Raw genomic sequence first — 55,620 nt, forward strand, 5'->3', positions numbered from 1 at the left:
ACTCTTCTTAGAATTTGTTACGGAACGGCTAACTAGCTAACAACGTAACCGGCGACTTTATAATTCTTCTTCAACCAGAACCTCTTTATTCCTTAATAGGACATTCGTAACTCTTTAGATGGAGAGAAGAAAAACTATATTATGTGACGACTCGGTATATTAGGGATCATAGTCTTTTTATAGTATGTTAACCTAATAGAGTTCTCATTATTCCCTGATGGGCCAACACTGACATCTGCTCATTTAAGTGCATATGATTTGATTTGGCTGTCTAACGGACTCACTTAATTTGATCACATAAAATAAAACCCATTAATGATAAATAGCTAATACAATTGTCTTATAATATTAGCCCAATTAATTATTGGAATAGAAAATTCCAACAATATTATCTACTAACTTTTATCTCTAAGTATGTATTATCTCTAAATTTATCTATAAACTACTAGACTATTAGCTACAAGTCGATAATTAGCTGGAAAGGTTATAACAACCCCTACAAATAAGAACTCGCAGCCCCATTCCACTCCTATAAGTACCAAGTTTCATCGAACTCTTAACACATCTTGAACACACTGTGCACACTTGCTTGCGTACCTTCTTATACATTTTTGTTTATTTTCCTAACTCATATACGTACTTAAGCGCTAAAGTCTTTTATTTTGTAGGTCTCCCCTCTTATCCTCTTAACAAAGACACCTCTCAAAGTCGACACGTGAAGTCCGAGAACGCACCCTAGCCATCTTGACGTGTGACAGTTTTGAATTTTGATAATACGCACTTAAAGTATCTAATGGCTATTTATTATTCATAAAATAACTTTATTATTTATATTATTTATTAAAACTACACAACTTTGTTTATTACTGATTAAAACCATAAAATTGACTTATTTTCACTCAACAATTATTATTAATAATATTATTAACGACAACAACGCTCAAATTATTTACAAACTTTTAGTATTAAGCTTACAAAACATAAATTTGATTCATTTATATAATTGCATTATTAAAATTGTCAATCACGATGGATGTTTTCCCATTGGCACAAGTATTTCACGTTAGACCCCTTGACTACTAGTCAAGTTAGCTTATCACTTTGAGCCGCCCTTACGGGTATTTAAGCATTACTCCTTATTAAATGTTAAGTATAATATTGACTAAAAAAACTTGTGTTTTTTCTAACCATATTTAAAAGAGTTAATTATAAGACATAACTACAAGCAACTGAATGATAAAATATTTTAACAGGTTATTAAACTAAACAACGACTTCTTTATTTTAGATATATTATTATTATTATTATTATTGCACCTAAATTATAACTTTTAACATAATTATCACATGGACATCGACAAAAAGGAATTATATTTTTGAAATTCTACTTTGTTTTTTTTTTTTTTGACGAGGTACTTTGTTGGTTAAACTTCACTTTCACTTTCGTATATCTTTCAAATCATATACAACACTATCATTAATACATACATGCCCATGCACATACACACATCACGATCATTTGTTTATATTTTTTAAGAAAACATTTTCAATTAAAATGTGTTTTTAAAAATTAGATAAGTTGGAGTATTTTAAAATCTAAAAATATTAATTTATGTGGAAAAAAAATCATATCATTACATCATTAAAAAAACACGCATTATTCAGTGCAATAGTAAAAGGCATACAAATAAATTACTTATAATAAACTTAATTAATTAAAATTCTATATTTGACACTATTATTCTTATTATTGATTAATGATAATATTTCTAAATTTTATTTTTAAAAAAAACTTTATGAATTTAGTAAACACATAAAATAAAATATTTTCCCTGTTGAGGCATAGGAAAAATAATTTGCTATCAAGTAGTAGGACACTGCTCAATGTAACAAAAATTATTTAAATATAAAATATTTGATATTTGCTTAACTATTTTTTATAAATAATTAAAATGTTAAAAAAGATATATTAAATACTACTTAACCCCTACTTAAAAGCAAAATCCAAAAAATGATAAACACAACTTGGTAGTTGGACCCGAAACAGAGCCATTGTCCAATTGTAATGATGCCTTTTAACGAGTTCCAAGTTGAGTTCAATCTTTAATCATCTAATGAAAGGACAAAACAAAATAGACACTATAATTGCTCAAGAAAGTATATACAATTGAAAACTTTGAATTCCAATGGGCAATTGAAGGGAGCCACCTAAAATAGGATTCTAAAGTTAGGATGTTGAACGGTGGTTAGTTAAAAGTAAGTTCGGTTGCTTTAAAGTTTGCATTTAAATACTGGACTTTTGCCTCAGCAAGAAAGGCAGAAATTCCAACCTATCAGTGTGGAGGAATAACAAGCCACTAATAGTTCAATCTCACTTGCTTCCTCAATTTCTATTTTTCAAATTGATAGTAGACAAATGTTTGGTAAAAACATTGTCACCAAAGCTATATAGTATCTATGATAAATTATCCATCTTGTGTCCCGTGGCAAATATCTATGATTTCATTATTCATCTTTATGAAAGCTGTTATTCTTGCTAAGTTGCTATGCTTTTTTGAGTTCGAAGGTTCTGAAATTTTTTAGCTGGATCTGATATAGATACTGAATTCAGATGCAATGTGGGTTTTCCGTAACACTTTGATCAATACATGCACAAGATGTGTGTGTTATTTCAGACGTCCCAGAGATATAAGATTGAGTTGGTAGTTAAAAAGATGAGTTTAAGGGAGAAGATGGGACAAAGATTGTGGGTTCCAATTTCTCTCACTAACATTTTAACAAAAACTAACGTACATTGATTGATTAAAAAAAAAAGTTTGTTTTCAGAGGCAAAATTATTACATAATGCCGAACTGCAGAGTATGTATGTTTCTCTTAACAATTTCTTTGGTTAGAAAAAAAAAAGTTAACAAATTGATAGCTTTCAACCCAACAAACCAGGTCATCTAATTTTCAATTGTAAAATAAATACAGTTTCTCATCCTCACCAGTTCCATTTGCCGTGTGGTTCATACTTGAGGAACAGATCTAGTTAGACTAGAAAATTCTAGGAAAGTGATCTGCAATGTAACTGGGGTAAGCGTGTGAGAAGGTGACTTTGACGACAAATGATCTATCTAGTCAACATTCTTCTACCTACAAGCCATGTCATAAATATCTGCAATCAACAATCACACATGATGTTAGATCATGAAAACCTGTATTCTAGTTGTCCATGATGGTTTCATGTCAATGCGATGCCGGCTAACATATCTGATCTTCAATTGGCTATCTGCAATGTGCACACCATATCTACTAGTCAACTTTAAGTGACTCATTCCATAATACAACTTGCAGTTCAATCATCCTTAATAGATGGTAAAAGTAGGGGATGCACATGGTCTGAACCACAAACAGATTGCCAGATTCACCCATTATTATCCACCTCAGAAGTGATCAAATCTCAGCAAAAGACTGGATTTATAATCTCATGTTTGCTTCCATAAAAAAATACCAATTGAAGAGAATTTCTTCAAACGACTAAACTTACTTAGAAGAAATTTGTGCCTACAGATCCTGCAAAACTTGAAGGCCAGATTGATGGCGCTTTACATACAGCTTCTCAAATGCTTTATCAACCCTTCAAGGCAAATAGGAAAGAAAGGAAGGAAAACTCGCTAAATCCGATATAGAATATCCTAAACTCACAAAATTCTCAATTTTCATGCTGATCCTATCCGTGGTCTGACTAAGAATCTGTGGGGAATCTCAAATCATCTTACAGACATCCTCATACTCCTAATCGCCTCATTCATTTTCCTTGAGTTCTCCACATACCCCAACTTGAGCATGAACTTCTTCTTCTGGTCCTTCAACTCATACTCCAAATACGAGTTCCTGAAAGGCTGAATCCTCCTTCCCAGAGCCCGACTCTCCATTACCAGAGGATCATCCCTCACAACTCTATACAGCTGCTTCTTGCCAACATTCAAGTTAGTAAGCAATGTATTCGTTTTCTTAAAAGTGAAGGAACCCAACACCAAGCAGTGAGACTGCAAAATCCTCCCAATCTCCGAAGCCTCCATCTCAATCATGGTCAAGAACAGAAAACACTGCCTCAGGTTGGACAAAAACTTAGCGACCCGAATCTCAGGAAATTCGAGAAGCACGAGAGCAACCCGGTCCACAGACAACCCAAATTTGAACAAAAAGTTAATCAAAGACAGCACACTTCCTCCAGACTCCTCAAAAACAACACTAGGGTGACGAACGATAAAATTACCCAATTGTTCCTCACTTTAAACCCTAGCAAGCAAACACAAAACATGAAGCACTATCCTCCAATTACAACAACCCTGATCATCCAACACATTCAACAAATTCTCACCATCCTTTCCAACAACACCCTTCAATTTCTCCACAACCCTAACAAAATCCAAATCAACACCCCCAACCAAAATGCAGGGGCTGGAAGCAATCACACACGTCAACATCCTCGGCGCAACGCCGCGCTATTCGTAATCGCGAAGCTTCGAGATAAAAACCCCGGATTCATAACGAAAAATCTGAGGAGTTAATTAGAAAAGCCTCCCCATCTTGGTGCGGGGAACGCCGTAGTTGCAGAGGGTACGGTAATTCTCCATGAGCAAAACTTCGTCGTTTAGCTAAATCATGTCACGCGGGAGAAGAGGCGCGTACTCGGGAGGTGTGAGGCCAGCGCGCGATGGTGGTGTCGAGGAGGCCGTGGAGGAATGAGGGTGAGTTTCTGCACATGTTGTCGGCGTCGACGATGCTGGCGGATTCGGAGGGTCTCTTCTTCGTGCTCTGGAACCTTCTAGGGTTTTGCCAGGGTTTTAGGATGATGAGTTTATGAACGTTGGGTTTTCGAAAGAGGAACATTGCGTTTGTGGGTACGGTGTCGTTTTGGTGATTGAAATTATGAGAGTGGAGGGCTCTGTCTCTGTCCTCCATTTTAAGCACTCAGTTTAGGGTGAGCCGAAACCCATAAACAACCATCATGTTACCGGCAGATATGAACAAGTGATAAATATTTGAACATATAAAATTTATACTAAAAAATAAAAACGTATAAATTATATTTTAGATGTCATAAATAATTTATATAGTGATATTTGATATTTTTAATTATTGATAAATACTCTTAAAAAATCAAAATTTAGGTTAAATTAAAAATATTGAAAACTATAAATTAGAAGAGATAAAAAAATTGTTAAGTTGATATTAAAAACATGATAGGATATATCACATGCATGTCAGAATCATATTTGAATTTAAAGATAAATTACATATATTTGAAATTGGTTTCTCATATTCATTTATAACTTATTAATTCAATTGTTTAATTGCTATTAAAACAACAAGAGAATATATATCAAATAAATATTTGGAACCTATTTAAAATTTGAAGATAAACATATTTAAAATTAGTTTCTAATATTCAGTTACAACTTATTAAACCGTTAAGTTAATAATCACATGAAAAAAGTGTGAGTGAAAGTCTAAAGAAATAAATAGTCTTCTACGATTATGATTATAGAGAGAGGGAAGAGGGGTTAATTAAAAAATTATACCTTAAATAATTTTTAATTAATTGATATTATAAAACTATTATACTATTTTTTTTTTGTATTTTACCCCTTTAGAAATGTTATTAGATTATATATATATAAACCATTTTATTAAAATACAGTGTAATTTTTATAGATATGCAACTATATTGGATATCTATTGTTGTACGTATTTTAGTAACTTATAACTTAGTTATAAGTTACTTCAAAGTAGCTTATAAGTTATCAACTTTCTTTTTTGTTTTCTCAATTCTGTCCTTAATAATTTATTTGAATTTTTTTTTTACTTAAAATACCTTTTTTCCCGTACTTTATTAGCCTCCCGCAAACAAATAAAAATGTTAATGAAATTTAGAGTTCTATAATTTTTTTAGGTATTTTTTTTTTAAAGACTTTTTACGGTTTTTAGTGAACATGTGGTTCATGAGCGATATCACAACAAAAAGGAAAGACCTAAAACTTTAGAAATTTATAACTTACGCCATATACTGAGACTAAATAACCACCAAAACAATTGCAAATGATTTGAAACTTCAAAGTCTTAGCTTAAATGCAGAAAAAATGTTACTCCCGTTTAAAATATTCAGAAAAAAATATATAAAAAAAATTCTACTCAATATTACAAGTAACATAAGAATGTCAAAATTCTACAAGAGATCAAAAGCTGCATGGAAGAGATAACTAGGGGCTAAAAAGATTTGAAAAGGAAAGCAAAGAAAGGAGTACCAAAATCATCATCTTTAGTTTTAAAAATACATTCATTGCTTGGGATAGTAATAAGGGTAGTTGTTCATTCCTACAGGTTGAGTAGGCAGAAACCCATGTCGGTCTTTCTTTGCAGAAACTTGAGGATAAGGAATCTGCCCTTGTGTCGGATAAGGAGAGGGAGCAGTGGGAGGGTTTGGATAAGGAAGTGCAGAATATGGTGCTACAGTTTGGGGGTAACTGTAATTGATTGGGGGCCTTGAACTAACATTAGCTTTTCCAGGCTGCTGCATATATCCTGGGTTCATAGGTAATGCTGCCATCGGAACCACTCCAGCAGGAAATGGTGGCTGGCCAGTTTTACCTTTTTGGGAATCAGCATATTTTACAACTATATTTCTTCCCTGGAATGAAACAAGAACAATATGTCATAAGTTCAATATTTATACAGCTTGAATCCTAGAGCCGTTGCAGGCTATATAAGAATTTCAGCTAGCAAGCTCAGATAAGCTTCAAAGAAGTTAATTTACACAACTTCAATAAAAAACGAGTGAATGCAGATATTTCAGTTTTCACCACAAGTGCATAATGCTTAGAGACCAAAGCCTTTCTTCAGTATTTACTCTAATTCTATGAACAGGGATTCAGGGTGAGATTATTGATCAGACTAGTTGAATGTGCTGTTAGATAATTACCACCAAAGAAAGAACGTCCTCCAAATGAAATACAATAGGGGAACTTTATATTTTTGTCAAAATAGGGATAAAAATTTAAACAAAAAATTCAGATATGTGCAGAGAAGTAAAATCCAATATGCAGCTAGAAAAGAAAAGTTACCTGAAAGTGTGTAAACAAACATTCTTTTATCAGAACTTTTACTTTCACCATATAACTATGATGCCTTTTTCATTCCAAATAATCTTTTTCATTTTTCTTGTCACAATTCCAACACATTTTTTGAGCATAGAAATAATCATGTCCTACCCTCACAGCTAACCTCAGACTTGATATAAAAATTTAAGCGTTTTCTTACCCCAAGTGTCTTTTCTAGGTCATCTATGGCCTTCTTCGCAGCCTCCGCTGTCTTGTATGTGACAAAGCCAAAACCACTACAGTTGGAAATAAAACAATAATAACATTACAGTGGAAACCAGGTAACAAAAGCTACTTAGAGCATCTCCAATAAGTGAGTTGCAAAACACAAGTTTTTGAAAATGATAGTTTGAAAGAACAAGCTTTTGGATTGTTAAAATGCAGATTTTGCTCTATATGACTGTTGCAAACATATAGATGTAGCTCTATATATAACCACTGCTCTATATCAACCAGTTTCGTTAAAAAAATAAATGAAAAGCTACACCTTTTTGGGTTGCTAAAGTGAACACCCATAGCTTTTTCAAAAACAAACACTGGTTGCTCTCCATCAGTGAATATATGCTAAAGTGGGTTGCTCTAACAAATTAGCAACTATCTTTGTCAGGCATTGGAGCTGCTCTTACAAAAATTAAAAAGACTATTAAACATTGTATCCAAATAAAGCATGTTGCTACTTTTACCGTGATTCATTTGTATCCCTGTCATATGCAACTGAACCTTCCTCTATTTCACCATGCCTTGCAAAATAGTTAAGGAGAATTTCACTTGTGACTTCTGGTGATAAGCTTCCAATGTAAAGCTTCCTCAGGGAAAGATCAGGAGCACTACTTGTTCCACTTAGACTCTCACAAGCTAGATTACAGACAGCCAATCTCCCCTGAAAGCAAGAACCGCCAAAATCAACCAGGGGAATGGAGTAAAGATGGCTGCAGACAGTTGCACAAATTACTGGTTTATTTTTATTTTTTGTGTTGGGCAGGAAACACAAGCAGGCACAACGGACATACTATAACACAGGTCAGTTATCTGTAAAAAAACTCCTTAAAAAAGAAACCACATCTGAGATAATCTTCCAGATTAAAATCTCATGATTTGGGTATATTGGGGGAGGTGCGGGGGGGAGTTAAGGACCTAAGGAGGCAAATTCTGTTAAATTGATGTTTCTAAAGCAAAACTGCAAATTCATGAGTTCTAAATCCAAAGCAACAAAATGGGCTAAATCTTACATCGATTAACTTGCTAGGGGCTCTCAATGCTTGCTGAGTTGATTCCATATTTTTGAAAGTTATAAATCCATAGCCACGGGATTTTCCTGTCACTTTATCATAGATCACAGCTCCTTCCTCAATTTCTCCATGCTCTTGAAATGCCTGCAAAAAGAAAGAAACATACAATCATAAGAAGCAATCTACATTTTGAGTCTTGTTTCTTGAGTTCAGGGACAAGGTACTGGATTGGAAATAAAGGGATATGGAAATTGGCATTCCATAAGTAAATCTTGTTGGGCACATTCCATGTGGCATGGTAACAATCACATCACATGCATGACACACTAAACACAATCATCAATGCACTCACAGCACGCAAAGTTTCTGAAGTGGTATTCCAGGCCAAGCCACGGACAAAAAGCTTTCGATGGGCAGGATCTGCACTTGCAATACTTTTTATTTCTTCTGCAATTGAAGGATATTGGGACCCTCTTTATGCCTCAACATGAAAACAAACACACATGCACACGGTCAATCACACAGCATACAAGTGGGAGCAATACTTTTATGGCCCTTTTTCAGAGAATGCAAGCACACCAAGCAAGCAGAAGGTACTAAATATTCAAAGATTACAAATGGACATATATAAAGCAATGCAAGCAACCAAAAAAGGATTCCATTATGACCAATTGACACAAGCAATACAAGACTCAGTGAAAAAAAATATTTTCATCAAGCATTTGTGATTTGATTTTTTATATTTTATGTACACCTAGCCAATTGTTTCATCTCGTTATAAACTTGTCAATTTAGAGCCATGATGACAAAAGAGGACAAGCCTTGGCTGGCACAACTAATGTCACGGCCTTGCGTCCGAGACATGTAAGGTTCAAATCCTCTAACAACCTCTCCAGTCTCCACTAGCAAGGATAAGGCTGTTTACATCTATCTTCTGCAAATCCCACTATGAGAGAATACCTTGCATTGGCTCACCCTTTAGAACCATGATAACCAAGTGCACTGGGTCTGGGTTAAAAACATGTCACCAGCTAGAGCCTATATCATTTGCAACACAGCCCCTTTCATTCCCACATCTTGAAATTGCTTGCGACGGGGGAGGAACAGCTTAATGGAAATGTAAGAAGGGGAAATTGTAATATTGTCCACATTTTAATTTGTAGCCAGAAAAGGAGGCACAAAATTAAAGTTTGAAAATATTCCCAGAGGATCATGAAATTGGTGATAGAGTGAAAATGCCAATTCCTAGACATAACACTAGTAACCCTATCTCATAAAGACCCGTGCTTCAACAACTTTAAGGCAAAAAATCCTACAAGTCCAAACTCCATTAAATAGTTACAAATACAACTAGATTAAAAAAATACTAGATATTAAAGTCCCGAACAGGCACTACTGCTTTCCAATTTCCACTTCTTCAACCAATAAACCCATAACAAACTATATATACAAACTTATACTACAAACAAAAGATTTTTTTTTGCTTTCTTTGTCCTCTCCTAGGTTCCCCTATGTCTCTTTTGACAATTCGAAAAAAGGAGGAAAATAACTGCAACAACCCTAATGGATGAAACCGAAACCAAAAACAAGATGGAAAAACAGCATAATGGAATTGATCGCAGAGAAAGGAATGGGATGAGGAAGAAAAGAAGAAGGAAGCGAAAAAAAAACGCACAGTTTGGCAAGAAGATCGACGAGCTGGGGTTTAGCGAGAGGTTCGATGAGGAAGCGAAGCTCTTCCTTGGAAGAAAAATCACCGTCGCCACCTGCTTCGTCCAGCTCCAGCTTTCTCTTCTTGAAATCCTCCATATTCTTCTTCTTCACCTTCCACTTCCACTCAACACCTCCGAACCCAATGCGTTAGGTTTATAATGGGGCTTTTCTCTTATACTTTGCAGTTTAGGCTTATAAACAAATTTATTACCTGCTTTTTTTATATATTTTCTTTTTACCACGTTAGTGTTAGGAATAAGTATTCACCACTTTGTCAATTAGGAATAACCATTACGATCCTCTTCTTTAAATCACTTTTTTTTTTTTCATTTAAAATATTTAAATTCGAGACAAAAATCGAGTCCATTATCATTGATATCAATCACTTGATATTTGTTTAAAATATATCAAGTAATAACATGATAAAAAAGTTTGAATTTCTAAGATGCAAATGACATGTTGAATGATTCATAAATGATTTAAATTTAACTCGTTAAATGCTCGATTATAAAAAAAAAAAATTGTTCATGTTGAGACCAAGCTTTACAGACATAGAAAAAATTAATACTCAGTAATTTTTTAAATCCGTATACCAGTGAGCACATTTTTCAATTTGTAAATCATCTACAATTAAAATATTTATAAATATTAAATTGATACACTTAAAACTTATTTAAGAAAATATTCAATTATAAATAAATTAAGAGGGTGTTTGACAAAATATTTTAACTAATTTTTAAGTATCAAAATATTCAATTATTTTTAAGTTATCATTTATTATTGTCAAAATATTTTCCAACTCATAAAATTATCTCCATTACATACAAAGAAAAATACACACATTATCATAAAAATTATTTTTTCAAATATTTTGAGATATAAAATCATTATTGATAACATCAATATCAATGTTTTCTAACATATCATTCTCATTAGATAATTTTTTAAAACAAAACAATCTTTTCCTGTGACATTGATGACCTTGAGTCATTGAAAAACCTCAAGCTACAGTTATAGGAACTAAGATTTTGTAAGCAATTTAAATATATGGATAGCAATTAACGACTTTGATAAACTTAAGAATTTCAGTGACTTGTCATTAACTCGTTAAGCAAAATCATTTGCAATACTTTTAAATTCGGAGAAAAGATTATCTAAATCAACTTATGATGAATCTTTATTCATTATCATCTTTTGAATTTAACTTATTTAAATCAAATAAAAATCCCAAAATATTACCAAATGTCTTTAGTTTCTCTCAATTCACGAATACGGAAAAACGGTGGAGCTAGGTTGAATGTGATTGGCATTTACTTTTTTTGGTGGAAATTGAAATTTCCTGTTATCCTTAATGATGACTTGAGTTGGAATTTGAGAATGAAGGGAGTTTTGGAGAAACAAAATGAAATTGAAGCGTCTTTTTTTCCCCTCCTCACATTAAAGTTGTATGGATTTCTTTTGGGTCATGTAATCGCCCCTCTAAACTAGACTCAAGGCCAACCCTGGTCCTAACCAAACCATTAAAGGTTGATAGGTTTATGTTGCTTAGAAATCAGTTGTTGTGTCATTTGGAAATACGAACTATGGGGTTGTGTTGAGTATTATTTAAGATTAAAGAAGTAATTATATATCGTATTTGTCAAAACTACTTGTTTGTTAAGTTACTATGTGAAGGGTAGTTAACAATAAACCGTATAATTAATAAATACAAGAGTATCATATTGTTTGTATAAGACCCTCACAGTGAATAGTGTTTTCATTTTTTCTCTTAATTTTGTGACAACTCTCCTTGTGTGTGAATGCTGTGTGAAATTTGTGTGGGAGTGCTCAATAAGAGCATACAAGACATGCTTACATTTTGAAGTAACTGCCCAAAAAATGGTTTCTTACACTTACATGCTTGATTTGCCTATTGCAAAACAAAGGCAGCAACATGGTGTTTGCATAAGTCATAGCCATGCCACATGACAGAGCTAGGAAAATAGAGTAACTTTATCAAAACAATTGACCCATCATTTGGGGACAGTAGCTTCCAGTTCTGTGTAAGGGGTCTTCTCCAGTTTGGTTCTTTCCTTTTGGTAATCTAACATTACTTTGAGCTGCTGACTCTGCTCTTGAATTAGAGTGTGCAAATTTCGTTGCATCTAGTAGGCCCGAAAGAAAAATAGACACAAAATATTAAAGGATAAGTCAGTCCAAATGCTTGTGTTTCATAAACACTTTAAGTGATGTTCAATAGATATTTCCATCAAAGCAATTTTGTGTATTAACACCTTTAGTTGTTGGCATATATTTCTCCGGATCTCTAGTTGTAGTTGCCGTGATTCCTCAATTTGCATATGGCTGCAAATTAGAAGAGTATAGATTTAAGAAAACAAATATGGCTGCACTTAACTGCTTGAAATTTTAGTGAGAAAAAACTCGTGCAATTTCAAATAAAAAATAGTATCATAACACAAGTGTAGATTGCCATAGTTTAATTGATGTTACATTTTGACTTGAAGCTCAGACACCCCATTAGTTCTCTGTCCTTTCTCAGATCTTTCTGAAAGACAAAGTGGTAACTGTATCATATAATGCACCCATAATACCAGAGAATTAAATTATAGTTCAATGCATTAAAGTGTACATTATTAACCACCAGCAAACATGATCTGTTAAATGTAAAAGAAAATGATGCTGGTTTAATTAGAAGACTAGTGTTTGGTAGAAGTATTTAAATATCAAAATGTGAAAATTTGATGTTAATGAGATGTATCTGGACTTACTGTATGTCCAAATACCTTATCAAATTTCATTTCTCTAATATTCCACCTTCCTCTTTTCACTTCTATCGAGCATATATACCATTATTATAGTTGAAAAGAAGTACTCTGTTTTAAAGAATTTCATGGGGTATGCATTACAGTAATATAACACATCAACAATGACAGAAGTAGTGTTTACCCTGCAAAGCTTTGTGCATGTGTATAGTAGACCTACATTTCTGCAAGACATTTATATTACAAAAATATTAGAGAGCCGATTAGGTGTGAAAGTGGTTGCTATATATTGCACGACAAAGTTTAAAAACAATATTGTAATTTTTTTTACAGGAAATAGTTTTACCTGCAAATGGCTTTTAACGTGAGAAATGGACAGCAAATCTGATTTCATCATATCTAGTATAGCTTTAGGCTTTGCCTCTACAATTAACAATGAATAAATCAAGCTAAGTATGGGGTAACAAGAGGTTTCTTACTTCTTAGATGTTATGTCTAAGTGTAACTAATACTTTGTTAACTTACTTTCGGGACCACCAAGGCTATTGACAATCATCATAAATGGCTCATGCAGATCTTTGGTCCATTTTATTCTTCTTTTGCCTCTCCTAGAAGCTACACAGGCAACACCACAAGTTCGATGAGGAGCTTGCTTTTCTCGCTTTGTACACGAGTCCAACTAGTAAGACACATATTACATCTCATCAGCCAAGAAATAAGTATAATATACAAATTAACTAGTAGATAAATGAATGAGGAGAGATTCTTAGATTACAAACAATCTACTTGAGATGCTCAAATAAATAGTCTATAGTTTATATGTCTAAAAGTATTAACTAGAGACATGTTCATACATTTTTTATGTGGTCCACACACTTCATATATATCAACAATTAATTTGACTGTATATGATAAATCATGCCTAACTAAGAATTTTTGTATTAAGAGAAGAGTAATCATTTGAGTAACGGAAAACTCAATTATTTCAAACACTTTATTAATACTTAACATTTTTCATTATCTTTCTTTCTATCAAATCATATCATATCATATGTATTTTTCTCTCCTTTATCTTTATCTCTCTAGGTGTTATATAGCACTTGTGGTGTCCGCTTATTACTTTCCTAATAATTTTTCCTCTAAACCAAGCTAAGATAAAAAAAAAAAAGTAAAATAAACTACAATTTTTGTTAAAGGAAAAAGAGTGATTTGACACATTTTCTTTCTTTCTATCTTTTTTCTCTTTATCAAATTATATCACCTACCACATATCATTTTTCCTGGATTATTTTTTCTTCTCTCAAGGTGTCAAATAGCATAAGAGTGTCCAAAGATCTTTATATATCCAAGAAAATAAGGATGATTCCATACCAAATCATCATGTATACTTTAAATGGACTCGGAAACTATACTAGCCACGCACTAAGAAAGTAATCAGTGTACCTGATTTCTCTGAAAGGAAATTTCAAGGGGCCCTTCATCCGTGGCAGCATCATCCCTCAGTAATTTATCATCTTCTTGTGAATAGAGGTCGTAATATTGAATACTATCAGGCTGAATGCTACTATGTTTTTCTTCGGAATAAGAAGCAATTTTACAATATTTTTCAGAAGAAGAACGGCAATCTGCACCACTGCTAGACAAGAAGGAGCTTGTGAATTGAGACGATGGTCGATCTTGTTTTGTGGTGAAGTTATCTCCAGAGGCTTGGCAAATATTGTTCATCACCATGTGCGTATCTGTTGTTGTTGTCGTCTTTGGAAACTCAAAGCACCAAGCAGCTGGAACTTCAATCTGATGCTGGTGATGAGCATGTTGTTGTTGTTGCTGAGCTTGAAAACTCACAAGGCTTTTGATTGCACTTGCACAAAAACCTGGTGGAGTAATTTGAAGAGGAGTTGTCACAATGTTGAAGGGTGATTTTGTGGGCTCAAAACTCAGTTGTTCTGATCCAACAACCTTGTCTAGGTTGCTAATCCCCATGTAGGACTCCCATTCAGTTCCGTATAGTTGGGAACTATACTGATACATGCTTCTCTCAACCTATATAACCTAAAGTCTCAAACTCTTATGCAGATTTAGTTACTCCACTTCTGTGATATGCTCATTTATATGCCAAACTCAGTTACGAAAACAAAAAAGCCATTAATTAACAGTCCCTACTTTTTTATATAATAAAAGGGTGTGTGGGAGAATAAAAAAATGTGAGGGATGAACAGTGAGAGGGAAAAAAGTTAACTAATGTATACAGACATAGTTGTGTCCTCGTACAAAGCGAATTTCTCAATGCATTAGGACAAAATGTTTGTCTAAATACATTCTGACCTATGAAAAATATCAAGCATTGTAGTAGCATCACAGAGAAACTAATAGTCACTTATTCTTAATTCATAGATGCAACTTGCAAGAAATTGTTTAATTTAATCTATTAATCAACAGCAATAAGCACAACAATGCATTACTTTGGATCGGCCGGTCCCTCCTAAGTCCTATGCCCTCACCCTAACCTCATCTTGCACTTGCAGTTATTTGAAAAGGCCAGAGTTAAGAAAAAAAACAATAAAAGAATCTGAGTTTTGTTAACCAATATTATTAGCACATCGGTTAAGGACTTAAAAACAAAAAAAAAATACTTATGATAAAAATTGCAAGAGGAAATAAAAAAATCATGAATAATATAATTTTATGTATTTTAATAAAATAAAAATTTTCGTTTAATACTTTAAATAATATTTTAGAAACACCGGTTAGTATTTGGTAAAGAATATTAGTAAAGAGATAGTTTAGTATTGGGCATAGCATAATATAGTTTTGAAGATCTAAATAGCTAATATGGTAGATCTCTTTTAGTTAAAGAGAATATAATGTGCAGATAAGGGTACGAGAATCCTAGCGAGCTCGAGTCATTGATTTGTTTAGTTGGATGATCGGAAAGTCTCTTTTGATTAGAGAAATAATGAAATACTATTTCTTTGTTTATACTAAACATTTATGTATTCTTTGTAGAAGACTAAAATTGGTGAATGATTAATAAATGTGTAAATTATTTCTTTATTTGGAGGAAGATGTAGAGGCAGAAGAGTAAAGGGATCCATTCAGCTTAAATGATTTATTTCGCTTAAAAATTCTAATTTTCAATTTCTTATAAAATAAAACATAAAATTATTAAAATTAAATTTAAAAACTTATTTTATATAAAGAGGATAGATTAATTAAAAGAGATAGATAATTAAGAAATACAAGTATATAAATAAAGATACAAGAATGATAATTTGATATTATTAAGACAAATTCTTTTAGCTAATTGCGAGAACGATATATGAAATTTATATCTAAATGAGATAAGAGATAAAATATTTAGAATGTTTAATTGAAATAATGCAATGAGAGTCTCACACTATCACTATAATTTGTGCATTATAAATTATAATTTATAATTAAAGAACATTTTTATTAACGATTTTTTTTAATATTTTCACAATTCATGATTTTGATTTCTTTAATATTTTAATTGAATTTTCATTTTGCATTTGAATACAATAATATTATTTTATTAGCAAGAGTTTTTTTTTTTTTACGATAATGAACTGTTTGAATAATAATTTAAACCTATCTTCATGATATAATAATTTTATTGCAAGAAAATATATTCAATTTGATAGAATGTATTAAAAAAAATTGGTACAAGGCCAAAAGTATCCTCCAAAAATCTTGTTGGAGTTGTGTAGGATATGGATGATAAGTTTTTCCTTTAAGTATTTAATGATGTTATATCTGGATTTGAATATTGAATTTAAGATTAATTAATATTTAATTAGCCGGAATAATTTTATGCTAATTAATCTAAGTGGTTGATATTAATGTATTAAGATTCAAACTATAAATTATAGTTAAATTTAAAATTAAGAAATATATTTGAAAATAATAAAAAAAAATGTTAAATACATTAGATAGGATAAGCCAGGTGACTATGAGAATAACTCCTCAAAACACTATCATTCAAAAATAACTCTTTTTGAAATGATTATCATTTAAAATAAAGATCCAAATTTATAATATGGAATGAATATTTAAAGGGTTAAATGTGATTTTAGTCCTTGAAAAATAAAATCACTATATTTGGTTCCTAAAATTTTAAAATTCCCTTTTCATGTCCTCTGTTAATATAACTCTATTATTATTCAGTTAAAAAAAGTTTACAACAATAGTTGTTCCAACTTTCAATATTAGCACTATTCAGAAAGAAAAGAAATCATTAAAAAAAACTCAATATTGACAATTTCATCCCAACATTAGCATTCGCTATTCAGTATACCCTAAAAGAATAGAAAAAATCATATTACAAGTTTACAACTCTATTATTCTCAAAGGATCGTATATATAATTAAACTCATATACATTACCTCTCATGTTAGTCGAACTTGATTATGAGAACAAACATCGTCAAGTGCATTAACATAAGTCTGAGTCTCAGTCACATTATTTACAACAGATGAAGATAACTTATCTTTAACAGAAAATATTAATGGAATTAAATAAAGGATTTAAAATGAGAATTTTAAAAATTTCAGAGACCGAATGCAATAAAATTATTTTTAGAGGACTAAAATCAATGAGTTAATATTTGGAGGACGACCAAAATCATATTTAACCCACGTTTAAATCAATACATAACAATTATAATGGATTCATTTCCTTATACGCAATTTATTTTGATAATCAATCATTTGAATTCAATCAAACAAAAATGTTCTTTTTAGATTCATCTGTTGGGGAAAAAACTCCTCCATATATAATGAGGACTAAAAGCATGAGACACATACAAACAACATCACAAATAAAAACAACCAAAGACACAAATTTAAGGAGGTTCAATACTTATTTTGATGGGGTCTTGGAAGATTGTACTCTTCTTTTCTCGGATTCTCACAAACCATCTTTGACTTGGTCCAAACGTAGTGCCAATATGGTAGCTGACAAGATTGCTCGTTTAGTTTTTGATTTTCGTGAACAATACTGGTTGGAGGATGCCCCTTATCAAGTGGCAATTCTTATCAACAATGATGTATAGTTTTTATCTTTTGCTATTGAATGAATCACACAACTTTTACTTAAAAAAAAACACGTGATTCAACACTTTTTACTTATGACCATGGAAACATTTCAACAGATTCCCATATTAAATAAGATTACAAGTTTTGTGAACAAACTTGAGAAACCCTCTTAATTATACAACCTTCTCTCACTTGGGTGGTAACTCCCATCTTCCTTGGGGTGATATCTTTTCTCTTCACATAATCCCGTTATAAAACAAAGATCTATGGCTCCATTCATGAATGAGACTTAGTGGGCCTTAATTGCCTCGTCTCTTTGCCTACTTTAAGAGTTAAGGTACATTCCACTACTTCTTAGAATGCACATCTTAACTTTTTATTTACTTAACATTAATATTTAGAAATTTATAGAAAAAATAAAAAATTTAGATTGATTTTCTCAATACATATATAAGATTAAATACAAATAAAAAGTAACTTTGCACCACAAATCATTAATAAGTTTTTTAAACCATCACAATTAGGATCTTTGGCTTTATGGTGGAACCTTGTGTATTGTCACAAGATTTAATCCTTTTAATTTGATTATAAGTAATTATTGATTTGGAGTTTAATTCAAACTCTTCACATCTCTCTAATGAGTATTATGCGAGAATCAAACATAAATCTTTTTCTGCAAATTTAACATATGTTGTTAATTGAGCTATCATTAGTAAGTAAATCATTAATAAGTTAGTAACTAAGATTAGCAAACAAAAATTCTAGAATTTCTTGAATTTCCATTGTAAAAGTTGCAAACAACTCTCTAAATTAGCTTAAACTAACTCTCAGCTCATAGAATATATTTTTTTAAAAGTGAATGTTAATTGTTAATTTATTAGTCTTTAGTGATAGAGACTTAAATTCATGACATTTTTCTCTCTTTTTATTTTTCAATTACTAATTTAATCTTATAATTTTCAGATTTATTTAAAGTAAAGTCATATAGGAATCCTTTCTCTGAAGTAATACTCAAATCACTTAGTAATTTGTAATTATTTGACTCAGAGATGATTCCCAATAGACACCATACCAAACCCGTCGTTGCATATTATTAGAGAACATGGAAAAAAAAAATTCATATGTTCAAATAATTGCAAAAGAATGATCAATGGGTATAAGTATGCAGCATGGCAATGGCAAAAATATGTCGACACTTCAACGATTCTTGGTCTCAATCATGTAATAAATAATCGCGTAAGACAGGAAAACAAAAAAGATAAAGAACGGTGGAGAAAGATAACGGGACATAACCAAGAGCATATATATACATATGACACAAACTTTATCATAAAAATGACGCAAGCTGAACAGAAAAAAAATCTATGGATATATAAATCTGTTGAAAATCGCTGGCATTCATTGTCAGTTCCAACGAGTTAATTTATAGGATGGCAAGTTAAAATTTTTTTAACATAGATTAAAACTTTAAAAGAAATGTGGATTTAAAACAAATGAGTTAATTGATTGAGAAAATCAATTTCTACACATGTTAATACCAAAATTATACATTAAATTTATTTGAATTTCTTAAAGAACTTGATTCTATATGAGCATTAGTGCATTACTCTCTCTTTTAATTTGAAGATGAGGAGTTTCCCACTTTTAATAATTATGATTAAGCTGTCACGGTCATTCTCATATCAGTGAATATCACAAGCTATATCATCTGTGGCTTTGTTAACGTAGGAGGCTACGCAGACACTAAATTCCTTCTAAGCAATAGAATCAGCTCCAAATTCCGCCAAACTTTCTGAGATTCCATCGTTCCAAATTTTCAATCATTTAAGAATAGGTCTCCGTTTCCAAACTAGTAGTATAATTTAAGCATCGATAATCTAAGAACTTAATTAGAATATAATGCAGTATAATTATTTTATTTACTGTATCATCTAATCAAAATTTGCCATCCATAGTAAAATTATTAACAATTTTTTATTATAAAAACTAGTAGAACATGAAGACACTTCCAACGCTATATTTTATTATTAATATTTTTTATGATAGAATATAGAATTATAATTAATCCTAGCAATTATTTTTTTATAGATAATATTTTATAAATATTAAAATGAAATAAAAAAAGTTTTAATTTTAAAATTGGTATTTGGTATGCATATTCAAAAATAAAAATAAATGAGAAATAAAAAACATTTGATGTGATGGTTTAATTACCTTTTGATCTCTACAGTTATAATAAATTTTCATTTTATTTCTTAGATTTTAAAATATTTCATTTTAATTTTATGGTTATAATTTTTAACCTTTTTGGTCTTTGTTATTTAAGGTTGTTGCATCCAAATATTTTAAAACTGTCTAAATTTTGGACAAATTTTTGCCGTCAATTCAATTTTGTAGTAATTTTAAAGAATTTGGACGTGACAATATTAGGCAATTTTAGATAACGATAACCAGAAGAGTTAAAAAGTTGTAACTACAAAGATGAAAATAAAATATTTTAAGCTAGTGGGACTAAAATAGAAAATTATTACGAATATAAAGATGAAATAAATAATTAAATCTTAAATTTTTAATGTCAAATTTATATGGTAATATTTGGTAAAATTAGATGAAAAATTAGTTGGAAATTTAAAAATTAATTTAAAGTTGAAAAATTAGTTTATTAAATTATAATTGTTTAATATAATTGGATTTTAAAATAGCTGAAAAATATAAAATGACTGAAAAATAATAAAGTCATGATTTATTTTAAAAAGATAAATAAAAAATTTGATAAATATATTAAACATAAAAAATAAATTTTTTTATAAAAAACTAAAATTCAAAAGCTAGCATTTAAAAATATTATTTCAAGCAATATTTTAAAAAATGCTAAAAATTTATTTACCAAACAACAAAATAAAATTTTCAATTAATAAATAATTAAAAATGATTATCGATTATAGTTGTGAAATTTCGTCTGATCATTGACCCGATCGAAACCGGCGAGCGAGTAATTGATCTAATTTAACCTAAAAATTTAAAATTATATATATATATATATATATATATATATATATATATATATATATAACTAAGTAAGAAAATTCAAAATAATAATGAATAATAATGAGATATCACACTGTGATTTTTTTTTTGTAAAATTAATTGGTTCAAAACGATTCACTCGAAATGTAATCAAATTTAATTGAACCATCATAAATTAATTAGGTGACCGATCTAATAATAATAAGATGACTCCCATAAACTAACAAGTCCAAATGTTACAACTATGATACCCATAGAATATCGATATATTGAGGTGGATACACGTGGACGTACTTAGGTCCAAGAATGAAATGCCAAGGACAGCCATCACATTGCCACGATTGAATGTAAACAAGGCTGAAAGATTCCGGTCTTTTCAAGGAGGTTCAGTTTTTAAGCCTCGCCCAATCAATTAACAATCCTTCTACACTTCTACTTCCCTTTTTATGTTTTCTAGGCTAAATATAATTACTGTCATTAATGTATAATTTTTTTTAGCACAAGTAAATAATTACAAATCATTTGCTAGTCCTATATGTGCCTTGTTCAGTTGTTCCTCACCTAAAAAGAAGGAAAATTAGAAAAATAAAAGGCTCTTCCTTTATGTTTTGTAGCATTTCAGGGATCCCATGGAATTTATTCTTGATGTACGAATTATAAAGTGAGAAGCGCACATGGAAGTTTTTTTAGGGAGATAAAACTCGTTTTACCGATATTTAAGTCTTTTAGAGTATTTATAATATATAATTATTTAGATGAGTTATTTATTATAATTAAATTAATCTTATAATTTCAGATAAATTTAAATATTTTATATGAAATTTACTTTAATACTAAGATTGTTAAAATAAGTGATTAACTTAATTTTACGGGTCATATAATATTTGAAAAATATTTTATTTATACTATAAATTTATTAAATAATGGTGTTTATATAAGCAACGTTATCTTATATCACCATGAAAAAAAAAGTTAAACACCATTATTTAAAGTTAATCGATTCATGCTTGGTATTATGAATTTAGACTACGGAAATATTTTGCTTTAAAAAAAGCATAAGCAAAAGTTGGATAATACCCAAAACAATCGTTCTTTTCTGCTTCTTAAATTTTACTAATAGCCAAACATAGAAACAATTAAACCAAATCATATCAACAGCACTAAGCAACAGCAATAGAAGTTTCTTCTAAAAAAACAATAGAAGCTGATTTAATATACCAAGCTGTGAATCATTTTACAAAACAAATATCTTTATGTAAAATTAACAAAACAATTAGTTCGGGTAAAAAGTTAAAGAATAAAAAGTACCAATAATGTTATTTTTAGTTTTTACATAGAATTTCTATGACTCTATTCACAATATTTTTAGGCTCTTTCTATCACACCACTCACTTTATTCTGTGTTTGTTTCTCTTTTTTATTTTTCTCATTGTTATTATACGATTGTTTTTTTTTTTTTTTGGAGAATTGTATTATACAAATTTTAAATAAGAATAACATTTCTCAAGATGAAAACATAAAATTTTGAATTAATCATTTTTTGCTTATACTTGGCATAAGATAATGCCCCGTTCCAACGTCATTGGTTATCCGTTATCTTGTGCCTAGAGTTTGACATGATAAAGTAGTTAAATCATCAGATAAATATTTAATTGCATCATTTTCTTTTATAAGTGATTAAATTTGTTTGCAACTGGATTTTTACGGTTGGAGAGACAAAGACATACAAGACTTGTGGGTCTCATATAACATTGAAAATTTTCAGTATTGGAAATTTTTTTTGCACTAATAAGTAATATTTTACTCACAAATCATTCAATTACAACATATCATTATCATTATAATAAATTTATTAATTTTTAAAATAATTATCTTAAAATAATTCAAATTATAATTTGTAATTGAATGATGAAGTGTATAATTAAGCATTAAACTCTAAAAAAAATATTCTCGCATTAAATACAGTAGACTGAGATGAAAATTATAAATTTATATTTTGAGGAATGTTTTTTTATTTGACACGGTATGGAGGAATGTTATTCATAAACTTTTTAGTATATTTGAATGTATTTTTATTATTAATTAAAATTTATTAAAAATTACAAAATCATGAATATAAGTTATTACGTAAAGAATGAAACTCATAATTTTTAGTTTTTATAAATTTTAACTAATAATAAGGATTTATTTAAAAATGCGTTGTCAGCATTTTTTAATCTTTTTAACCCTCCCTATATTGTTTATTCCCTCCTCCCCCAGTAAAGCTAGTGTAATACAATATTGCTTCTTGTTTCTGTAGGACATATAATGTAATCACTCTAAATTATGTACTAATTCATAGAGTTTGCATTTGTAGACTGTAGTATAAAGAACAATGTTATTCTTCCCATAACAAAATCACATGATGTGGTCTATCTGTATCTTACAAGGAGTAAGCTTTTGGAAAACTGTAATTTTATACACATATGAACCACCAAATTATTGGCTTGGAGAGGTCTTGGAAGGGAAGAAGGAATTGTTGTTAGCCCCTTCGGAAGCATTTTCACCGTCTTTATGACTAATTGATGTCTCTTCAATGGTTGAATTCTGAGTATTAGAGACGTCATTACTTGTCTTCTGTTGCTGGTCGAACATTTTCTTTAGTTGCCTGCCTTGTTCCTCGATTCGCAACTGTAATTTTCTCTGAATCTGGACCAAAAAAGTATGATAATTGAAAATCTGAAGTTAGGAAAAGAGTGTTATATTATAAGAACCTAACTATCCAACTCATTCATTAATTTTGGCATCCAATTTCCTCATTATATTTTCAACCAATAACTGGAAACTTATATCCACCTTTTAGCACTTGATACTGCAATTTGACATCATCACTTATGCCAACAGAAAACTAGATTGCATATTTGCATGAGAAATTAAAACAAGATTTCAAGCTAAGTGTTGAGTATGTCTTGAATTAGAAGAATCCAAAACTGCAAATAGACAAAGATGTATTAAAGGCCTTTAAATATATCATATTTTGTTGGTGAAAGTGATGCATTATTTTAAAAGTAGTGGTTAGAGTTTGAGCATGTGAAACTATTGGACTTTCATTCTTCTTCTGTGATTAAAATCTCTGCATCATTTCTTTCATGCAAAGCCGGTTACAGGTAAAAAAGTGAAATTCAATGCTCAAGGTTCAAGAACCTTTCAGCTGGTTTGGCCAATATTGAAGCTTTTTATAAGAGAAGGCCAGAAGGGGGAAGGGTCGGAAAAATTAAGTACAACGTAAGAACAATAAAGGCTTGGAGAGCATAGAAATGTACTGGCATAAATAAAAGGTTGTAAGAGAAAATGATAGCAAGGATGTACCTCTAGTTGTTCATGAAGACACCTTTGAGCATCTAATTGCAGCTTAAGTGCCTCTCTAATTTGTATGCCACTACAAATCAAGAGCAGTGTAGATTTAGTAAATTTGTAACGTAACAACTAAAGTTATTACAAAATGAACTAAGCAACTTAATGGAAGTAGTGAAATTATAGGAATACAACAGTGGTATGTGCAATAGAAGTAGCATTACGTTTTGACATCAAGATGATGCACATCCTTTGTGTGGGTTCTTTTGTCAGATTTCCCTGAAACAGGACAATTTTTTAGGTTCAGTATGGGGAATGAACCTAATATTTGAAAGAATGTAAGAACAATGAAGGCAATGAAGATTATGAATAACTGGAGAGAAGAATAAAGCAATAAAGAACAGTCACTCATGTCCTAAAGAGATATTTCACAGTAAGAAACAAGCATTGGTAATTAAGTAGTTTGACTAAGGTTGCTATCATCAAGAAGAGAAAGTAGACTATATTTGCCATTTAGTAGCTCAAACTTTCTACCATGTATAAAAATGCATTTATTCTGCATTGGAACTTCCTACACTTGAAGTCAATTAACCACAAAGACATTAAATCAGTGAACAATCTGCGTTAGTTTATTTAAGTTCACGACAATAATTAATGATTCAAAACCAAGGGGAAAAGAGAAGCTTATTAGCATGTTTGAAAACCCATTGAAAAGGAAGGAATCACGTTTGAGATGTGGATGCTATGACTATTAGCTTCTTAAAATCACATCTAAGATGTTGAACCAAACACGCACTACATCCTCGGCCTTGACAAGCACTATAGCAAAAACATCTGCTCATCATTTATGACATGAATGCCAGTAAATTCAAGCACCAAGAAATGTACATGACATGAAAAGGAACTACACTGCAAATTTGTTAAAAAAATGATTAGAAATTACCGTGACTGGGTTCTGGAATGAATTTAGCAATTCTATATTTCTGCAAATGACTTTTGACATGGAAGATAGTCAAACCATCAGTGTTCATCATCTTTAATATAGCTTTTGGTGTTGCCTCTATAGTCAAGCAGCCAATAGAGAGGACTATCAGATGCTAAATAGATGTATTGCCAATCAATAAAAAATTCAGTCAAGTTACTTACGCTCAGCGCCTCCAAGGCGATTCACACACTCAACAAACTTCTCATGAAGATCCTTAGTCCATCTTATACGTGTTTTACTTGACACTACGGCCGCCACATTAGAAGCAGAGTTTCCAATAGTGGACACACTTCCTGCTGAAAGTGTTGGAGACAACCTCTCAATCTGAGAAGAGAATCTCAGCTGTGGAACAGATAAATTGAAAGATCCACGGGAAACATGCATACAAATGAAATATTATAAGCCAATTGAATCTCCAAAGAATGAACAAATGACAAAATCTACATATAACATAATAAAATGAATATAAAATGGTACCATATGGTCTTGATTTCCTTTGTTAGGAAATGATGAGCCACTGATAAGACCATCAATGAACAACTTCTGTTGTTCAACCGGAAGGAACTTGGTGCTGTGAAAATTCCCACATGAAATTTTATTGGACTTTTCAGGGGATCTACTGCATTGATTAGCACTATTCAGTTGAGATTTCACTATGGATTGCAAAGTGTTTGATAAATCAAAGTTGGTTTCAGATTGGTTTGCTGAATCCAAGAAAAGGTTTTCCCTTGGAGATTGATACAAGGGGAACTCCAAATCATTAATCTTGCATAACTGAGAGCTCAAAGAGTGAATACCAACTTGGCAATCATATTCTGCAAACTCCATGCAGTTTTCTGCAGCATAAAAGGCAGAAGCTGGTGACTCAAAACGGCTCATAATGGTGCCAGATGATTTGGCATGGCCTATGTTTTGTAACTCATTATCTATGGCTTCTCCTCCAACCATGGCAAGTGGTCCCATATTCCAAGCTTGTCTGATATCAAAATATTGACAGTAACGATTGCCAAACTCAGAATTAAAATCCCCACTTAGTACATGACTTTGTTGAATCAATCCTCCCCAATCAATTTTGTTCTCATTCATTGACACAAAATTTGAAGTTGGATGGTAAGTAGACTATAATAGGTATGTGCTACAAATTGTGAGGTAGCATCATACATAACATAATAACTCTTTGGAAGCTCAACCTTATTAAGGAGCACCAAATGGAAGGGGGAAGGTAGAAGAAAATTGGAAAGGTAACAATAGTAATGCCAATTCGAGCCTATGGCATAAAATTCTCTTTTGTATTCCCAAACGCCTTGAGGTATAAGATTTGAATCTAATTGTCTAAATGCTACCGTGCAAGGTCATTAGCTATTAATTATTCTAGAGAAGAAGAAAAAAAGGATAAGAATGAACATTAATGAATTGACATTAACGAAGTAGAGTACATGGAAACAAACAAAAAGTTTTGTCTAAATGTTGTCTTCACGTGAATTTAAACCAAATGCAAAAAGAATCAATAGAAAAAGGATGAAAACTAAGCAACCAAACTTAGATGGGTCAATAAGAGGTTCAAAGAAGTCCCCAACGGAGGACAACTTCAACAACAAAGCTTGATGGGTCACACATATGATATTATAGAAAACGGTCCCAGAATATTATTAAATACTAATTTATTATCTTAAAATTGGAGAATATTGAGATGGCCTTATGGGCATCTGTAGTGTAATAATTAAATGTTAGATAAAGATACCGGCATAAATTCACATATAATGCATCTGCTATTATTCTTATCATGGATTCGGAAATAACTTTTTTTTAACCTTCCCACTTATCAAGGGAAGAGATGTTAACTAATCCAAAATTTAATCGGTCAGAAGATAAATAAAATTTGATTAAGAATTATTTTCGTCAATAATTAAATTTAAATAATACTTAAATAATTTAATATTAACTTTAACACGTTAATTATTCCCTCGTATTTATTAAGTTAATTTGGATGAAATAACTTTAACAACACCCGGGATGATATATATATATATATATATGGACACACACAAAATCCTGTTCCATTGCTTGGCACTGCATCTTGTGAAGTGGGGTATCAGAAATTACCAGAAAAAAGTGCATCTAATAATTTTTATATTCATCATAAAAGCACAATGGGACTTTAACTACAAGAATCTCAGTACAATTCATTAACCTAATGGGCTCTCCATTACATAAAGGTAAAAGATAAAAAAAAATATGGACAATCAGACACAGAAATTCAGTGCATTAATTCATATATGGTCTCACTTTCGAGTTGCCGTTGATTTTTCTTTAGACATATTTCTTACCTCTCTTTTTTTTTTTTTTTTAATTCTTTCGATTTTATAGCCTAAAAAGATCATCGTTTTCAAGTTATTATCACATGTAGTCTTATTGAATCACAACATTAACAATTATTTTCTTATCATTTCTTAGATTTTTTATGCAGACACTTCTTTGTTTCTATTTATTTTCTTGGTGAACGAGGTAGGCTTCACTTTCTTTTTCACTCTCGGATTGGTTACAGACAAAAACAGAAAAGGAACATGTTAGATATAATAAAGAAAATATAAAAAAAACGAACACATTTAATGTAGAATTAGAAAACCCTTGATGGGAAAAATCACGTGTAGAGGAGAAGCAAATTCATTATATAAAAAACTGGTATAAGACAGATACAAATTGAGTGACTATAGTGTCTAACATATCATTGAGAGAAACCCATCCATCAACACTATTAGTTTATATTGGTGCATATAAAATTCAAAAACATAAATGACATACTTCGATATCAGGTCTATAAATCTGAGATCTCCTTTATTCGTTCAGTTATCGTTTCTTGTAATCTGTCAATTTAAATTAAAAAAAATCAATTTATTTCATTTTTTATTTTCTTTTTCTACAAATTAATATATATAGAAATTTTTATTCAAACATAACCACGTACCATACGATGTTTTGTGTAATGTTCAACAACACAAAACATTACAAACCCCTAATTAATAACTAGTCATTGGTTTTACTTGGAAAAATCCGGAATGGAGGATTCCCGGCCGTAGTGGATGAGGAAAATGAAATTCATTTTAAGTATAAATAAACTGTTGTATTGTGTCTGTCATCATACCAATTAAGATGTTAATGATTTATTTTCTGGCAGCAACCCAAATGTCATTATCAGAAGTGGTGGGAATCAAATTAATGGGCTTAGAGTTGAAGTTAAAGGGTGGAAAGAAAAATTCCTTAGTAAAAAGTTCAGCCTTTTAAGCCCGAGAAATGAATAATCTACGTGGATTTAGAACCCTAGATCGAGTCACTAAAGTGCACGAGCTCTGTCTTCTTCCTTGAAATTAACCTTTGGCTTATATGTTCATGTGGTCAATCTCATAACACGTTTGGTGAAGAGTGTTTATGGTTGCTTCATATTTAAATTACTGCTTTAAGATTCTGTACGTGATTCGGCCTTTATAGAGATGCTTCCTAACAGTATTCTGCTTAGACATGCTCAATTTGATTTTAAGATAAAATACATTTTTCATCAATTTTAAAGTTTGATTTTAGTCTTTCAAAATGTTTTTATTTGTTTTTGGTCCTTCTAATTTTGAAATGCAACACAGGGTTTAATACCATTTCATAGAGATAAAAGAACAATTTAGATAACGTTTAATTAAAAGTGATGTATTTCAAGATTAAAGAGAATAAAAAATAGACAAAAAATTGTTATTGACTAAAATTGAGTTCCAAAATACTTCAAATACTTTAGTTGGACAAAAATATATTTTATCTTGATTTTATTACTCTAAGGGAATTGATTAAAATATTTTCTTCTGAACTTGGTTTACGGTTGCTTATTTCTAATTGGTATATAATTTCCTATAGAATGCTTGAGACAATGCTTTAAGTCTTAATATATATAGTTTGTTTTTTAACATGCAGTTGAGATGTTTTTTTTTTTTCAGTCTCAGTGATTTTTTGTATAAATTTAAAAAAACTTATGATTGTAAGTAACTTTGTATAATCAATATTGTTTTGGTTTGCAATCAATTTGTTTCTATAGAACGTTTGAATTGATTATAACACACACATATACTTTTTGTTATAAATTTGTGTTAATTTTGTTATAAATTATTTTAGAGATAAGATTTTTGAAACATAAATTATTTTACATTAATTTTAATTTTTAGAAAATTAAAATAAGTTACAATTTAATTTACTAACGTTAACATAGCACACAATTAATGAATTATTCAAGGATGTTGCTGCAGCTCAAAAATGACCCAAACCTCTTATTGTTGATGTTTACATGTTACTCAGCTTCCTACCTGGTGCTTGTATTGCTCAATTTTGCTAACGTTGTGGATTGACAAACATTTGTAAATGGATTAGAGTATATCCTTAACTTCATTTTTTTTAAAAAAAAAAACTAGCTTCCTTTACTCTGGATGTAAAAGAACCTTGTTCCATGTCGTAATCCAATGATAAATAAAACGTTGGAAAGTCAAAATACTTTACCATAAAGAAGTATATGCTGCAAATGCAGGATGAAACTAGCTGAACCCAGTTGACTAATTTTATTTAAGAAGAGAAATATCATACTAATTTTTTTAATTAACAATCAATCTGTTGATTTGAAACAATTCTATCAAACTATTTTATAAGATATACCGTGATGACTACGGATTTGGTTTTTTTTTTCAGGATAAATTTTGATCGAGAGTTAGAGATTAATATTTTAAAACACGAAAATCAATTTAAAAAAACTAACCTATCTTAATATATGCTTATTTTTTTCATATACACAGATTTAGAGATCTAACTCTTGTATTAGATGCTTAAAGAGCATAATTATATGTTAACTATATTGATAGATATATTTACGTACGTCTTTTAAAATGATAAATTCATTATATATAAAAATAATTAATCCCAACCATGCATTAATTAAAAAATAAAAATATTTTATAAAATTAACAATTTATCATGTATAAATTTTTTGTTGTATTGTCAAATTTTTTTATCAATAATTCATTTCAGTGAAAATATTTTTCCAAATGAATCAAAAATTAAAAATAATAAAATTTCATTTTTAATGTTTTTCATTAAAACCAAGAACCTCATCTTGGATAAAATGAAAATATGATGACATGGAATACAATTTTAAACAAATTTAAAATATTTTTTTTTAAACACTTTTTAATATTTTTATTTTTTAAAAACAGACAACAAGAAATTAAACTAAATATATTTTCAAAAAAATGTGAAAACAAAAAATGTAAATGCAAACTAAACTTATCCTACTTTTCCGTGTTCCATTTTTAGCTTTTGCTCGTTTAAAAAAATCCAACATAAAATAAGACTATTTTTTAAGAACATAAAAGTAACGCCTTGGTATGGATACCAAGATTAAAAACTACTCAGTGTTTACCGAATCTGCGTATATATATATACATATATATATATATATATATATATAATAATAATAATAATAATAATAATAATTAAAAGAATATATTCCGTTTACATCAAATATAAAATTAATATTTTATATCAAATCTCACTCGCTCAATTCAAATAATTTAAAGGCTGAAATTAATTCACTCAAACAAATTTAAAAATTTTAATTAACAAATCATGAGATATAATTTTATTATTTTTAATTAAAGTAATTGATCAAAATCATTAATATAATACCAGATAATATTTTTCATGATATCTGTCAATTTTATTTTCATCAAAACGGATCCTATCCCATTATTAAATGCACAGTGGCAAAATTGAAACTAATAACTACATACATATGCATCTTTTTCTTTTGGTTTTTTATTATATTTCTATTTCTAATGAATGCCTTCATTTGAAATAATATTTCTGACCAAAGCCCCCGGAAACAACAGAAGAGAGAGCAAAAATAATTAAAGACGCGACCAAAACAGCATGATTATATTTCTTTTTTTTCAGTTGTTTATTTGATAATATTTTATTTTATTTTCAATTAAAAGGAAACAATAAGAATGATTGGAGATGTGGAGGTTCGATAGAGTTATATTAAATCTTTACTTTATTCTAATCAAAGGAAAATTAGAAGAAACAGTTCCCATTTTCCAAATATGGTCAGCAATGATACAGCTATATAGCTGACCGACTATGCTTTTTTTTTTTGAGAGACTATGAAATTAATTTAGTATATATTATTGTATTAATATAAACGTTGATCCAATGCCAACTATTTTTTATTTGAATCCGGTTTCAAAGCATTGACATCAACGGCTAAAAATACAATTCAACAACTTACAAACAACCCAATTAGTAGGGAAATGGCATGGAAACAAAAGTTAAGGACAAAAGAATGAAGACTAAACAGAATAAGAAATGGTGATTGACACGATAAAGATAAATTTGAATTCATAAATTAATAAAATTATATTACATGTAGTTGTGATCCACGCAACACACATTGGCCCCTACAACCTCCAAGAGTCGTTTTTAGAGTTCCCACTTTCCATTGTCTTCTCTTTCTCTTTAGGGCAAAGGAGCAATTGATGAGGAAGGAATAACATTCAAGGCCAGCTGGAACTAAAAAGGGATTTTTTTTTCTAAGATAAAAAGGGATATTAATTAGTACTTTTTTTTGTCCATTAATGTACGTTTATCAAAAAATTTAATTAATTTAGTTCTTAACATTAATTTTTCAGTAATTATAATATTTTTTTCAAAATTATTCTTAAATAATTAATATGTGGAGTGAAAATAATAGTAGTGAAATTTTAATTTTTAAAAATAAAATCCTCTATTCTCCTATCCTCATGAGAACTCATAACACTTATTATTTATGGACTAAATAATTAAGAATATTTGGACAAAAAATAATTAATATAAAAAAAATCAAAAACAATGTCTTATAAAAAGAGACGGAGACAAAGACAAAAACAGTAATAAAGAAATCAATATATCAGACAAGATTTTGACATTTCTAAGGCTTTGTTTAAGTTATGAAATTGGAATACTTTTTCCTTTATTTTTATTTTTGCATAAGATAGATTGAAACTAAATTTAATTGGGTTTCTTTTATTATATGCGTGTATCTAGTCTAGCTTTTTTTTAAAAAAAAGACTTAAATGTGTATCCATATATATTGAGAGTAGTAATTTTAGGCTATAGAACTAGGCATGGATGTTATCTCAAAAAAGAACTAGACATGGATTATTAATGTGATGTGATAATTTAAATAGTCACGTGATTCTTAAAAAAAAATAGACACATTGTAAGGCTAATTACTTATATGATAAGATTTAATGCATGATTTATATTTCTTTCTTTCACTCTCGCATAAAATAAACTCAGTTTGTATATTCTTTCTATCTATGTGATATTTTCAAATGGAAAAGTTGGTTATGTCCAACTTGACAACCACTTGACTTGAGCTATTGAAAATGGATAAAGTTTTCTAATTCACTATGTTATTAGTCTAAGTTTTGATGCTAATAAAGAAATATAAGTTATAGAACAATTTTTAAAAACCGTCTGAATACATTGGTAGCAAAACACATATATATACAAAGAGCATGTCTAAATATAAGGAAACTCCTACAATCATGGTAAGAAAGAAATAAAGAAAATAATCCATAAAAAATAACTTAACACACTCATGTTAGGAATGATAAAATGAATTTGAACCCTACGGATACTTTAAAAAACATACGCAAGTGGAAAAGATAATTACAGCTTAGTAAGAATAAGGGTAGGTATTTATTTAAATTTTTTTTTAGAAATGAGTGTACGTGCACATATATATCACATATATTAAATTTAATGTATTAAAATATGTTACTTAAGTAAATAATTCATTTTATATATATATATTTTATTATAAGAAATTATAGTTTCCTAATTTTATGATTAACAATAACAATTTAACATAGAATAATGAATTTGAATTCAACAAACCTTATATTGAATTTGTTTTATATTTTATTTTAAGAATATTGAATTATGATAAGTGTTATGCATATGTTATTTGTATACTGAAATTACATAGCAATTATCTCATTTTTTTCCTTTGTTATTGCTTATTTTGTGTTAAAACTATAGGAACTTAGCTTCTTCTGAGTTTTTATCCAAAAGATGCTAAAGTTCATTAGAATAATTTTTGTTATATTTTGTATAGAGTTATAGCAAAGGCCTAGAAGAGGATTAATGAACTGAAGTGTCACGCTTAGCACGACCTCCTTGCTCAGCGAGTCAAAACCGCTTAGCCCAAATAAGTCGCTTAGCGCAAGAAGTTACATTGGAAGATAGTTGTCACAAGCAAGTATGTTAAGTGCGCATCATGCACTTAGCAATGTGGCCACTTGACCAGCTATACAAGCACGCTCAGCGCGAGTGTCGTGCTAAGCGCACAAGAAAGTTCTATTTGGACAATTAGTTGGTGGAGCATTAAAAAAGAAAGAAAACATTTGTTTCCTTACAAACGAAGAAAAACCAAGAAGCAGAGGAAAGCAAAAAAGCCAATGCAAGGAAAATCCATTTCCAGAGCTCTGGCCGATCCATTTCTCTTCCATTTTCTTCCCTTTCATCCCACTTTTATATTTGTAAATCTCTCATGACAATGATGGACTAAAATCACCCGTTGTTGGGAGCTTTGCAAACTAAATTCTCTTTTTGTAATGATTATAAACTATCTTTTAATGTAATATTGTAATTATTATTCATTCATGTGCTTATTCACATACTTACAGTTTGATTATCCATCTTTATGTACCATTTTAGGATATAAATATTGGGAAATGTTTGTATGCTAAGAACTTGGGAAGAATATCTAAAGTGAGTCATATATAGGGATAGAGTGATTTTCTTTAGCCTGTTCATGCATCTCTACTCTTAATGCAAATCATTTAGTAATTAATCGTCAAAGGATTGTGAGCGATATTAAGTTATTTAGGTTCTTTCACTTGAGGGATCTTGGATAAAATATACTAGTAGATGCGAGTAATAATTATATTGATGTTAAAAGAGAAAAATCTATTAAGATTACATCAAAAGTAGTTCTGGCAAGTGGAGCCCCCAACACATTCATTAACTCACCACAACATCATCTCACAACTTCAAGCGTTTGTGTTTCTTAACCTTCATGTTCCTTGCTTTGTAGTTAATTTCTTTTAGTTTATACTTGTAGTTAATCAATGAACAAGATTTGATTTGAGTCACTAATTGCTTAATAACTAGATATATATACCTCTAAGTACAAGCATAGTTCCTATGAAATTCGATACTCAGTCTTACCCTTTTATACTACTTGTGCAACTTGATATGTTTGCCAAGGAGTCAACGAACTATTATTTAAGATTGACTTCAAATTGTGAATGATATTTTGTGTTGTTTGATGCTTCAATTAGAAGTGTATATTTGTACTTATTTAATGACTTATCTTTGTAATGTTGAATGACTATAGTTGTAATATTTAATTATGACTTAAGTTTCAACAGATCAATAATGTTTATGTTTGTTTGTTTTTAGTACAACCTTCAATCCTACATATAAGAAATAAAATGTAATATTTTCTTGGTCCTAATTATAAGAATCATAAGACTACTTTATTGTTAAATTTTCTTTTTATCCATAATTAATTATGAGGTCTATCAATGTTATGCACTCATTTCTCCATATCAACAAAACAATATATGCTTATTGATTAAAAAAATTATCTTTAAAAAGTAATCACCTCTTAAACCATTTAATGCCATAAGTAGTCTTGAAATAAAATTACAATTTATGAAAAGTTAACTAATCTAACCACTTACATAAATTCTAATGAATTAGGTAATTATTTCTTTTATATATATATATATATATATATATATATATATATATATATATATTCGGCTAGGACACTAAAGCACCTATCCAAACCCAAATAATCGAAATATAACCTAAAGATGTATATGACCGAATACCCCTACAGCCTTGGTTAAAACTGGTAATCCTGATTAACAATAATAACTGGGTTAGGAGTACCTAAGCAAGGTTACTGAATCTATTACCTAAATGGTAATCAGTGCCGAAAGGTCCAAAGCCCAACAAGTTTAGTATATAAAGGGAAGAATCACTAGGTAAAAACCACTATTCAATTGAATACCTTATTGCTATTGAGTCTTTAGTACTGAGCAGAACTTTTACTTTTGAATGTCTTTTGTAGATATCTTTCTTTCTTGCACTTGGAGAAGAAAAAGACAAGGCACAAGCAAAAAGAAGGTAATTCGGCATGACTGAAGATCCTTCAGTGGAAGGGATAGTCTCTGGTCCATCTATGACAGGAACACAAACACACACACACATAGGATCAAAGGTAGTATTTGTGTGAATGCTTTTAATGTTATATTTGGATTACTTAAGAGTAAATTTTCAATTTATTTATAGTAATTTTTTTTAATCAGTATATATTTTTTTATTGATTTTTTAACTTTATACCTGAGTAAAGTACAAGTCGTAGATGTGAATATGAGTATATAGATATCCAACAAGTATGAGAATAGGAATTAAAATTTTTACTCGAGTAGATACAGGTTAGAGTGCAGGTATTTTTTTTAAAACATGGGTATGAAACAAATATTATAAAATTCTACTTAGATCCTACTAATTGTCATTGCTACTAGATGTGTTATTATATTTTTAACTTGGTTTCATCTAAAATGTATTATTTTGACTTAACAATTAACATGATTATATATTCTAATTGTAAAATGTTTTCGTTGAATGCAAATCAAATCATAAAGGCTTAAGATTCAGTCAGAGCAGATTATTTTTCTTTCAAAATCAGATCAAGATCTAATATTTGGTATTTATAGGCTTGAATGTATGTCATGTCAAAATCGGCCCATTTTATAGATTGGGCTAGTTAATCTATTTGTTACTGTTAATGATGGGCCATCATATAAGGGTTGTTTTCTAAAGAATTCTGAAAATAGAGTTTATATTTGGCAAATGGTAAATGATAATTATTCTCAATTTCAAATTATTCTCGTTGTTTTTCGAAAATAATTTTCTACTCACCTCTCCCTGCTCCACAACCTTTCATTCTCCTCCTTCGTGGCTCCGTCACTCTCTCTGCCACCTCCATAACTCCACTCACCCCCTTCATAGAGGTGCATATTAGCCATGGTGCTAATGATATCTCTTGCGATGAAGATTGTTTTGAGCAAATTTTGATGTCTTGCTTAAAAAAAATACGGATGCTATATAATATATAAATAGAATTAAATAAATATTTTTACCTGTAAAACAGGTTTTTTTAATCCTTTCAAGTTTTTTTTTATTTTGATTATAATCCTTTATAGATTTTTTTTTGTTTTAGTCTTTTTTATCAAATAATAACATTAAATATATAATGTCGTTAATTCATTGACTATGTCATAAAGTAGTAGAAAAAATTATGTATATTTCTTTTTGTAAATTGTATTCTTAAATCTATCATCAATTAATCTTGTGTCATTAATTATTTTTTTAATAAATAAGAATTTAAAATCACATTTTAAGAAAAAAATTACATAATGTTTAACTTCTTATTCCTTATTTAATGGAATAATGGATTGTCATTGTTATTGTTTTATCGTTATTTAATGTTGTTATTGGACAACAAAAACATCAAAAAATAAAAATATTTTAAGGATTAAAATGAAAACAAAAATCTTTAAATGAATAAAATAAAAAACATCATATTTTAAAAGACCAAAAAATTATTTAAGCAATAGTTTTGTACTTTAAATGAATGTGTGTACTTCATGATCATCCTTCTTTCTAGATCGGTATATAAACATGCATTGTGTACAAGCCCGTAGCTTCCACTTCCATTTTCTTGAATTAACATATTTTGATGCATGGTTATCAAATCTTGAATTATTATCGTAACCAAAATTGTCTTGAATTATTACAGTTAGAATCAAAATCTCGAAATATATTATTATGACCAGGCGGGTACGTACAAAACTATATCTATAGTTTTGACATACGATATATTAACGCAAGTTGGATTAAACAAACTTAATAAAATTTTAAAATTGTGTCGTCATTTATCACTGGAAGGGCACCAGAAATGTTGTGAAGTCACGGAGGAAGCGAGGTATTTTACGCATAAAAAAGGCTAATCTAATACTTGGGCGTTGGTAATTTGGGATTAAACTTAAAAACATATATAGTTGAATTTGATTTGGTTTTCATTTAAAATAAAATTAAAATCAAACCAAACTAATATTTTATTGTTTGGTTTGGTTTAATTTTTACAATTTTTACTAAAATGTTATTTCATTAAAATTTATATATTTTCTTTTCATATTTTAAATGAAATTACATTAAAAAAATTGTTGATAAAAATTTATGAAACTTATTAATATATTAAAACTTTATATGCAAAATTTTATTTATTTTAAACTAAATATATCTTAAAAAAATCATATAAAAAAGAAAGTAATATGCATTATATAAGTTTTATATACATAATACTACAAAAATATTGTAAAACTTAAATGTTACACACATAAAATATACAACATTAAAGTAATATAAATTTTATTACAAGTATTATGATTTGGATCGATTTCAAAAACATATACCATAAACTAAACCAAACAAATCCGTTTGAAAAGAAACTTCCAAACAAATAAAAAAAATCAGTTAGGTTTGATTTTTGATTTTTTTACCGGTTTTTAATTTTTATTTTGAATCGGTTTAGATTTGAACACCCTATCTAACACTATTCCTAAAGTCTACCATAAAAGCTACAAAGAAAAACTAATAAAATAAACTTATTTTTTCTTCAATGATATCAAATTGGTAATAAATTAGAAGAGTATGTAAGGAAAAATATTAAAAAAAAAGAGACATATTTTTTAAATAGGGGAGGTATAATTATCATTTGCCTTACATTTTGGATCTTGGTCCATTACATTTCCCATCGTAGAATCTTGCTTTGACCAAAAATAAAAAAAATTAACCTATCATGATTTTTTATTTGTTGAGGATATAGATTTTTTTTACCGTCAATACATAGGAATTACATTTATTATAAAAACAAATAAAATTGTCAAGCATTTATAATTAATAACAGTATAAAAACTTTTTATCGTGTGTTTATCCTATTTTAAATATGAGCATCCAAAACTTTGTCCTTAAAAATATTTAAAATGTTAATATATTATATTAATGTAAATTTTATTATTAAACCATTAAAAATATATCTTAATTCTCAACTTTTTGTTAGAAAATATCCAAGTCCCACATTGACTTAGTTTATATACCTGTTGGACACAATTTACTTAATAGAGATATATAATATTTTTTTTACTTTTCGTCTTCCCCTCTACTGACAAATGCGTCTTTGAAATATAAAAATATAAAATTTAGTACTTGAAAGTGTAAAATGTACGATAAATATATTTGGACGTTAATAGTAGATTGTGACTAATTATTATAATTTGGAAAAATTTATAATGATTGCGTCAAAATTTTGGAAAAGCTATATCACATTAGTAAATGTTTGTTTCCCTTATATAATTTTTAAGCTATCAATATAGAAAAAAAAGAAAAAAAATTACTCTAAAATAATAAGAAAATCATTGTTTTTGTTTAATCAAACACTATTTATTTAATTTTTTTTTTATAATTTTTTCATAATAAAATATGAATGTCTATTAGTATAAAATCAAATTACAAATTATAATAAAAGTTTGTTGATTTTTAAATTAATTTTTTTAAATCATACATAATTATTTTTTATTTACTAATCATTTAAAAAATCATTCCAAAGAAGGTGAGTATTTTTTTACAAATTAAAAGTGTTATTGTAATTGTAATTTTTCTTAAAAATTATTCATAGATCTAATTCAATTATAATGCTTTACAATAAACATTTTTTTACTTTCATCCGTTTAACCTTAATTATATGATCTTAATTTCAGTTAACAACCAAATTGAAATTTTAGATGTAGAGTGACCTTTGTTTGTTATTTAAGATGAGTTAAGTTAAAAAAATATTAAATTACTAATTCAATCCTTTTGTCGCAATCATTGTATTTTTTTAAAAAATTATAATAATTAGTCACCATCTACTATTAACATTCAAATATATTTGTTGCACTTTTTACACTTTCGATGACTAACTTTTGTATTTTTCATCTTTCAGGAACACATTTTTATGAGTTTTTATCATTAATTTAAAGTTAATAAAGCAAATACAAATTTAATTATTTATTATATTTTTCTTATTTAAATTTTTTTACTTTCATCCGTTTAACCTTAATTATATGATCTTAATTTCAGTTAACAACCAAATTGAAATTTTAGATGTAGAGTGACCTTTGTTTGTTATTTAAGATGAGTTAAGTTAAAAAAATATTAAATTACTAATTCAATCCTTTTGTCGCAATCATTGTATTTTTTAAAAAAATTATAATGATTAGTCATCATCTACTATTAACGTTCAAATATATTTGTTGCACTTTTTACACTTTGAGAACTAAATTTTGTATTTTTATTTTGTAAGAAACATATTTATCAATAAATTATACAATGAGAAATAAAAGTAGCTATTTAGCCTAAGAAAGAAACTGGCTTTATTATTTTTCTCTTATCAGATCATATTGTTTATTATTATTTTTTTCTCTCACTGGTTATTGAATAACATTCGGAGTCACAATCAAATAGTAGGGAATGGGTTAATCCTTGGAACAGGGACACAAATTATGGGGTTAGCCCTCGGAAGAGTGATGCCAGACTTCTCTTCCATGTCCACCTTGCCATTGCCACCAACAAGCTTCCATTGGAAACATTGAATAATTATAGCCAGATTCACAGGCACAACCTGCCACGCTAGAGAAGCACCAGGGCACGTTCTTCTTCCACTCCCGAATGGAATAAAATGATAATGTTGTCCCCTAACATCCAATTGATTTTGCCCATCTCTGATAAACCTCTCTGGCCTAAACTCAAAAGGTTTCTCCCAGTGATTGGGATCCCTACCAATAGCCCAAACATTGACAAATAATCGAGTCTTTGCTGGAATATCATACCCACAAACCACCGCACTTTTTGATGATTCTCTAACAACCAATGGACCACCTGGGTGAAGCCTAAGTGTTTCTCTAACAATGGCTTGCAAGTAAGGAAGGTTGGCAATATCTGATTCTTCTACCATTCTACTTTTTCCAACCACCGCATCTATCTCTTGCCTTGCCTTCTCCAACACATCTGGATTGTTGATTAACTCTGCCATAGCCCATTCTATGCTTACAGCTGACGTGTCAGTCCCAGCAACAAATATGTCCTACATATCAATTATCATTAGAAACAACACATATGCATGTTAGTCGTGTCTGCATGAAAGAAAAATGAAGGATAGACACCTACACACTAATAGACTATAAACAGAGGAATAATGATGTAGTGTAACAAGACAGATAAATAATGAGGTATCTGCACGATTGATCGAATGTCCAAATATAATTTGTCTGAAGCAGTAAAAAAAAAAAACTGCATATATTGACTCACCATGATGAAGGCCTTAATGTTTTTTTTGTCTAATTTGATTTCAGCATTCTCATCTTCGTGCATGTCCAATAAAACATCAAGCATGTCCTTAAACTGTTTTGCTGTGCCCGTTTCTTTGTTTTTCCTTCTTTCCTCTTGACGCTGCTTTATGATTCCGTCCACCACAACGTCAAACCTGGGAGATATAAGGTGAATTAGATGGTTAAGAGAAATTCTACTAACAAAAGTAACATTATAACAATAAACATTTGCAATAAAATTAAAAAATAAAAAACCAACCTGTCCCGAGTCTCCTTGATTTTTCTGTTGAACCCCTGCAAATCGAAAGGCTTCAGGTACCAAATGAAGTCCGAAACGTTGAACTTCCCCATGAGCTCCGCGATATTCGACACGAGCTTCTTCATCTCCTCAGCCTGGTTGTCGTTCTCAGAAGTCTTCTGACTCAGCGTCATTCTGGATACGATGTTGTTGGAGAGTGTCATGAGCTCGTCTCCGAAATCCACGGCCTCGCCGGCGACTCCTTTTCGGAACACGCGGCTGATGAATCTCTTGGTCTCTTGCTGCCTCACGGGAAGGAACTGGTCCATCATTCGGCCGCTGAGAAGCTCGGACATGCAGAGTTTCTTCATGAACTTCCAGTAGGGTCCGAAGGGTGCAAACGCGAAAAGGAAGTCTTGGGAATCGTAGGCTAAGCCCTTAACGGCGACGTTTTGGCCGGGGCGGTTGGAGAAGTTGATTTCGTGGGTTTTAAGGAACTCTTTGGCGGCTTCTGCGGTGGAAGCCACCACACAAGGGACTGAGCCAAGGAAAAGTTGCATGATGGGTCCGTGGCGGGTTGAGAGCTTGTAAAAATCTTGGTGGGGAATTGGGGACACAAGGTGGAGGTGGCCAATTATGGGAAGGGCCTTTGGACTTGGTGGAAGGTTTTTCTTGCTTTGTTTTCTCCATAGTATGTATGCAAACACTATGGTGGAGACCAAACAAATTAGCAACACTTGATAAGCCATAATAATGCCTTAGCTTGCTTGAGTACTATCAAGAGCTTTTTTTTGTTGATGATGTGTGATAGCATAGAAGGAAATTACTTATAAGGAAAGAGTGACACTAAATTAATAGAAATCCTAGTCCTCTTACCAGTTACCATTCATCTATGCTAGTTGATTATTTTGACCAGTTGAGGATCTTTGAAACTGAGAGTGGAAAATATTCATGCATGATCATGACAGGCAGACATAGAGAACAACGTTCAAAGATGAACTCTATGTACTCGTCACTGATGGGGGCTAAGAGTTACTGTTGCTGCGACAAAAGATATTTGGTTTGAGATATTGCTTCTGGATATTGTTTTTATTTGAGCATGTAAACATCATCACTGCTTCTATTGTCAAAAAATGGTCCCACTGCAAATGGAACAATTGTTTTTTTAGTATAAGATTTTGACCAAGTGTCTAAATATATATTATCTTTTTGACTGTTTTAGACTTCTAGTCGGTCAGAAAAGAATGAAGATGCCAAGCATTAATACCCGTAAGATTTAAGGAGTAAAATCATTAAATAGCTAGAATTTAGTTGAGGGTCTGATGAGTTATCTTTGTATTTTGGTGTGATGAGAATTGGACATAAATACCTAGAAATTAAATTGCACAAAAGTTTCTGATTTTTTTTTATATATATTTTGTGTTCCGATTAAAATATGAAAAATGATATATATAGTATGAATTTGTATTTCATGAAAACTGTATAATGCAATACACCTATGATTGCTATCAAAAAAGGGATTTTTTTAATAATTATTTATTTACCTTTTGTTGAATGAAATGATATGCCAAGTGTAATTCGTGTGTGCCGTTATTCGCACCAAATAGCAATATAATGCTCATAAAATATTTTGAAAAAAGATTGCATTTGCATTTCCATTTGGATTTGGAATTGATTTTGTATTTGTACTCAATTGTTCATAGAGCATAAGCATACACATATGCATAAAGATCAGACCATAAGGTGCATTTTCAAATTTCAACATAATAATTTTTTAAATTATGCCATAACAACACTATAACACCGCAAACATCAATTATTATATATGAAAGTGAACTTCTAATTGGCTAAGTTCATCTAGATACAACATGCATGCACCTCTCTTGTTTTCAATTAAACTATTTAAAATATTGTGCAAACGTCATCACAAAATCAACTTTCACGAAATTTCGCCACTTCTCATTTATTATATCGTCGTATTATATTCATATTATATATAAAACCAAGACGCATGAACCTCGCGTGGTTTAATGCTTATATTTTTATATAACATGGTCAAGTTATTAGGCAAAAATTTAAGATTAAACCAACCTCAATTTTCACGCTACTGATTATTCAAGTATATGTAGAATGAAACATCTTACAACCAATTTCCGCTTTGGTATATTCAATTTGAGCTCTCACCAAAAAGAAAATATTCAATTTCAGCACAATGAATAATAAAACACAATACAAATACAGAATTTCACGAAATGCCCAGGAACAAAAGTCTGGCAGCACCCAACATATCATAAATAAAACAATCACATCCATTAAAAAACTATACACATGAGCAATTACATATAACTTAACTATAAAACCTCGACTTTAACTAGCCCAGTTTTTTCTTATCAAGAATCTAAATGACACAAAAAAGAGAAAACACAATCACAATAACAAAAAAAAAAATAAAAAATTCGAAGTATTCGCGGCTCACCTAATGGTGTGCACATGTCATAGCCCCTATGTATCGACAAACATGTATACGATTTAGGGTCAATCTCGCTAAACCTACGTAAATGGGCTAATTTGTTTAAGTTTATTTTTAAAAATAAGTAATTTTTTTAAAAGTACATTTCTGTTTTTCAAGAAGTAAATCATATTTATTTTTTTATAAAAATATTTATTTTAAAATTATTTTTTAAATTTAAACAAACTAGTTCAGTATACAATCAGATCATCTCACTTTCTCTTATTTCAAAAGATCTAATTTCACGACAACAATGCAAACGACAATACAGTTTCCAAAAAGAAAACTGAAAGAGACAATATAAGCATCTTTTAGAATTAAATTAAACTTCTCAAGACTAAACGTTCAAAAGCATTTAATTTAAAATAAATTTTTTTATTTAATTAAAATAAATAACATAAAATAAAATGATAATTTGCCGTGTAGAAGGGTTCCAATTGGAAAAAAATTGAAAAATAAAATGATGAGGATAAATTTGATTCTAGAAGGAGAGGAAATTGATGAAAAGGGAGAAAGTTTTGACCTTTGAGAAAAGATTAACGATTATGAAAATTTTGATTTTAAGACGATTTTTAATTGTCAATATTTGAATATGTATTAACTTCAAATTGATGAAAGATACATTTTGATGCATTATTTCGCCTATATCATTTTTTAGAAAAATGAGTGTTACAAGTGTCATCAATTAAATTAACTAAATTATTTTAAAAATATGAATTAGTTGGAAAAAATTAAAAAAAGGAGGAGGACGGATGTATGGAATACTTAAACTCGTTTGCTTCTTGGTTATTCATCGAACCCATTACTACAGACAGAGACGGATATACACGTTGTTCTCACTAATTAATTTTTTTATTGGAATATATTAAATAATTATTGCTTTTTCCCATAAAAAAAATAGGATTGCTCCCATAAAGTGCATTTTAAGAAATAGAATGTAAAAAAAATTAAGATAAAAAAATAAAGTGGTACTAATTTTATCTTTTTAAATTTGTAAAAACTTAAGTATTTTATTATTTTTATTATGAGATTGTGCATTTGTAAAAGTTTATAATATATTTCGTCTATAAAAACATGGTTAAAATATATGTTTGGTCCCCTAATTTATTTTTGTTCTAAATTGATCCCTTGTATTTTAAAAGTTTTAAAATGACCGCTTAAAAGAATCTTTTAGTAACACATTTAATTTGTTTTATGTTAGTTTTCAGCCAAAGGCCTTCGTGGCGGAGCGATGGCCATCGGAACGATGGAGGGGTTGCAATTGACTTGTTGGTGGCATAAATTTAATGTCATTTGGGTTAAAATTAACAAAAGAACAAATAAGTTAAAAAAAAGAAAGAAGATCATTTTAAAACTCTTAAACATAAGAGACCAATTTAAAATAAAAAATATGTTAAAAAATAAACATATATTTTAAATATTTTTCCCCACTAATTATTTTTTTCTGGGTCCGTCACTTACAGCAAACGATAATTTCTTAAACTGGTTTGCTTTGTTTCCCTGACCAGCAAATTGATCAGCACCCTAACGTAACGCAGACCTTGCTGACTAAATAAATCCTTTGATTCTTTTTGTGTGTTTTTGGGGTGTCAATTTTGTACAATTCGCCATCCAGTTTTTCTCACTTGTACGTATTTATTTATTATAGCATTCAAAGTCATGTTGCACGTGTCTAAACATTGAAAAGCCATTAGTCAACAATTCCTACACTCTTACTACTACTTTTTTTTTTTTGGAAGTTTGTCGTTGTTTAAGTAATCAACTTGACTGAATAAATTAAATGAAAAATTCTAAACCCATAGTACCAAAATAATTACATGTGGATGCTTTATTAGACTTTGAATGCTTTATTAGACTTTGATAGTATTTTTTTTTTAATTTACAGATGGTGGTAAGTTATTAGGTTCCCAAGATCTTATGTCATTGGTTAATAATATGGACTAAATTGTTAACTGAAAAAAATAATTAAACATAAAAAACATTAAAAACTTATTTAGGAATTAAAAGTAAAATTTACAAAAAATGTATAGATAAAAAAACGTATTTGATGCATACTAATTTATTTTTATATTTTTAAATATATATGTTATTAATTAATTTTAATTCAAATAATATATAAAAATAATAAATAACAAAGATATTAAAAATAAAAAAAATTAATTTATAACTAAAAAACATGACTATATTTAAGACTGGACTTTATTATAGATCGAGACCGTTGATGATGATGATCATCATGGGATTTGAATCCTGCACTCCTATATGTGTATTATTCTCATTTTTGTTTGAAAATATCAAACTATCCTCTTCCAACCCTAACATTTTTCTCTATGTGCAAACTACTCATGTAATGGCTACTTCTTCTCCCACGACTTCACCTTCTTCACGGCAACCTTACAACTTCTTCCTCACGAGTCATGCCGCCAAAGAACGTCCTCCCCCATCTCCTTCCTTTGTGTGTTGCCATTAAAGGTAATAATACGATTTAGAACATGATGTTTTGTTTTCCGAAATGATAATTTTGGAATGTTTTTATTTTCAACCATTATTCTGAAGACACGATTTCGGAAGTTATATAGTAACCTTACGGAATAGTCATTTTGAAATATAGATTGAATTCCGAAATAGATTTTTCAAATACATAAAATATTTTTATTTTTTATTTTCAACCATTATTTTTTATTATTAGGGAACAAGTATTTCGAAAACTATTTTTTATTAGTATGGAACAAGCATTTTGAAAGTTATTTTTTTGCTGTTATAGAACACCTATTTCAAAAGTTATTTTTTTATTGTTATAGAATACCCATTTTAAAAGCTAATTTTTTTTTGTTATGAAATATCTATTCTAAAAGAAAGAATAGGAGTCTTGATATTGTGAGGAGGGCGCCAGGAAAAGGAGGTGGCGCAGAATAAAAAGGAGTCGCCGTGAAAAGAATATGAGTTGTCGTGAGAGGGAGAGGAGCCATCACGGTAATTGCCGTCACAGATGGAATGTTTCTGAATGAGAGGGGTCTTCGGGTTAAAAAAAGAGGTGCTAACTTATTAAGTATTTCAAACTAAAATGAGGGTGCTATATATATATATATATATATATATATATATATATATATATTTTTTTTTTTTTTTTGTTGTGCAGATTCAAATTCCGACCATCAAATAAGGGTTGTTTTAGTTCGAAAGAGTTGTAGACATAGAATCGATGGCTATTTGGATCTTGGTTCATGTTTAGGCTATCTTTTTTTTCATTTTCATTGTGGAATCTCTTGCTTTCAGCCATTGACCTAAAATAAAAACAACATATGAGTTTGAACTTAGCACTTAAATGGAAGTGAAATTTTCAGACTTGGGCCAATAAAATTAAGGCACTGTTATTTACATCCTATATTTGCGAAGTACACCTCTCCCATATCTATATTTTTATTGTCAATTATACCATTTTATTTTTTAAAACATAGTTCTGGAAATTATTTAAAAGACATATATCAATTATGAAAATTAATTTTTAGAATTATGTTTTAACAAAATACAGAGTTTTATAAACTATTTTTTGAAACAACATATATCAATTTTGGAAAGTAGTTAATGAAATTATGTGTATTTTTTTTTTAAAACATAATAGATTAATTCAACCATGGACGTTCCTTGAACTGTAGTGCTTCGTGGAGTAAAATACACAATATCGTAAATAAACTTTGTGAAAATGTGGTATTACATAAACAAGATTTAAAGAATAATGGATACAAATGAATATGGGGGTTCAAAATTAGGAAAGAAATAAGAATAACAAACAAGGGGCTTACAAGTTGTTCCAAAAATGTACTTTCTAGAATTATGTATTATTTTGCTAGAACTTAGTTGCCAAAATTACTTTTAGAATCGATATATGTAGCTCCAAAAAGTAATTTTTGAAACTATATTTTAACAAATAAAAGGGTATAATGGACAATATAAAATATAAAGAGAAGAGAGGGATGTACTTAGAAATCATTGAGTTGTAAATAGCAAGTTCCTATAATCAAGGTTAGATTTTTTTCTGGTCCTTTTTTTATTTAATTTGCTAAATTTGACCTATTACTATTACAAAATATAAATTGATCTCTTAGTTTTTAAGGTCAAGTCAAAATTATCCCCTTTTTTTTTTCAATTGATAATAACGTTATTGATTGACAGAAGCTATGAAATAGATAGTGTTCAACTTTGCTAACGATATTATTGTCAATGAGATGAAACGGACAACATTCACTCGATTTTTAAAATTAAGAGATCAAATTATTTTTTTAATAAAAAAGAGACCAAGTTAAACCGATTAAATAAAAAATGAGAAATAAAAGAATAATATTTAACCTAAAATCCGTTAAATATATTAATTCAATAGAATCTAATATTCTATAAGTATTATTTAAGTTTAAAAGAAACTTTTCTTTACCATAAATTAGAACACCATCGCCTATTCTTAAAATATTTTTCGCAAAAAAAGTAATGATTAAGCACAAACCACAAATTTGAACTTAAATGATTAGCTGAGGAGGTTCATTGGAATTTAAAATTGTTGCTTTCACTTCAAACTTTCTTGGAATTTAACCTTTTTATTAAGCCCAAACCACAAATTTAATTATTTGAAAAATTAAATGATTAACTGTTCTCTTCTCTCTTTTTTATATATTGGACTACATAATATAAATTACATTAAATTAATCTATAAGTCTAAAAATTTATTAACTTGTTAATAGGGTATAAGCTCACTTGTATTACATGAAATAAACATTTTTATGTGCTGAGATAAAGACTAATCCTATGGATTGAAATAGGAATTAGGAATTGAAGTCTTGTAAGTCATCATATATGTAACCACAAAATATTGCAGCTTTAAAAGAAAAGTTAACGCCAATCATTTATCATTTAATTTTATACGCCTTTTAATCCTTGCTATCACTGTATAAGAATATCATGCAACACATAAGTCAAAATATATTCCTATACAGAGACGAGACATCACGCCTCCATTATTGTCATTAGTAGTTGAACTCAAAAAGAAAATTGCCAATGGTAGCTATAATTGCAATTGCCAGCTTAATTAAGCCTAGCAGCAACTCCATACATTATATAATTAAATTGGAAACACTCAAGATCAAGGTCTGTGGCAAACTCATTGCATGTTTAGTCACCTTGCAACAATACTTTTATGGATCTTGACCCTAATGTCTTTATGTCAGTCTCTTATCTCAAACTGGGAGGCATTAAGCTAATTATTTGTTGCAGCTTAAGGACCTAATATAATTACCATATGCATGCACAAAGCAGAGACAATTCAAGGGTTAATCAATCAGGGCCTGGCGTGATCACACGCTTGGGGATTCTAAAATATTCATTCGTTAAATGCACCATGCATGCTTTGTAGGATTGTTATCTCATAGTTGTATTGACTATATATATATGCCGTGAGTGTATCTGGGAAAGGGGACAAAAAGTAAAGTTGAGGTTTCATCACATGATGATTCAAATCACAATTCCAAAGCTTTAATGCACACTTTTTTTAGCAGCCTTAATGCACACTAATCAGCTGTAAAAATACTTAATTATTGCATATGGAAATTTAATACTACTTTCGTTAAATAGTATTAATTTTTAAAGTTGACTAAGGTGATTTTAATTGATAGTTTTGAAACATCATAATATGTCTCGTCAAGGAAAAAATAAAAATGAATAAAAATATGAAAGTGTTGAAAAACATAAAATGCAGAGTATATGTGTGAAATGCAGAATAATACATGTGTTAAAAAAATATCAATTTAGTTTGGATTGATTTGATTTTGAAAACATTATTTGAAATCCGATCTGATCGATTATCATGAAAGAATTTTGATTTTCATTAGTTTCAATTTTTAAAATTAATCCAGTAAAAAATAAATTAATTTGATTTTTTTTGTTAGATTGGATCTTAAGTCTATTGTCCAGCTTAAAATAATCAATTTAAATTCCCTAAGGTTTGCTTAGAATCACAATTTACTTATTTATATGGTGACTTAATATATCATTTTTTAGTCATATTATTTTTAAATTGGTGCTATTTCAATGCAACTAAGAGGGTGGGGTCTAATAAAAAGAATAATCCCTACAAAAATGAATTATCACAATTTGAATTCTCAAATTTTTTACAGTTCAAACAAAATTGACTCTTATGAAAAGTAATAAAAGATAAAAAAAATTGAAGTAAAGATAAACTTATTTCATAACGTTGCTTCTTTGGATACCAAACAAAATTCTTGATAGATATAATAATGCCAGTCATTTCAATAAAAAATATTTTAAAAATATATTCATAAACAAAAAAAATGCAAAAGAAGAAGAGAATTGAGCTAAATAAATATTTAAATAAATATTTTCTATTGTACCGGGATATATTTAATATTTAAATTAATTAGCTTTTATGGCAAGGATTTTTTAAACAAATAACAATTATACAAATACTTATATGGATACACACGCAAAATTTTAAATTACAGTAAAATTCATATATAATTTAAAGAAAATATATTAAATTAAATAATAATAATTATCAAATAATTAAAGTTTGGTAGTTTAAAAGAATAAAATATAATAATATTTTTTTCATTATTATTAATATAGAAGATTAACAAATAAATAGTTTGGAACTATTAAAAAATAAAAAATATATATGATATACTTGATTAAAACAAAAGGTGCACCAAATCAATAGGGTAATATAATATACTCTAAGAGTAATATTTTACAAGACTCCTTTTCTTTATTTATTTTCTCATTAGAATCATTAGATATAAAAAAATCAAGAAATGAATGGCATGAATGAAGAATAATTGGAGTTAATATTGGAATAACAGATTCAGACCTTATACAAATAGAGCCTTTGCCTTTATTACTATGCTGTTCAGAAATAGTAACAATAATGCCCGCATTTTAGTTTCAGATGATAATGATACTAATTTCAACAATTAACACTGTGCAAGTGCGACCCCTGCGGGCACACAAATTGCATTATATGCTGATGCACTCTGCATGATCACTCTTGTGCCACTTTCATGTGCTCAAAAAAATAATCGAAAATGACACGATCGACATTTTGATTGCATATCATGTCAGGTCTTGTTTTTATTCTCCCTATAGGCATGAACAAATCATCTTTGTAGCTACCAATGATTATAATGATCACTTTACAAACTTCAGCAATATATGCAAATGATATCAAAAGGTATGATAGCTAATATCTTAACTGAAGCATAGTAGGTTAAGGTACTCAAGTCTACTTCATCATTGCCAAGGAAAATAAAGTGCTGCGGCGGCTATGCAGCCTTAATTGAAATATAAAGAGCGAACCCTACGAAGGTAAATATTGCTGCTGACTTGTTCAATTTATTATTTGATTCTATATATATGTATGAGAAGTTCTTAAAATATTATCAGATCAAGAATTTCAGTTTGAAAAAATGAGCCTCTCGATCGGTGGTTGGTTCAGCATTATTGGAGTTGGAATATTGGATCATATGTAGTTGTTGCGTTTTGTACAATCCATTAACTAAAGGACTTGGAAATTTAACCTTTTGAAGCAAATTGCCAGACAAGCTAACACGTAGAGTTATAATTGCTTTTTATTTTTCTTTGTTCCTCTTTATTCTTTCAAGCGAGTCAATTGCGGAGAGGGAATGAATTTAGAAAGATAGGAATCGTTTTAAAGATCAACAATAACTCAATGTGTCTATGTCACAAAAAAAAAAACTCAATGTGTCTTGGATTATGTTTGAATACTTCTCAATAAACACTTATAATAGAAAAAAATAAAAACGAAAAATAAATTGGATTTTTTTCCACTCAGCTCGCTTATGTATATCAATTTTCAGAAGAAAAATATATGAAAGAACTTTGATAAAAATTAAGCACACAAATTAATTTTAACTTACGAGAAAAAAACTCTTTTCATTTTAGTTTCTTATATATTTTCTTTTGTTGTAAGTCCAAACAAAACGTTAATTCATTTAGTTATTGCTACGAAGCACATCTTATATATACCCCTTAATTCCAACAGGGCCTTCCCTTTAATTTTTTTTTCTGCTTGGCTATATGAGATTAATTATCTGCAGTAAATCAGTAATTTTCTCTATATAAACTTGGTATTACCTGAATACCTGCTTTGGTTGGCTTGAAGGTTCTAGTAAATTTAGCAACTCTACGGTAAAAAGACCGTAGCAAGTTTTCTACACCGAACACACAAGGAAGAAACCAATAATATTAAAATCACTAAAAAAGAAAAAAGAAATCAAATAAAAGGGGAGAAAATGGCATACTTAATTTGTTCAGAATAGGAAAAGTTGAACCGCAGAATTACATGGGAGTTTCATTGACGGTGACAAGTGATGCTGAGGGAATATATTAAATGAAAGGTGAATTATTCCTATCTTCTGAAGCGACTAAATGTAACTTTTGGAGTTAGATAAACACTAAGTGACACTTGGTTAGTTAGAGTGTTCTTTGTTTCATTTTTAAAGAAAATAAAAAATAAGAGTAAAAATATATTTTGTTAGAATTTAGAAAATATTTTTTTAAAAGTATTTTTAAAAACATGCTTAACATATCAACATTTTTAATCTTTTCTAAAGAAATAAAAATACGGTCACAATATAATAAATATTTTTTGTAAATATAAATAAAAATATTTTTAAATCTTAAAATTTTAAAATAAAAATTATTTTCAAAAAATAAAAACAAAATAAACTAAAACTAAGTGTCCATGACCTAAAGTTGACTAGGCGTAGGGTTTTTTTTAAGTTTGATTTCATTTAGTTGATCTTCTACGGATTTTCTGCACACTTGGCTAATGTGAACTAAACCACACAAACACATTCTTGCATAGTACTTCATTTAAAATTGAGAAATGCTAGTAATAATGTAATATATTATTTTTAACGCGCTCCTTTAAAATTTTGAATTAATATAATTTATTTTATTGGTTAAAATTTATAAAATTTTATGGGTCTTGCATCTTATTTAATGAGCTTCACTTATAATTTTTTAATTTCTAATGAATTTTAACTGATAATAATATATTAAAATTGCATGGGGACACTTTAGTTTAGACATCAGCAACAAACAATGACACTTGTTAGTCGTTATTCACGACTTAGTTTGTATTGAATATTTGCACAAAATTAGCGTCTTACCTCCAATTTATGGTTCTTTTTGTAGGAATTGTACATATTTTCATGTTTAGTGAGATTTTATATATTAGATACTTTCATTTTGTGAATTAATATTGAAACCACTTCAGTTTCAGGCCAAAAGAAGAGAAGGTTCAAGTAGATGATATCTCGCTAAGCAAGACAAATCCGCTTAGCGAGTGGCATCCGCTAAGCGAGGCATACCGCTCGCTTAGCGGGTTGAAAGATCGTAGAAGAGGATTAGTCAAAGATGTGCTCGTCCAGCGCGCCCCAGCCCAGCTCGCCCAGCGAGTAGGTTGTCTCTTCTCGCGCTTAGCGGGCCCAACTCACTAAGTAAAAATTCACTTACTCTTGCTTAACGAGCCAATGTCGCTAAGTGAGTCTTCAGAAGCTTAAATGTCTAAGAAGCCTTTAAAACATTGAAGTTGACAGAAACTTAAGAGAGAGTAAAAAACAGAGCACAAGGAGAAGCTGAAATGACAGAAATAGAGCTGTTAAGAGAGCTTAGGTTAAAGGAGTGAAGTTAAGATTTTAGAGGTTAAAGGAGACATCCTCAACCATTTTCTTTCACTAAACTCTGTCCTTCCTTGTATTGAGAGCATATTTCTTGTAATGGAAGGCTAAGCCTCTTGGTTAGGAAGTTCGGCTGAACCTTTGATGTAATATTCTTTCACTATCTATTTAATGTTGTTTTTATGTGTTCATTACTTCTATTTATGCTTATTTTTACATGCTTGTGGCTTGATCACCCATTTGTATTTATAGTTAGGATTTTTAGCATTGGGAAATACTTTAAAGCCTTAGAACTTGATAGAGAGCAAGCTAGAAATCTGTATGTCTAGGAATGAAGTGCAGAGATCTAGTTCATATTATGTTGTAGACTTAATGCAATGCTTTTAAGCTAAGTTTGTTGAGAGATTAAAGACGAAGTTTAAAGAGAGTTAGGCTCATTCACTAGAGGGATCTTGATTTGAGTAATTTCTTAGCATAAGAACACTAGGATAATATTAAATAGAGAAAAATACATAATAACATCAAGAGGAACTCAATAGAACAACCCAACACTTTTTACTTGACTGTTTTCGCTTCTATAATCCTAGATATTTAGTTTATACTCAAATAGACTGTAGTACAAAATTCAATTTAATATTTACTTTGTTTTTAATTTATACAAATGTTTGTTTACTGAATGTACAATGTGTGAGTGAAACAAATTTTCTGTAGATACGATACTCAGTATTATCATTTTATATACTACTTATGCGAATCGGTACACTTACCGACACACGAACAACACCCTATGACTATGTATAGAAAATAGCCAGCACTCCACTTTGTAGCTTATTTAGACTCTTTATTTGCATTCAACAAAGGATATATAATCTTTAAAATTGTAAAAGTAATTAGTGAAGTGTTGAGAGCCCTAATGATCTCATTAAATAATACAAATTTGGAAATGAAAAAACAAAGTTCAGATTGGAAATTGTTAATGGTCATACTAAGCCAAGAATATACGATGAGAAGAAAGAAGTTTTGACTTGTAAGGATGACAATCAATAGGGATGCAGATAAAAGTAATATAATACTTATCATATCTAGACTTCAGATAATTAAATGAATAATAATTAACTATTATATTACGTATCATTATAGTTCTAATTATAATAAAGAGATGTGTTTTTTTATCATCAAAGAGATTTTTTTTTATCATCGAAGAGAAGTGTTTTAGTTTACGAAAGATAAGTTACAAACCATTTGAAGAGCACTGCCTTGTGGTACGTAAAATTTCCGGGCGAAAACAATACAAAGCGATGTGTTAGTCGATGAAAGATAACGTAATTTTTGTTTTCAAAAAAACAGGTAAGTATTGCCTCTTACTTCGTATACTTTTTTTATAAAAAATTTACAATATGAAAAAATATATTTAGAAGTCACATGATTATTTTAAAAATAACACGAAAAAATAACTTGAAAAGATATATGTATATAATATTTTGATGCAAAACATCGTAACTCACGTTACTTCAAAAGAATTAGAATGGAGTACAAGTGAGATAAAAGAATTAGAAAGGAGGAGTACTGTAGAAGAGTAGAAGTTCAAGTAGAACGAGAACTCTTTAAAATTGCATGTAAAACTATTAAATAAAAATGTATAACTGAAATTAACTTTTAAAATTAAGTTGCACACTTTATTTTTTTTTCTTTCATTTCATTTCAATATAATTTATGGGAGAGAAGAATATAAATTTTTGGTTTAAATAAATTTAGAAGTCACAATTATTTTTACACAACGTGAAATGATATAATATGTTGATTCAAAACATGTCGTAGCTCACGTTTCTTTAGAGTGGGATAAAAGAATTAGAATATGGAGGAGTATAGAAGAGTAGTAGTTCAAGTAGAACAAAAACTCTTAAAAATTTGTAAAACTATAAAAATATATAACTGAAATTAACTTTTAAAAGTTAAGTTGCATGCTTTTTTTTTTTTTCTCTTCCTTTCGAATTCATTTTTTAATCTAATATAAAGAGAGAGAAATAGAAATTTTTGGTTTAACTAAATTTCATTTTATTTTTAAAATTTTTATCTTGAGTTTTAATTTGATGCAACTTTTTATGGAAAAAAAATATGGCGAAACACAGTTTAATGCATTGGGCATGTCCAGGGTAAAAAGTCTCTTGTCTTGTTTTAAAACAAATAATTGAGTATACGTAATTTTGCGCATGTCTCCTTCAAATCCAACTAATTGATGGGTCAGGCAGAACTATTTCAGTATAAAAATAAGAAAAAAAGGGAGAGATCTTCAGAATAAGATTTGAGATTATCCACCAGGTTCTTGAGTTGGCAAAGGTCAAACATGACAACA

The 55,620-nt window shown here is 29.5% G+C and overlaps 4 protein-coding genes and 1 pseudogene across 5 annotated transcripts; all 5 read right to left on the reverse strand.

Annotated features, from left to right (window-relative positions):
- Positions 1 to 3,476: 3,476 nt before the first annotated feature.
- Positions 3,477 to 4,994, reverse strand: LOC106798261 (uncharacterized; annotated as a pseudogene).
- Positions 4,995 to 6,146: 1,152 nt separating this feature from the next.
- On the reverse strand, positions 6,147 to 10,230 carry LOC100776344 (heterogeneous nuclear ribonucleoprotein A/B-like). Its single transcript, NM_001254129.2, has 6 exons — positions 10,049 to 10,230; positions 8,726 to 8,846; positions 8,374 to 8,517; positions 7,828 to 8,024; positions 7,305 to 7,380; positions 6,147 to 6,675 (listed from the first exon to the last, which is right to left on the reverse strand). Exons 1-6 carry the CDS (start codon positions 10,180 to 10,182, stop codon positions 6,325 to 6,327), a joined length of 1,023 nt encoding a protein of 340 aa, NP_001241058.1. The 5' UTR covers positions 10,183 to 10,230; the 3' UTR covers positions 6,147 to 6,324.
- Positions 10,231 to 11,953: 1,723 nt separating this feature from the next.
- LOC102668008 (protein PHOSPHATE STARVATION RESPONSE 3) lies at positions 11,954 to 15,049 on the reverse strand. Its single transcript, XM_006576790.3, has 7 exons — positions 14,292 to 15,049; positions 13,374 to 13,527; positions 13,195 to 13,271; positions 13,033 to 13,072; positions 12,577 to 12,631; positions 12,360 to 12,429; positions 11,954 to 12,230 (listed from the first exon to the last, which is right to left on the reverse strand). Exons 1-7 carry the CDS (start codon positions 14,877 to 14,879, stop codon positions 12,099 to 12,101), a joined length of 1,116 nt encoding a protein of 371 aa, XP_006576853.1. The 5' UTR covers positions 14,880 to 15,049; the 3' UTR covers positions 11,954 to 12,098.
- An 8,246-nt stretch (positions 15,050 to 23,295) lies between these two features.
- PHR8 (MYB-CC domain-containing transcription factor PHR8) lies at positions 23,296 to 26,569 on the reverse strand. 2 transcript variants are annotated; one of them, NM_001250186.3, is made up of 6 exons: positions 25,725 to 26,569; positions 25,409 to 25,589; positions 25,206 to 25,322; positions 24,487 to 24,541; positions 24,278 to 24,347; positions 23,296 to 23,617 (listed from the first exon to the last, which is right to left on the reverse strand). In NM_001250186.3, exons 1-6 carry the CDS (start codon positions 26,331 to 26,333, stop codon positions 23,408 to 23,410), a joined length of 1,242 nt encoding a protein of 413 aa, NP_001237115.2. In that variant the 5' UTR covers positions 26,334 to 26,569; the 3' UTR covers positions 23,296 to 23,407.
- Positions 26,570 to 39,846: 13,277 nt separating this feature from the next.
- Positions 39,847 to 41,826, reverse strand: CYP93A1 (3,9-dihydroxypterocarpan 6A-monooxygenase). Its single transcript, NM_001254257.2, has 3 exons — positions 41,076 to 41,826; positions 40,797 to 40,971; positions 39,847 to 40,572 (listed from the first exon to the last, which is right to left on the reverse strand). Exons 1-3 carry the CDS (start codon positions 41,801 to 41,803, stop codon positions 39,946 to 39,948), a joined length of 1,530 nt encoding a protein of 509 aa, NP_001241186.1. The 5' UTR covers positions 41,804 to 41,826; the 3' UTR covers positions 39,847 to 39,945.
- Positions 41,827 to 55,620: the final 13,794 nt, after the last annotated feature.

The sequence above is a fragment of the Glycine max genome, chromosome 3, assembly GCF_000004515.6.
Source record: "Glycine max cultivar Williams 82 chromosome 3, Glycine_max_v4.0, whole genome shotgun sequence".
In the NCBI taxonomy this organism is placed as follows: domain Eukaryota; kingdom Viridiplantae; phylum Streptophyta; class Magnoliopsida; order Fabales; family Fabaceae; genus Glycine; species Glycine max.

What these genes read in the sequence shown, in the direction of transcription:
- LOC102668008 (XM_006576790.3), bottom strand. Translation starts at nt 14,879, where the DNA reads ATGTATCAGTATAGTTCCCAACTATACGGAACTGAATGGGAGTCCTAC. An exon ending in ACGTTAAAAGCCATTTGCAG is followed by an intron (nt 13,073 to 13,194) that starts GTAAAACTATTT and finishes AATGTCTTGCAG; the next exon opens with AAATGTAGGTCTACTATACA. An exon ending in ATATATGCCAACAACTAAAG is followed by an intron (nt 12,231 to 12,359) that starts GTGTTAATACAC and finishes CGGGCCTACTAG; the next exon opens with ATGCAACGAAATTTGCACAC.
- CYP93A1 (NM_001254257.2), bottom strand. Translation starts at nt 41,803, where the DNA reads ATGGCTTATCAAGTGTTGCTAATTTGTTTGGTCTCCACCATAGTGTTT. An exon ending in ATCAAGGAGACTCGGGACAG is followed by an intron (nt 40,972 to 41,075) that starts GTTGGTTTTTTA and finishes TATATCTCCCAG; the next exon opens with GTTTGACGTTGTGGTGGACG. An exon ending in ACATTAAGGCCTTCATCATG is followed by an intron (nt 40,573 to 40,796) that starts GTGAGTCAATAT and finishes ATTGATATGTAG; the next exon opens with GACATATTTGTTGCTGGGAC.
- PHR8 (NM_001250186.3), bottom strand. Translation starts at nt 26,333, where the DNA reads ATGAATGAGAACAAAATTGATTGGGGAGGATTGATTCAACAAAGTCAT. An exon ending in TCGCCTTGGAGGCGCTGAGC is followed by an intron (nt 25,323 to 25,408) that starts GTAAGTAACTTG and finishes GCTTGACTATAG; the next exon opens with AGGCAACACCAAAAGCTATA. An exon ending in GTCTTCATGAACAACTAGAG is followed by an intron (nt 23,618 to 24,277) that starts GTACATCCTTGC and finishes TTTTTGGTCCAG; the next exon opens with ATTCAGAGAAAATTACAGTT.
- LOC100776344 (NM_001254129.2), bottom strand. Translation starts at nt 10,182, where the DNA reads ATGGAGGATTTCAAGAAGAGAAAGCTGGAGCTGGACGAAGCAGGTGGC. An exon ending in GTCGATCTTCTTGCCAAACT is followed by an intron (nt 8,847 to 10,048) that starts GTGCGTTTTTTT and finishes TGAGGCATAAAG; the next exon opens with AGGGTCCCAATATCCTTCAA. An exon ending in AGGGATACAAATGAATCACG is followed by an intron (nt 7,381 to 7,827) that starts GTAAAAGTAGCA and finishes TTCCAACTGTAG; the next exon opens with TGGTTTTGGCTTTGTCACAT.